At 38.0% G+C, this 71,148-nt stretch overlaps 2 protein-coding genes and 1 pseudogene across 4 annotated transcripts; all 3 read right to left on the bottom strand.

The window, feature by feature from the left end:
* Positions 1-16,501: 16,501 nt before the first annotated feature.
* Positions 16,502-20,158, bottom strand: LOC147508841 (uncharacterized). The gene is given in 10 exon segments (XM_086601207.1): positions 16,502-17,268; positions 17,431-17,532; positions 17,535-17,634; positions 17,844-18,026; positions 18,144-18,248; positions 18,355-18,598; positions 18,711-18,856; positions 18,997-19,087; positions 19,641-19,845; positions 19,922-20,158. Coding segments are annotated over 10 exon segments (1,884 nt in total). The 5' UTR covers positions 20,142-20,158; the 3' UTR covers positions 16,502-16,780.
* Positions 20,159-37,407: 17,249 nt separating this feature from the next.
* On the bottom strand, positions 37,408-41,069 carry LOC147508840 (uncharacterized; annotated as a pseudogene). Its single transcript, XR_015216450.1, has 9 exons — positions 40,848-41,069; positions 40,567-40,771; positions 39,923-40,013; positions 39,638-39,782; positions 39,278-39,522; positions 39,068-39,172; positions 38,769-38,951; positions 38,354-38,558; positions 37,408-38,191 (listed from the first exon to the last, which is right to left on the bottom strand). The product of XR_015216450.1 is annotated as an uncharacterized LOC147508840 (transcript).
* A 7,148-nt stretch (positions 41,070-48,217) lies between these two features.
* LOC147508839 (uncharacterized) lies at positions 48,218-67,592 on the bottom strand. Of its 2 annotated transcripts, XM_086601201.1 has the most exons (10): positions 67,240-67,592; positions 51,617-51,845; positions 51,336-51,540; positions 50,710-50,800; positions 50,426-50,571; positions 50,070-50,313; positions 49,859-49,963; positions 49,559-49,741; positions 49,144-49,348; positions 48,218-48,981 (listed from the first exon to the last, which is right to left on the bottom strand). In XM_086601201.1, exons 2-10 carry the CDS (start codon positions 51,834-51,836, stop codon positions 48,494-48,496), a joined length of 1,887 nt encoding a protein of 628 aa, XP_086457327.1. In that variant the 5' UTR covers positions 51,837-51,845; positions 67,240-67,592; the 3' UTR covers positions 48,218-48,493. The 2 variants fall into 2 exon arrangements, with proteins under 2 accessions (XP_086457327.1, XP_086457326.1); XM_086601200.1 differs by lacking the exon at positions 67,240-67,592 and having other exon boundaries at positions 51,617-52,072.
* Between the last annotated feature and the right edge of the window lie 3,556 nt (positions 67,593-71,148).

The following is a 71,148-nucleotide window of genomic DNA, read 5'->3' as shown; positions in this document are numbered from 1 at the left end:
TGTGTTGGACTTGTTGAATGACAGGGGCTACAACATCTGCTTAAACGATGTGATTGAGCACTTTGTTTTTAGGAGGTCGGGTGTTATGAACTTTAGTTTTCATGTTTTTAAGGGGAAGTATATTGTTATTGTTGGGGTGAGCAAGGAGGACTGGAGTCGTAGGCCGTTGCTGGCTGCGGGTAGATATTGTCCTCCTGGTTTGGAGATTGATAAACATGTTGTACAATCTCGTGGTAGGTTGTAGGTCGTAATGTGTGTGTTTTATATTATAATTTGGACGTTCTGATTTATTGTTTGGTTTGTTTTTGCAGAGGTTTCTATCCCTTTTCGTACGAAGAATGGTGTGATTGAAAGGTTTGCTTGTTTAAGTTTGGAAGATAAGCAGGCTTTGTTGGGTGAGGTTGCACATTACTTTAAGAGGCGCGGAGGGAAGAAAATCAGTCGTAAGAGGCTGGAGCAGAAGGCCAGGGTTCGAAAGGTGGTGGTTGAAGTTTCTGATTCTAGCTCGAAATCTGCCATGGAGAGGAAGCACAAGAAAGCACCTGTTTCTGAAGTGAAACGGAGTGGAGGTGCTGGTGACAGCCGTTCTGGTGGAGCTAGGACGTCTGGTGGGGTCGCTGAACACTGTTCTGGAGTGGTGAGGGTGGCTGGAGGGTTGACGCTTTCTAGATGTCCTGAGTTGGGTGACGCAAATCATTTGCTATCTCAACATTCTGAGTTGGGTGATGCAAATCGTTTGGCACCCCAACGTTCTGAGCTGGGGGGTGGAGGGCGCTCTGCGTCCAACCACTTTTCCTCTGGTGATGCAGATCATTCTGCATCCAACTGCTTCTCCTCTAGAGATGCGGGTCTTTGCCGGAAGTCTTTCGGGTGTGCTGGGTGGCGATCTTTGGTGGGAAGTTGATGCTCCCACTTCGTTCCAGAAGCCTAATTTGAAAAGGCGTTCCGAAGTGGTTGAGTCGGAGGGGGCTAAGAAAGCCCGAATTGAGTCTGGAGACCGACTTGGTGTTGTTGTAGGTTGTTCGTCTTCAGGTCGGGCTCCTTTGCAGAAGATGAGCCTGATTGATGTGGCTACTGATGTTGGGGCGGTTGAGGCTTGAGGTAAGGAGAAAGTTGGTGATCTTTGAGCATTCTCGAAGCGAGGGCAAGGGTCGAGGAAGTACAGCCCAAGGAAGAAGAGTGATAGTGATGTCCTTGATAGACTGGCTACGTATGAGGACCCCTACAGTTTGTTGCCAAAGTTTGTTGCCAAAGTTTGTTGTGAATGGTGACTGTAGCTTCAAGTTCCCTGCGGTTGGTGCGGCGTTGTTGGATAGTATTGCGCTAGCTGGGGATAGGCGCAAGCTAGATGGTAAGGGTCTAGATGTGAACTTTGTCGAGATGGAACGGTCGTTGTGCTTTGTGAGTATTCTTCCGTTATGAGTTTACTCCTTTTTGGTCTTGTTGATTTTGATCCATTTTAATGTCTACATTTGTTGTCTTGTTTGTTAGGTTATGGCTATGTATCGGAAGCTGAAGGATATGGCGTCTATCTCCGATCGTTATAAAAGCCGATGATGACAAGCAAGCTTAGAAGCAGTTGGTGGTGGTGAACATCAAGTGGAGAGGACCGGAGGTTACAAATTTGAGGGAGGAGGGTGCAAATGACTTGGTGGTAAAGTGGCTCTGTTGCAACCCGGCCTGAATTCCGTAAAGTTGGAGGTTCAGAATGGGGTTGATGAGTGTAAGAGGCCGCGCCTCGTTCTTTAACGAAATGAGATATATACAACGACTTGGTGGATAAGGTGGAGAGTGATAATGAGTACGTGCTGTTGGATGATTATCTTGAAGCGTTGGATAAGTATGATCGCCTTAAGATGTCTATTGAAAGTGGGCCGCAGCGATTAATGCGCTGCCGCAGATCTTTGGCGATGCTAATGCTAATAGACCATCTGATCTGCCATCTGACCAAGTCGTTGTGCCAAGTTTGCTCCGTTTGTGACATATTCTTTTGTGATTTGCTTGACGATTTGCTGGGAATTGCTGTAAGCTTTAAGCTTTGATACTTGTAGTGGCTGTGCCATTCGAGCCCCGCGGATCAACGCCGTATTTTGCTTCGTTGTTGGGACGCCATAAATCGATTTTTATTGATTTATGTAGCTGGGCTCCCTCTGTGAAGTTAATACAGCCCCCAGTCCACTGCCACTGTTATTGCATGCGCCATCTACGTGGATGTGCCATGTGTCTGGGGTGGCTTGTTGATGGAGTGATGTGATTGGCTCGCGTTCTCAGTTGATATCTTCGACAAGGAAATCTGCCAAGAACTCAGCAATGACCTGGCCTTTGCGAGACGTTCCGGGAACGAACTCGATGTAATGTTCTCCTAGTTCTTCAACCCATTTAGCCATGCGGGATGTTTTGTTGCTAGAACTCAATACCTATTTAATGGGTACGTCAGTGATGACCTTGATGTTGTGAGATTGGAAGTAAGGTCGGAACTTCCAAGCTGAGTAGAGTAAAGAAAGCATTGTTTTCTCCATCGGGGAATAGTACTTTTCTGCATCTGCCAACGTCTTGCTGGTGAAGTAGACCGACTTCTCGACTCCATTATGCTCTCGAAAGAGAACTGAGCTGATTGCGAAGTCGGTCGTTGCAAAGTACAACCCTAGTATTTCTCTTTCTTCTGGTTTGGACAAGACGGGTGGAGTTGATAAATAGGCTTTCAGGTTGGTGAAGGCTTTGTGGCACTCGTCTGTTCAAGTGATATTTGCTCTTTTTGAGTATTTACAGGAATGGTCTGCATTTGTCAGATGCTCTTGAGATGAACTTGTTGAGGGTTGAAACCATGCCAGATAACTTGTAGATTTGTTAATTTGTGGTTGGTTCTGGCATTTCAAGGAGAGCTCGTATCTGTTCTGGATTTGCTTCAATGCATCTTTGTGAGATAAGGTAACCTAAGAATTTCCCTGTGGTTACTCCAAATATACATTTGGCTGGGTTGAGCTTCATCTTGTTTTCGCAAAGTCGTTCAAAAGCCTCTTGTAGGTAAGAGATGTGATCACCTGCCTTTTCACTTTTGACCACCATGTCATCTATGTAGACTACCATAGTGTCTCCTAACAAGTCTTTGAACATTTTGGTGACAAGTCTTTGGTAGGTCGCTCCTGCGTTCTTCAAGCCGAAAGGTAGGACGTTGTAGCAGAATGTACCTTGCTCCGTTATAAAGGACGTCTTTTCCTGATCTTCCTCTACTAGTGGTATTTGGTTGTATCCACTATATGCGTACATGAATGAAAAAAGCTCATGGCCGCAAGTTTGATATACTAGTATGTCGATTCTTGGTAGGGAGAAGCTGTCCTTTGGGCAGTGCTTGTTGACGTTGGTGAAATCTATGCAGAGTCGTACCTGACCATTCTTCTTTGGAACGGCTACTATGTTAGCAAGCCAGGTCGGGTACTCAACTTCTCTGATAAATCCCACATTTTTGAGCTTTTCTATCTCTTCATTGATGGCTTTTTGAAACATAAGTGCTAGCTTCCTAGGTCGTTGTTTGATAGGCTTGATGGTTGGATCTACATTTAACTTGTGGCAAGCGACCTGAGGGTCGATTCCTGGCATATTGATATATGACCAAGCAAAAATATCTTTATTGAGAGATAAAAATTTGACAAGCTGCTCCTTGAGCTTGGGGTCTAAGTCATCCCCTACATATACAAATTTTGGGTCATCAGTTGTGCTCAAATTGACTTTTTCTCCTGGTTCTGTTTGAGCTTGTTTTTCTTTGAGCTTTTACGACGCCATTTCTTTGGAGGGTCGGATGTTTGAAGATCCCGCCTCTTTTGAACGATCCTTGGTTTTTCGACGACCGAGGCTTGGGTGAGGTCAGTAGGTCTTTGACCTTTGATTGCATCGGTGAGCCTCTAGTTGGTTGCTTCTGAGCTCCATGATGCCTCTGGGACCAGGATATCGTAGGACCTAGTGTATGGTTGATGGAATAGCTTGGATTTTGTGGATCCAACGGCGTCCTAGAATGGCAGTGTAGGACGATCTGACATCGATAACACTGAAGCGTGTTGATGTTTTGACCATGTCCTCTTTTTCGCCAATGGAGACTAGTAGGATTACGTCTACGATGACATCTGTACGATCTCCGTTGAACCCATAGAGCAGTGCATTGGACTTTATCATCACCGAGTCTGCCAGGTGCATGTCTTTGTAAGTTTGATAGAACAGTATGTCGCATGAGCTCCCTGGATTGATGAGGACTCTTTTGACCGTCCAACCGTTGATCTTGACGTGCACTACCAAGGCATCATTGTGAGGTAGGCACACCTTGTCTAGATCTTCTTCTGTAAATGAAATTGTTGTTGTCTTCTTAGGGTTGGTGGGGTTGATCATCTCGGCTTTGTGTGAGAGATGGTAGATTTCTTGGATTGCTCCCACTCTTCTGCGATTCTCCCGACTTGAGGTTTCATCGTTTGAGGTGTCTGTAATCATGTTGATTACTTTGTCCTCATCTTGGTCGGAGGAGTGCTGTCTCCTGTTGTGCCTTGACCGACCTGGAGACTTAGATCGTCTTGTTGATCCGCCGCTGTTTTTTTGTTGTGGCGTGTCGTTCATTCTTCGCGGCTCCCCGCTACGTGGCGTTTGGCATCTATCTTGTGCCTCAGATCGCTTTCTGGCAATAACTCTTTTAATTTGCCTTCCTCCACTAGGTCTTGGAGGTAGTGCTTGATGCTCCAGCAATCATTGGTATCGTGGTGGTGGAGTTTGTGGAAATGACAGTATGGACGCTCTGGTATGACTATTACCTTGTTGATGTTTGGTTTAAAGTACAGCGCTGTATATATCTTCTTCAGGATTTGACTTGGGGTCTTGGAGAAGTTGGAGAATTCCCTCTTTGTGTATGAGGGTTTGCTGGCATTTGATCTCTTGTTGTTGTTGGTGTTGTTGTTTGAATATTGCTTGCTTTCCTTGGGATCTGACTCATTGCTGACTGCAAGGACCTCTTTGCTTTTGCGCTTGGCCATCCACTCTTCGTACTTGATGTATTTGTCGACTCTGTGATACAGGTCGGTTGAGGTGTCTGGCTTGTTGGGCATGAGGGACCCTGCTAGGTTGGAGTCGTCCAGGAGGGCGTTTGTGAACGCAGAAATTGCAAAACCGTCACTGAGTCCTGACTCCAGCGAGAGTAGGTCCTTCTTAAAACCCCCTAGAAAGGCTTGGATCGTTTCACCATGAGCTTGTTTGAGCTGGAATAGGGAGTCCAGTCGGTAGCCGCTTCTTTTGTTTGTGGACAAACTCGCTCATTTAATGTTTGGCAGAAGGCCATCAAAGTTGTTGATTGAATCTCCAGGAGTGTAAAAAACGGCCTATTGCTCCGCCCCTTTAAACCGGTTGGAAAAAGTTTGCACTTCGTAGTCGTGAGTCAAGATTGTTGTATAGTGCTAGGATTTGGTGAAGAGGGCTACGTGCTTTCGCAGTAGAGGTACCGCCGCATAACGGGAACTTTGGTTGAATGAACTCGGCGAGGTTGTTTGTCTCGATATCTTGGATGAATGGTGATGCTTTGTATGTCTCCAAAGATTTTCGAGCGATCCGGCTACCGGGCTCTTTTCGCTTGACTTATCTAGTTTTGCGCCAAGTCTTCTAAACGCCGATTGGTGTTGTTGGCTGCAACGCAGTGTTGTGCTCCCCGGCTTCTGTGGTGCCATTGTTGGCGTTTGAGTTGGCATTCTCTCGCATTGTCTGGTTTTCCTGTTGCAAAGTGATGAAAGCTTCTTGGAGTGTCTTCATCTGGTCTGCCAATGCTTGTAGGTTGGGCTCCATTATGGTTTTGCTGACCAGCTTCGTGGGCTTGAGAAAAGAGTGGTTGCTTTTTTCTTAAGGAAACGAACCGGCAGACGGCGCCTATGTATATGTTGGTTATTTTGGGACTACGACCTGATAATTTGTTGGATAGGAAGTGGCTGCACTCTTTTTGGGATAAGAGTTGCCTACGTATCAAGTTTCTCGGGGTCAACTTGAATCAAGCCTTACGTAGTTCATCTCTCTCTATTTGTAGATGTGTGTCTGAACCGTTATGGATTGCAGATCCACCTTGTATGCTATCTTGATGATTTGTCATTTCTCTGATGTTACAAAGTAAATGACTCCTTGATTGTTGCGTTAACTGAGCTCCAGGATTGTGCTAGTTGATATCTTTCCATGTATGGTTGTAACTGCTGTTGGTGACGACCTGGGTGTTGGGTCGTTGGTACACTTTGATGTTGTGGGACGAGCTGAGGTAAGGCGTCTTGCCTTGTGGACACGTGCTCTGTAGTGTAGAACGGAGGGTACTTACACCAGCCAATTGTCTCTCCAGATATCCACAAGATTGCCACTACCAATAGCCCATTGAGTTCTTGGTCTGACTTCTCACATTGCTTTTTTGATTCCCTGCCATATAGAGGTTGGCCTATAGTAGCCTATCACATCACCATCTCTTGTAAGATATTTGTTTTGCATAAAGATTGCACAATCATCTTTCCCTTCTAAAAACCTCCAAGCTAACTTCATGAGCATTGCTCGATTAACTTCTCCAAGTTTTCTAATACCGGCCTTCTCTGGAAGGTTTGCATACCTTGTCCCACGCAACAGTTACTCCTTTTTTTTATGGATGGGTCACCACTCCATAAGAAATTTCTCATTGCTTTTTCAGCATCTTTAATCACACTCTGAGGCCACTTGTAAATCGACATATTGTATATAGGCATGCTACTAATCACAGATTTGATCAGTGTACATCTGCCTTGAAGTGAAAGCATGCGTCCTTTCCAACTAGACAACTTGAGTTTAATTTTTTCATTGACTAAACTTGCATCTCTTGTGACTCTGCCTTGGATGAGTGGGACGCCTAAATATTTTTCTGGGAGAGTTCCCACCGCTATGTGCAACTTTTGAACCGCTCTTGCCCTCCTATCTTGTGTAAATCTCCCCAGAAAAAGTTTACATTTGTCTTTGTTCATAGTCTGGCTTGAGGCATTCTCATATCTAGAAAGTAACTTTGAAATTGCTTTAAGATACCTGAGATTTCCATTGGTGAAGATAATAATGTCGTCTGTGAAAAGCAAGTGACTTGGAGTTGGTATATCCTTGACAAAGAGCATTGGTTTTATCTTGTTCCTGAGTATCAAATCATTGCATACCTCTACTCAGACAATCCTTTGCAAGAGCAAATAGGAGTGGTGACAGTGGGTCCCTTTGTTTCAATCCCCTTCCAACAGAAAAGTACCCAACATGTCCCCCATTAAGAAGAATAGACATGCGAGTTGATTCCATGATTTTTTTTATTCATGCGATCCAAGCAGTGAGAGAAAACCCCATCCTTGACATGGCTTGACAAACAAATTCCCAACTCATAGTATCGAAAGCCTGTGAAATATCCACTTTGATTGCTGCACTGCCCCCAAAACTTTTTCTATTTAGTTCATTCATGAGCTCACATGCAAGACCGATGCTCGAGTGCACACATTTGTCCTTAATGAAACTGTATTGTTCCTTGGAGACTAGCTTGTGCATGCGTTCATTGAGTCTAAGCTGCAATACCTTTGAAATGATTTTCATAAGGAAATTACTGATGCAGATTGGTCGATAGTGCTTTAATTGCTTGGCATCCTTGCTCTTAGGGATAAGAGTGATAAAGTTTGCATTGAGTCCCCCTAGAATAGTAACATCTTTAAAGAACAATTATATAGCAAAACATACATCGTACTTAATAATGCTCCAGCAATGATGATATACCATGTTAGTGGTGATGCTAGGAGAGTTTAAACATGATTGTAATGGGGGAACTAAGAAAGAGAAGAATGGAAGAGAGACTGAGAGAATAATAGGGTTAGAGAGTTTTTTTTTTCTACACCTTAGTTCATATATTTATACTTGACTTACTTGGATGTCAAGCTACTCAAAACAACAACTACTAATTACATATCCACACTTATAGAAACGTGGGATACTTTACATACTTCAACACTCCCCCTCAAGCTGTAATTATGCAAACTATGCAAATTACAACTTGGATTGCAAAACAAACGATAAGAATACTATAAGAATACTGCTCCCCCTTTCACATAGAACTATCTTTAATTGAGGAACTCGAACAACTGTTGAAACGTTTTGGAAAGTGAAACTGTCAATGTAGGCAATGGCCTAACCTGAATAATAAAGTTGTACCACAGTCACAAACTGAAACCATAACACCGATTTGATGGCACGCTACTTGGCTGCTGTTCACTCCATTCGCTGCTATGGCTGTCATAATAAATTACAAACAATAACAGTGATTTGATGTGCGCTTCTTGGCTGCTACTATCAATATCACTGTTGAAGTCAACAAAATACTGTTCTGGGTACTCCTTAATACCGAAAACCACGAGTGCAGTTTTGGCTTGATTGCTACCTGAATACTTACGAGTGCAGTTTAGGCTTGACTGCTACCTGAAACATTCATGCAGTTTAGGCTTGATTGCTGCCTGAATACTGAAGAGTGCAGTTTAGGCTTGACTGGTACCTAAAACATACTTAATAGTGCAGTTTAGGCATGACTGCTACCTGGATACTGAAGATTGAATAGTGGGGATGTCATACTATTGAGATGCAAATGGGGCGCAAGCCCTTGGATATGCCTGTATGAGGGGTGCATGCCTTCATGAAGTGAGTTCGCCAAGGCATGATGGAATATGGAGACATGAGTACTCTTCCTCATACGCCTCCATATTCTCCTTGCCTCATATACTACTGAATGTCTTCATGTCTTGGATGTCAAGCTACTCAAAACAGCAACTACTAATTACGTATCCACACTTATAGAAACGTGGGATACTTTACATACTTCAACACTCCCCCTCAAGCTGTAATTATGCAAACTATGCAAATTACAACTTGGATTGCAAAATAAACGATAAGAATACTGCTCCCCCTTTCACATAGAACTATCTTTAATTGAGGAACTCGAACAACTGTTGAGACGTTCTGGAAAGTGAAACTGTCGGTGTAGGCAATGGTCTAACCTGAATAATGAAATTGTACCACAGTCACAAACTGAAACCATAACACCGGTTTGATGGCACGCTACTTAGCTGCTACTCACTCCATTCGTTGCTATGACTGTCATAATAAATTACAAACAATAACAGTGATTTGATGTGCGCTTCTTGGCTGCTACTATCAATATCACATTGAAAATCAACAAAATATCGTTCAGGTACTCCTTAATCTCGAAAACCACAAGTGCAGTTTTGGCTTGATTGCTACCGAATACTTTACGAGTGCGGTTTAGGCTTGATCGCTAAAAAACATTCGTCGCGGTTTAGGGTTGGATTTGCACCAAACATTCGCGGTTTAGGCTTGACTTCTACCTGAATACTGAAGAGTGCAGTTTAGGCTTGACTGCTACCTTAAATATACTGAATAGTGCAGTTTAGGCATGACTACTACCTGGATACTGAAGACTGAATAGTGGGGATGTCATACTGTTGAGATGCAAATGGGGCGCAAGCCCTTGGATATGCCTGTATGAGGTGCATGCCTTCATGAAGTGAGTTCGCCAAGGCATGATGGAATATGGAGACATGAGTACTCTTCCTCATACGTCTCCATATTCTCCTTGCCCTCATATACTACTGAATGTCTTCATATCTCCCAATCCCCCAAGTTGGAATATACAAGTCTGAGTTGGAACATACAAAGACTTGTCTATTCCGACTTGAACTTGAAACAAAGAAAACCAAATACCAACCCAATAAATAAACTAATCATCCCCAAAGTTATACAACCAACCAATACCCAACTAACCAATACCCAATGAACTCAAACATCTATAATGGCATACAAACAATACCACCCCTCCAATCATGCTAGGAGACAAAAAAAAAATTCTAGCGCTTGAGGAAGGAGGGCGGGCGCCCCTCACAGAAGCACTGCAAAAGGGCGGACGCCCCTTGCATGATGCCCATACGGCTCCAAAGAAATCCAATAAAAACAAAACAGAGAATCTTTTCGAACTTCTCATCAAACAATCCAACTATTGATTTCAAGCACATAACAACAACTAACAATTTCTTTAAAGATGTGGAACTTACAAGGACGTGATGGTAATCTCCTTGCCGTAGAAATCGATATTGCGAACCAATACTTTCAATCAAGAAACCCAACGATTGCAATAAAGTGTATGAAATGTGCAAGTTGTCGAGAAAACCAAGATGAAACAGAAGTCTCCAATCAAGATACCAAAGTGGAGAACTTCTGAAACAATACGAATTAGCAACTACGAGATACAGAGACAAACAGCCTAGAGCGCATGCGCGCCTAGCAGAAGGCTTAAACCGAGCGCGTGTGCGCATTCCACTAGAAACTGCGAGATACAAAACCCAAAGCATGTGCGCGCCTATCAGAAGGCTAAACCGAGCGTGTGTGCGCCTCGTCTAATACTAACTTCAGAGACTACGAGATACAAAGATTGCAGAAGGAGACTACGAAAGCGAAACAATACTAAGAAACCAATATTGAGAAACTTCGGATCTCTCACCTAGCATTCTTTAAACAAACTTTAAACAACAGCGGAAACTTCTTGTGAGAAATATTAAAACTTGAATTGAATGCTATACTGAAAAACTTAAAAAGAATTGATTTTTTTTCTTGTATACTTATTTTGGGTTACCTCTCCTAGCATACCACTAAACTTAGATTTGAACCTGATGCTCCGATACCATATTAGTGGTGATGCTAGGAGAGTTTAAACATGATTGTAATGGGGTAACCAAGAAGGAGAAGAATGGAAGAGAGACTGAGAGAATAATAGGGTTAGAGAGTTTTTTCTCTACACCTTAGTTCATATATTTATACTTGACTTACTTGGGTGTCAAGCTACTCAAAACAGCAACTTCTAATTACGTATCCACACTTATAGAAACGTGGGATACTTTACATATTTCAACAGAAATGGCCCTGCATTGGGCCCAAGAGCACTATCCGATTTCATGAGGAAGACCGCCATATTGGTAACCCAAGTTGTCAGCATGACTTCCTGCGACAAGAATCTTGTTGGGTTCCTTCTTAGATAGAGGTAACAATGACTTATATGTGGATTTACCATTTTTCACAAGCACAAGTGATTTCGTCACAACTTCCCTTGCCAAACCTCTATGCTCCTGTTCACACAAGGATCTTAGTAACATTGTTTTAAAAGGCGTTTGAGGTGCACACCTCAAGGTGAGGCGTACTTAAAACACCCTAAAAGAATTGAGTAAAGCGTACGCTTCAGTGTGTGAGGCGTTCCTGAAGCGTAAGTCTCCATGGCCAAAAAATTTAGACCATCACTTTTTTTTTTTTTTGAATTTTAGTGTAAATAGACGTCAACTTTAAATAGTATTGACGTACCAAACAAACCCATTCTTTAACATTTTGTAAGTACTTTAAATTTTAAACTTTCTTTAATCAATCTATGTATTTCCTCGTCTTTCAAAATGGAGTATAATTGTTAACTCTCAATGATATACAAAACTCTAAATAAATCTCAATTTTATGAATAATTTAAACTTTCTTTAATCAATCTATGTATTTCCTCGTCTTTCAAAATGGAGTATAATTATTAACTCTTAATGATATACAAAACTCTAAATAAATCTCAATTTTACGAATAAATTGTTGTATATAATGATGTATCACAAAGTTTACTTCATTTTATTGATTTTTGTTTGTTCACTTTTGATTTATATGACTTAGAACTTTGTACTAACATAATAGGAAAATTTTCGAATCAAGAAAATGTCATGCACTTGAGGCTTACATCGTTGTGGGCTGGTCAAACACTCCGCCCCGCGCTTTCGGATACAGAGGGACTCCCTGACCGAGTTATTGCACTCCTAAAATCAACTCCAATGCCTTAGGTTTCATAAACCAGTCTATAAACATAGTAGAATGGAGTCTTCTATATGAATGATACAGGATGTTCATACTTCGTCAATCTCTAAGTGTTCGGTTTTTTGTCAATATAAACATAACTTTGTCAATAACTGGTACACATTTGGTGTTGTCTTTGTTTGATAAATATTTCTGAGATTTTATAGTTTGAAAGCTTGTATGAATAAAATTATATCAAGAACCTCAACTAAAAGAGTCTCATCAAGGATTCATGGATACTTGATTTTGAGTTTATTCTGATGCCATTACACAATCTATTGCTTACATTGCCAACACCTTTTATCGTTGTTCGCCAATTCCACATAAAGTCAATTGTTACTAAGTAGTAATAAAGACGGGCGGGTGCGAGCACCTTATTCGCACTCTTGCAAATTAACAACTGGGGCAGAGACCTTAAGTGAGAGAAAAGGTGTAACTTAAGTGTATTCTAACCCAGCGATCTGGTGCGCCTATATTGCCTAAAATAGAATTTTTTAGATTAGGTTTCGCGATCCTATCTTCTACTCATTTCATTTTTTTTCCTATTCTGGGTAGCTTTTGACCAACTGAGAAGAAATTTTTTGATAGCTTTCTGTCTATCTTTTTGATATGATCTTCCGCTTCCCAACCCTCCACCTTTCCTTTGGAGTTCACTGTTCAAGAACTTAAACTCAACTTCTACAGCTACCACGTCTCTAAATAGCTATTCACCCATCATAAAAGATGGCATTGCAGTTGTCCCGCAAGATCTAATTGATGAAGGTATCAGTGAATGGAAAGATACATTAGTAGGGTATTTCTTAAATAAGAGAATGAGATTTCTTTTTGTTAAGAATACTCAGGAAAGATCCTGAAAGATCAAAAGTTCTATGGAGATAACAACGGACAGAGATTTGTTTTTGGGTTTTTTAGATATTGGTCCTACTATTACTACGGTAATTAGGTTTTGGTCCAGAAATACTGAAATATTAGGTTTTGGTTCTACTTCTGCTACTTGACCGTCAGTCAACTCAGTTGACTGTGGTCATATTACTTACTCTTTTGATATGACCAAAATGCCCCTGAGCCTCTCTCTCACGTGCTTACTGGTTTGTTAATGTTGGAAACCAACTTAATTGACTTACCACGTGTCAAAATCTCAAATACAAGTCAACGGTTCAAAACAATATGAGTGAAATTCACATGCTTCGTGACGAACTTCTCATCTTTTCCCCAGCTAAGATTGTTCCACCATTCCAATTCTCCTTTAATCTCAATCTTTGCATGACTCTCAGCAACACCATCAAAGCTAATGGGAAGCTTGTGGAGATTTGGACATCTTATAACACTGAGTTTCTTCAACTTTGGAAAGTAAAGATGGGCCCAACCACACTCTTGAGAGAAAAGAGCTCACAAAGGCGTAATGTGAGCTCACTATATTTTGCACCTCCGTTGACTGGACTACCCACCGCGGCACATATACCTCCTCCAGTCTAACACAGAATCTGATTTCAAGTGTTTCTAGGCTTTGGAAATGTCGGCCCCATGTATCAATTGTTAATACATTGACAAGCTTCGGACAATACTCCAGAGTTACGTGCTTTAGTCTTGTAAAGAGTGATGTGGATAATACTATACCTTGTATGTTACACATTGTCTTCAATCTTGAAAGATTAGAAATCCAAAGAATTTGAAGGTTTGGCATCCCCTCATCATAATACATCCAACTCTCCCAATTAACGTCAAAGATCATTTCCATTCCATGGCATCTCTAAATCCAACACTCTCCCATACCCTCCATGTTCGGAATACCAAATCCTGATAACACCCGAACAGATTTGTTGTTGAATATTGAGAAAAATTGTGTACCTCCTTTTAAAACACTTGGTACGCTAGGACCAGCTGGGTTTATCTCTCCATTGATTTTTAAATGCCCTCCATTGTGGCTCCAAGTCTTAGTATGAGTAAAATGTGTTTTCGGACTGATGGTGGTAAAGGAGGTAGAAGAAAGAGGGGATGAGAGTTTTTGATAAATACACGATCTAAGTAGACTTTTTGACGATATAAGTAGAACTCGTGATTTCAGTGATTTCAGTCATTATCTGGAATTTATAGAGAGATGGTTTTGAGAGACAGTGAGAGTGAGAGAGGACGGTGTTTTGAAGAGAGAGAGAGAGAGAGAGAGAGAGAGTGGAGTGAAAAGAGTTCCACTCATATTTTTTCGGACAGTTGATTTGAATTTGAGATTTTGACACGTGGCAAGTCAATTAAGTTGGTTTCCAACAGTAACAAACCAATAAGCACGTTAGAGACACTCAGGGGCATTTTGGCCATATCAAAAGAGTAAGCAGCATGACTACAGTCAATTGAGTTGACTGACGGTCAAATAGCAGAAGTAGGACCAAAACCTAATATTTCAGTATTTCTGGACCAAAGCCTAATTACCGTAGTAATAGTAGGACCAATGTCTAAAAAACCCTTTGTTTTTCATCAGATTTTCTATGATTGACGACAAGCAGATGGTGCTGGAAGGTGGTCCTATCTTCATTGCAGGGAAGATATTTGTAGTTAGGTCTTGGTCACCAGAGATAGAAGGGCAAAGGAACAATATAAATACCGTACCAATATAGGCAAAAAATATTCAAAGTCCCAAAAGAACTCTGGAGAAAGAATGGTCTCTCATAATTGGCCAACTTGATCGGTGAGCCACTCTGTATGGACGGAACAACTTCGGAGAAAAAAAAAACTTGACTTTGCGAAGGTCTGCGTAACTATTCCTCTGTCTTTTGAATTTCCCAAATCAGTAAAACTCAAGCTCGGGGGTAAATATGTGTATCTGGATGTGGAGTACCCATGGAAGCCACCCTCTTGTACCATATGTTGTCGGTTTGGGAATGCAACAACGAAATGCCCTGCTGCCCCACCTCAGGTCTGGGTTCCTAGGCCAAGAAATGGAAGAGTTCAAGAAAGGACAGCACCAGCTACAATTATGAACTCTGACAATTCCCCTGAAACTGCTATAGCTCTGAACTCTGACAGATCTCCTGAGGCTGCTGCTGCTATAGTTGCTAGTCCTCCTGATGTAGATGCTGCTATAGTTGCGAGCTTTGCCATTCCTCTTGCTGCTATAGTTGCTAGTCCTCCTGATGCAGCTGCTGCTATAGTTGCGAGCTTTGTTAGAGGCAAGGAACTGAGGACAAGCCTAACAACTACTGTTGGAGCAGGAGATTTGGTAGCGAGAGAACATAGTATACCTACTGTATTGGATCTACCAATACAAAGTCACCAGCATAGAGTTACTCCTCTTAACCAACTCCCAAATAGTAGAGAAATAAACATGTATGAAGGGTTAGTTGTTGGAAATGAGGATATAGATGACGATCTCTCAGAGAGTGAATCTGAGTTGTTTGGGGATATGTATATAGGGGATACACCGCTTGCATTGTCTAAGAGCACATCAAAGTATGCAGCGCCTTCTGAGAATCAATGGACTACTGTGAAACCAAAAAGAAGCAAAAGAATCCAAGAGCGTTTTTCAGGAGAAATAGAGTTTACACTTGCTATGATGAAGAAGGTTAAGTCGTTAACTAAAAACAAAAAGATGAGATATCTTGAGGACTACACAAAAGAGTTTTGGGATGACACATTGGGACTCACTTATGTGTGTTGTGCTTGCGAAGGTCTCTTTTGTAACTATGAGAAAGTGCAGACTCATCTTAGGAAAGATCATCCTAAGATTGTTAAGGATATCATGACTAGGAAGTAGGATTCCTAACTCTACTTTCTTAGTGTACGATTGTAGCATGTCTAGTGATCTTAGGTATGTTAGGCTTATAGTCTGTCGATTTTGCGTCTTTGTGTGCCTCCTTTTAAGGATCTAACTCTTATGGAGGTTTGTAAGGTTTATCCCTTTGCAATAAAAACCGGTGGGGGTCTGCCTTAGGGCATCTCCAATGGGGGGTGTAAACCGTATAGAGTGGAAATTTTACACTCCAAATATAAAAAAGCTCTCTCCAATGGGAGTGCTATACCGTAGGTAATAGTGTATTAGCTAATAGAGAGGGTGGGGAATTCCCCCTCTCGCTATTAGTTAATAAAAAACCCGGGCGACACTCGAACTGACGTCTGAGTGAAATAATTTTCGGACGTCACTTGGAGTAACGTCCCTTTCTAATTCTAAAGTAATTTTTTAACTCGGACGTCCAGTTTAAATTAAAGAGGGACGTCACTTGGAGTGACGTCCGAGTTTAAAATCTATTTTTTTTTACACTCTTCCATGAGTGTGGATATTTATAAGCTATACAATACTATACAATTAGAGGTGTAAAATCCTAATGGCACCTACGTGGAGTCTAGGTGGAGGTGTAATTTTACACCCCCTATTGGAGATGCCCTTAACCCCATAACTTTAAAAAAAAAAAAAACAACTGGGCAGGGTGCTATATTACCATTCTTTAGATTAACGAGGTAGAATAGATGCATGGATGGAAGAGTGTTCTGTTACACTTGGAATAACAGTCTAGTTTATCAAACGAGTCCACCTCTCATCACACACAAACTACGCACTAGTAAAACCTGTTGAACTCATAAATCAGAACCCAAGTTGTACTAAAAAAACATCATTCACACAGCATCTAAAACGTCGAACACTAGTTTAAGCTTCAAATAAAATCAGAGTTCTCTTCTACTACAAACCGATCTATAACCAATCAAAATGCTATAAACAATCACACTGGAAACTAGTATAGAAGCTTCAAAAAGAAGTCATGGATTTCCCCATTGACTACAAACTAATCTATCAATAACTACATCTATCAACCATTTCGTTGAGGCCAATTTAGCCAGAAAAGTAGCTCGGAAGACCCCTCTAAGCCACGGATCTCTACTTTCCTGTATTTGGCTTGGTCTCCAGTCCATGCCCAAATGCGAACCGTGGGTCATAATGTGAATCCCCAACATTCATTGGGAGCTGATCTACAGTCTTGAACCAAGTTCGAGAAAGCTTTCCAGTGAATCCATAATCGCCGAAGAGGACATCAGCGACACCATGACCTTCAGTGCCTGGAAGCCAGGCAGCTACAAGGGCATCTATCTGGGGCAGATATGGTTCAATCACAACAGGTCTGCCAGAGACAACAACAACGACGCACTTAACAGAATCGCATACGTTTGTGATTGTGTCCGTCCCAGGTTCTGCAATCGTTAGGTTCGAGCTGTCACCAGAGTACTCAGCATAAGGATGCTCACCCACAACCACAACTGCATAGGAGAAGTTGTTTGACTTGGCAAAGTCAGCATCTGGGTTCTCAATGTAAACAACTTGTGTGCTTGGATCAACTGCAGCTGTGATGGCGCTGAGGATGGTAGTTCCTGTTCAAAGTATGTTTTCAGTCATTGAAGTGTCTTTTAAGTTCATTAACGAAAAAATAAGTATCTTTTAGGGAAACATTCTATGCCTCCAGATTAAGAAGAAAAACACTAGAAGGCCAAGGTAATTACTTAATGAAAATGATGAAGTATAGAGAAAAGTACCATATGTCAGATTGTTTCCACTAAGTCCTTGCCATTCCATTGTCCAGCCACCACACTGGTAGCCCAAGTTGTTGGCATGACTACCGGCAACTAGTATCTTGGTGCCTTCTTTGGGAGAGGCAACAACGGCTCATCTGCAGATTCACCATTCTTCAAAAGAACAAGTGATTTCCTAACCGCTTCCCTTCCTAGATCTCTATGTGGCTGTCAAATGCACATGTCAGGATTACAGGAACAAAACAAAATCAATGGTAACTATAGAGACAATATGGGAAAATTATGTGGAGCAGTGTGAGTTCAAGAAGCATGATCAAACTTGGGATCAAAACAATGAGCTCAGCAGTTCGCGTGTAGATTTCGGGAATGCCAAGTGTGCCAACAACAACTAAAGAAACTTGGACTATGCAACTAACCTGGCTGCCCAATTTGTCGACTAGGCTGTAGTCAGCCATTGGGTTCTCAAAGAGACCCATCATGAACTTGACTCGCAATATTCTCCTCACAGCATCGTCAATTCTGCTCATAGTTATCTTATTTTTCTTAACAAGGTTGGTAAGTACATCGATAAATTCAGTATGGTTGAAGGGGACCATAACCTGGAAGCAGGGAAAAAAAATGAGTTCAGCAATGCGGAGCTAAAAATAAGCTCCCAATTGAAAGAACATCAAACAGTTTAGTCCAAATAATGATGAAGTAAGGCAGGAGCAACTGACCATGTCAATACCGGCATCTATTGCAGTTAGAACAGAGTCCGAATAGTTTGCATGAGGTGGGTCGATAATCCTATCTACACCCTGCCAGTCCGAGATAACAAAACCCTGCAAAAAGCACATAACAATTAGACTTACTCCCGGGTTTGAATAACATACAGGCAATGCTCATATTTATATTTAGAATTAGTATGCTGTCGGTAAGAGGTTGTACCTTGAAGTGAAGTCTGTCCTTGAGGAAGCCGGTAATAAGCTCACGGTTGGCATGCATCTTCTTTCCATTCCAGCTTGAGTAGGAGACCATTACAGTTGAGACCCCTTTGATGATTGAATCGTAGTAAGCAGGCATATGGATGCGGTACAAACCCTGTGCGTCAATCACTGTGTTGTTCTCATCGATGCCCTTTGTTGTGCCACCGTCGCCCACAAAGTGCTTTGCACAAGCTGCAACCTTCGTCCTACACAGACACAAATAAATTACCACACGACAGATACATTCGTGAATATCATTCAAGTTCATGATAAACAAACTTTCCAAAACTTTAAGAGATCCCTTTCGAAAACACTTACTTCCCACCAACATAAGGAACTCCTTTTTGATGACCTGGTGGAATATCTCCCTGTAACCCAGGTATAATCTCTGTCATTTCCTGGACAATTTTGTGATCCTCACTGTAGCTCTCATAACACCGACCCCATCTTGGATCTCTGCAAACCTATATTACATTCACAAAGATGATAACATATTATAATAATGCTTGGTTCTTTAAGTCGTCATCTGCACTAAGGTACTTGTATTACATCAAAAGTCGGAATGACTTGCGCGACCACATATATGTGTGATTTGGTTACTTACTGCGATACATGGAGCAAAAGCGTATTGAATGCCAGTAGCTCTAACTTCAAGAGCAGTTGCAGCACCTATTCTTTTCACTAGATCAGGATCCCTACATGATGTAAAGAACATAACATTGGTGAGACACCGTACAAATAAAACCATGGACGGATTAAACAATATGTTTTTGTTACCTACAGTTTTGTGAGTGTGTGTGGTGGGGAAGATGCAGCTGACAAAAACATGACCATGAGCCACATTATCTATTGCGAGCATTGTATATATAGTTATCCTAATGATGTTATTCATCCAAATACATGTCGTCAGGAGCCCCACTATTGACTCAATCATATGCATTGTTTTACTACATAATATGCATTATTTAAAACAGGTAATTTGATCCTAGGAAGATGTGCCTCAGATTATAGTTGTCAGCCAGTGTATGGAAATCAAGTGTGCTTCTAGCAATTAAACTGGAATGCAGAAAAAAGAGAACAGACGCTTCCGTAAAAATATTTTTGCTTAAATCCAAACAGTAACCAATTTTTGACAAAATAAGTAGCATGCTTTCGATTTTTCTTCCTTCATAAATTTCAACTCAACTGGCAAAAAAAGAACACAAAAATAAACAGAACTCTTATGTCATGGCACTGATCGATACTTGCCTTGTGCATCCAAGCCCAACATTGTGGGGGAATATCGTTGCCTTGTACACATTGTTATGTCCATGAACGGCATCTATTCCATAGATCATCGGGATACCAAGACGACTAGACAGAGAACCATTCTGTAAATCATTCACCAGGTCAACCCAATCCTCGGCAGTTGCTTGAGGACCCGGCACATGTCCTCCACCACTCAATATACTCCCTGTCATATTAAACTAATTAAATATCTGTTTGCCGTTTCTACTATTCTTATATCAGTGAAAAACAGTGTAACTTACCTAAGGAGTATTGCTTCATTATATCAGACGTGGCATTATATACATCAATCTGCGTCATCTGACCAATCTTCTCTTCAAGAGTCATTCTATTCATGAGATCCCTGATTCGAGTATTGATCGGCTGTTGTGCATCCTTGTATCTCATGTGCTCGGCTGTTGTAATGGACACCAAGCAACACAGGAGGAGTAATCCCATTAAAGGGATCGAAATTCTCGCCATCTTTTGATTCTGAGAGGAGAGACAACAAAATAAGTACACTGCATGCATCAATTGTCAAGGCATCCAATGCGAAAGCCTCAAAAAAGGTTAATGTGGGATGCGAGTTTTCTGCCTTGCTTATATAGAGGTTTGGTCGGTCATAGAAACCAACTCGCACAAGGACATGGTCGGTCTCCTAAATCGATAAGCAAGGGAGAGTCCAACTCGTACATGAACACCAAAACTTGCTGCTGAAGCAAAAAACAAGTTTAGGCTTTTGGTTAATCCACTAACCGCAACAGTAAGCCAAAGCCCAAGCCCGACACAACTCGGCCCGGCGTGTGCGTGTGTGGCTTTGGGTGAGTCCTCCTGGCTTCTTAACACAAAAGCATTTGTACCCTAAGGGCGAGGAATGTCTCTTATTCTTCACTTGCTAGTGGTGGATAACTAATGCGGGACTATCTTCTATGCACAACAGTGGAGAGAACACAGTTTGTTCATCTCCTCCACTTTGCACACACACACACTAGTATTTAGAAATACTCAAGAGATTCCAGTAATCCTCAACTATTTCAAAATACTAATAGTCCCCCACTATTTTGGAATAGGATATTACAAAAGAAATGGGTTAACGAAATGCCAGAGAAAATCGAAAAAACAATGCATAAGATACTGGTGCTTTACGGGTTTGAACCAGTCATAGGGTAACATGTCTTATAATACATGAAAGTGGTAGATTAAAAAATCTTTGAACCAATATTCTCTTGTAGTAAAATAAATCACATGCACCCACACTGCTCTTTCATTATATGCCTGTTCTGCGGTGTTCCGCTTTTTGGCCCCTGCGCTGCCTGTGTTCCATGAATGCTCTAGAGTACTTGTCCAAATACTCATAAGAACCGACCCAATTCTACATTCACGTAGGTGGATTTCCATCAGGTGTACATTGCAGTTTAAATACACCGCCTCATTAAAAAATATGGGCTATGGAATCCAATAAGAGTTAAAGAACTCATTCTTACTCACTGCAATTCTAGTTATACAATGTATACAATAGTACCATTTGGCCATAGGGTGGGACGTCTCATAAATAAATAAGATGATAGTACTGCAGGACGACGAAGTGACTTGTTTTTCCCTTTAAACCTACTTCATGGGATCTGCAATCACATAGGTAGGGTTACCGTCAGTGTCGCCCTATATATGGGCATAAGTCTCATCCCCCTCGACGTATAACCACTTGCCTCCAAAAAGTGGTGTGGTCAAACATGTGGCCAAACTAAGTCCAACCTAACATAATCTCTAGCAGCTGTTTGATTGAGTTATATCTCAAACTTACATGTATTCTTTTCCCATTGCGCATATTTCTTTATGCCTTAGCTATTGCAATGAGACAGTTGCAAAACATATACACATCAGGAGGCTGTTTAGAGCCAATAGGAAGATTTGCCAAGAGATTGCTAACCCACTCAGCATCATCACATGCCTTTTCTAAGGCGATAAACTTGGATGAAATCCAAGACATTCAAATCTTGGATAGTAATTATAATGTATTCAATGCATAATTGCTTACCTTTATTGAGTGTACGTGTTGTTAGGCGATGGTTATGATTATAATGTTGTGAAAATACATGTTAGATGTAGTAACTTGTAGCTTATATCCAATATAACATATGTTAAAGTTGTGTAGCATGCTAGTTTTGGATATTAATCATCGTGGGTTTACTTTGAACTTGATGATAGTTTATTGGTAAATTTTTCTAGTTGAAGACATTAATGGGTTGAGCCATTAGATGTTGTGGTAGTAATTGTAAAAAAAAAGGAGGTGAAGTTCTCAGTTGTTTTGCATCTTCAGTGGTTAGATTTGCTTAATATCGTATACTTTTTGTTGTGAGGGGTACAGTTAAAGTTTTTATTTTTTTTTTATTTTTTTTTATTTATTTATTTTTTTTTTCTGAACCTATGATATGATATTAACCATGTTTGGCATGAATGCATTATTTAACATTGGCATGACGCTTAACCATGTCATATATTTTTTAGTAATGAGCATCGTTGTCTACGAGAGAAAACAATATGGGAAACAATCAATATCCTCTTAAACCTAATTTAGTCAAGGAGATGTAAGGTTATGAATTGTCTTCTTAGACAATATCTTCTAGTGACTATTTTAGACAAAGAGATGTAATACTTGTAGATTGTCTTATTAGGCAATATCCTCCTATGACTATGGATAAATTGCCAAGATGATGTACAAGTGCGTGGATTGTCTCACTATGTAAGTTGGAATGCTGAATAATGAAAAGAGGAGTGATAATGATATTATCTTGGGTAAAACCCTTTTCATCTAATTCTTCTATTCTTTAAGATTCATTAGAATCATGTATTTGTGAATTTCCTTTCATATAGATAGCATGAACATAATATGACTATATTTAATATGATCCATAATCATAGAATTGAGTAAAGTATATTCTTGTCATAAGAGTGCACAATATTGTTGTTGTTTCTTTTAGTGTTTGTAGCGGTATAATGTGTTTTGCATGTAAGTTTGATTAGGTTGAGTAACCATTGAACTGTGGGGGTTGTGACCCATATGCATGACTCTGTTTTACCATAGTTTACCTTACAAGATAATTGGAAAGTCACTGAACTACAAAGTATGGAAAGGTCTTGGGCCTATCCAAAATGCTTCAAAATGTGGGGGGTGTCTTGCCAAGGCTATTGTGAATGAATCTAAAAGAAGTATTTTTTGAGACCTAGGTAGATGTTCATTGGTGCAACTCATAATAGTAATATTTGTTTTTAGTTGTCATGCGTGATAACAATCTTGTAGATACCACACTATTATTGAATGTCTTATATGCTAATTTTATTTGAGGTTGTGCTTTTTGTGAAATTGGCATAGAGGTTGAATGTTCATAATGAACTACATAAGAGAATCCCATAAATTCTAAACAAGAAATTTGGAAGACTATCAATGAGTATTTCCACCATTCACGGTGATGACGTTTCTATGTTTCTTGATGAAGATTCATTAACCAATAAGGAAGTTGTTTGTCTATGAGAAGTGTCCTTTTCGAAGGATACAACTCCTCTAAACTGGACTCTTGATTTACACAAATAATTAAAGTGAGGTAGTTAATCTACCTATTGGGGGAATCTATAGGTTGAATTGGATCTTCAAGAGAAAACTAAAACGTGATAGTTGTATTGCAAAATACAAGGCTAAAAATAATAGCCAAGGGGTTTCACTCAGATAAAAGATTTATACTATTTTGGAACCTTGCTCATGTAACTAGAATTTCTTCTTCAGAATTCTAAAGACTCTAGTTGAGTAGTTGTGAGGAACTACAATACCAAGTAGTACCAGGTGATGAGATTAAGGTATACAATTTAGTTAAATCTTTGTATGAGTTGATTCAAGCGCCTATAAATGGCATGAGCAATTCAACAACATATTGGTGTCGTATGGATGTCAAAGTACCGTTGTTGATAAATATGTGTACTTTCTTTAGAGTAGAGCAAAACATATGTGTTAATCTCTCTTTGTTTAGATGATTTAATATCATGAGTGCTAGTATTGAGAATGTGTATGAGACAGAAAAATTCCTATTTGAAACACATAATAGATAGTCATTGGAAATGATAGTTCATTATGTTATTAAACTCATTTTTGTAACTGCTATATTCAGTTGTCAAGATGTTGACGTTTGAATATGGTTGAAGCCTACAACGTACCTTAAACCATCCCGGCCGAATGGTATAGGGGAATTTTGGGCACTACAACATTGAATGACTGGTGAATATAGGAATTATAACTTATGTTGGTCTCATTATGTTGTTTTAACACTTAGTAGAAATATTTTTCATTGAAAAGTATAGGTATTAGGATAGTAAGCATGTGTTAACACCTCTTGTGACAAATATCTATCTTATGAAAAATAATCTACTTGTGTTTTTCATACTAAATATGTCAATATCATTGGTAGTTTATTGTACTTGATGAATTATATATGCGAGACATGACATATATAATGCCTACATTAATGGCATACTGAGCTGATAACCCATTGTGTCATTATACGGAACTTTGATGTATATAGTCAGATTATCCAAGTACTATAGCGGAGCCATTGATTATAGACTGATATTTAGTAGGTTTCCATCATTGTTGGAAGGGTAATATGTTATAAACTGGATCCAGTAATGTTTATGTGGTTACCTTTGGTGAAAATTGAGTGTCTTGGATTTCATCCAAGCTTATCGCCTTAGAAAAGGCATGTGATGATGCTGAGTGGGTTAGCAACCTCTTGGCAAATCTTCCCATTGGCTCTAAACAGCCTTCAATGTCTTGCTTATCTAAATCGATCGAGGGCTGCACAGTAGATTTTGTGCTACACTTTCAGCTTTGGTTTAACCTCATCATTGAGGTCGCGTAATTGTATAATAGCTCATGAGAGTAACACTATCATAAGCAGTAATAGGGAATTAGAGAAAAAATTTAAAAATTGTCTATACCTACAGTACCACGAGCAATATGTAATAGAGAGTCCATTAGTGAAAAAATTTACTGTGTTCTCTGTCCAAGTTCTGTCTCTAGCTACATAGAATATATTACATTCCGAAATTAAAGATGAGAAGGAAGCAGGTAAGATGAGAAGGCATATATGGACCGTTCGTTAGATCAAGTACTACTTGCACTAATTTTGGTTTAACATGTTATTATTCCACTTAGGCTGACATATATGAATCATTGATCACATTATCAAAATGATATTTGAGGGTAAAAAACCCAAGCAAGGATGGAGCAAAGGATTCTTGATATATCAGCAATTAAATGAACAAAAAGAGGTTATGTACAGCTGAGGTGGACAATTAATCCTAGGTGGCAATTTCTTATAACAGAGCTCTCCCACGTGGATCAATTAAAATTGTCACGTAGACTCATCTCTCCACTAAAACTCTTCACGAGACAATAGCAAACCCAATTCATCGCCACTTCTAAACTCACTTGAATTGGTTTCTACCGCTATAGCTAAATTAAAGCTTTACCTAGACACGAGAAGAGAAAAAGAAACCTTTCAGTCGATCAAGTTCCGATCCCGATTCACATGCCTTAAAAGGTACAACATCCCAAGCATCATATCATATAGCAAAACCCAATACATGGATGAAAGTTTTGCTAGATAACTGGTGGTTAATGCGTCACTGTGGAGTTTAAATACCAACAATACATGTATGTCACCAAGATGCGAGTCAGAAACATCTTTGAGAAGATGAGAAGATTTCCCGTACCCCTTTTAATTATACAGAAAATAGTCCTCAACAGGATACGATGTTCATCAAACTTTAGTGAGCAAGTGTTTTCAAAATTGAGCTTTCCCTCAGGAAATATTATATTATACTACACAATTGTTGACTATAAGTGTGACCAGAGTTTGGACAAATATTACATTTCAGCATCACATAGTTAACTTATTAGAGCAAATTCTATTAGCAATTTAATTGTGCTACTCATCTTCTATATATTAACAATAACTTTTCCTACTCATCGTCCTGCTCACCTTTTGATTACTATATATTTTTTTCATTACCATTGTAAAGGTTATATTTCGTTGACCTTACAAATGTAGGCAGTTAGGGGGGAAGATGGTGTTTGTGATTGGGTTTGACCGAGTTCGTATGGACGAACTGCCTACGTATCAAGTTTTCTCTCTGGGGAAAAACTTGAATCAGATCAGACGTAGTTCCTCATCCTCTTTACATAGGCAAGGTGCCCGCGCCTCTTGCATTCTTGCGTCAGGTCAGATCCAGGTCTTCAGGTCATTCGCCAGCCTTGATGGTGAGTTATGGACATTTATCATGAAGCGTACCCGAATCTCCGGTCTTGATGGCAGTAATAAAGACATACGTTACAAGCCGTTGCAGAACGAGAGGAGTGAGTGCTATATAGGTCGCTTCTAGATGAGATCACCCACTCGACTCGAGTCCCTTTGAAGTGAGCTCACAGGACGAATGTGTGAGATCGGTTGGTGGTGAGGTCGCTCTGAGTGCGAGTTGAGTATGTTGCTTGCCTGATTCGAGTCACTATGAAGCGAGCTCTGAGGACGAGGATACGAGGTCGGTTGGTGGTTCTGTATGTGTTGGACACGTGTCTGGTATCCATTGGTTGTGGATATTACTCTCTCACACAACCCCATCTCAGTAGGTCGCTATATCCAAAATAGCGATCTACTGAGAGAGAACGGTGGCACGTGTATGGCACATGCGAGGGTGTGGGCATTTTTTAAACTGGATAGGAACCGCTTCATTTTAGGGTGGGTGAAAATATCACGTATTTGAAAATACCACGCATAAGAAGATGTGTCAGTCTAGGTCTAGGTGTAATGATGATTTGCGTTAGAAACTGAGACCTCTAAGAGAGGATTTTCTCTCTCCTAGGTGGCACTCTAATATGTGAGATAGTCTTTTTCTAATAGCCTACAATACCACGTGGAACCTATTTAGAGAGTTTGAGTGTATTTCTACTTCCTATATATTTTACCAAAGAAAAAAAACTTGCTAAAAAATAGTTTTCTCTCTCCTAGATGGCTTTCTATCATGCTCTCTACCATGCCACGTGGAACCTCCTTAGAGAGTTTGATTGTATTTCTACTTTCCATGTTTGGGCAAGAGAGTTCTAATAGGCAACAATATAGAAAACGTTGCTAAAAAATAGGTAATTCTAAGTCCAATTTGGAAACTACCAAGTATGGTCGCAAACCAATCCTATTCGCCATGAATTGATAAGAAAAGACCTACTAAAAAGGTCTAATTTGATAGAAAACGTTGGTATGATCTGCACAAGAAGTTCAGATTTAAAAACGCACTGCATTATTAAATTTATTAAGTGTTTTAACTAATTAAGGAAAGGACTTAAGGAAACAAAGGATTTTTTTCCTAAATAGCGTACAACTTACTAATGACCCTAGCGTTCCTTATATTTGTGGGAAACTGATGAGAATACAGTTGGGTACCAAGTTAAGTCCATACCAATTCCTGCCTAATTGTTTTATTTTTATTTTTTATGCAGAGACTTATTGAGTACGTAAGCGTGAAATAGATTTTAGCTTTCGAAATGTGCAAGATTAAAAATGGTGAAATATCAACGAAGCATTTTTGTATTGTTTGGAAATCAATGTCTAACCCGTATTTATATATATTTTTTCGATAATCAATGTCTATTGTATGGCAATTGTGTTAGGTTGCTTATGATTCAATAACTGAAAAGCGCTTCTTTCAGAGTTCAGATGCTCATGGCTGTAAGGATGTTATCCGTCATTACATCAGATCACATTAATTGGGTCTTAGGGACATTATAGACCATGCATCTTGCCTAGACTCCCAGGGGCACAAATATTTTACGATCATGTGAGTGGGGTGGTTTACACTTTACAAAAGGGTGGTTTCTTTGGGAATTCAACATACACACTCCAAGCTGCGTGCAACAATTCTAGAGAGGACATGTTATTTATAGAACAATCCTTAAATAGACGACCTTTGAGAGTTAAGGATATAAGTTTTGGAGTAGACATCTTGATCTTGCAAGACTTCCTGTTGTACTCATTTACTACTACCATGTTCTGAAGGTGAGGAGCACAGATGATAAGACTATTGATAGGGCCAATATTACAGTATTTTAAGCTCAAATTTTCCAAAATAGGATAATTCAATACTACTTCACCGGAGGAAATAGAGCATGACTTAATTTCAAAGTTTTAAGTTGCATTAAACTGGGAAGTCAAGAAACTACGGAACTTGATACTTAGATTGTTGATGTATATATGTCGTTGAACTGCAACTATAATCCAGTTAATGATTGCTCCACATCACAGTGTCGATCATAAGATAATTGGAAGTTTTGTATATCGGAAGCATCACGAAGTAACAAAACTTGGTCCACGAATTCTAAAGTTTGTAAGGTTGACATGTAGTACTTAACACAACCAAATTGAAACTAATTTAGTGATGATCGAGTTAGAGAATAATGATTCATCTATTTGTATGGTTCTCCAAAATGCTAATGAAGGAAAGGAGAGCAATAATGACGACTTGGTTAAGATGTTGTTTGATTAGCTGCTGAAAAAGCACATCCTTCAAAGGAAGAAACCAAATTAAAGGAGAATCTCAGGAGCGATTGTGTATCTAGGGACTTTTCCACAAAATGCATGAACTGAATATAAAACATAATGTTGTCACCTTCTCATCTATTTTGAATGTTTGCAAGTAAACTATATATACTCTATAATCTTGTTATGTCATGATATGCTTCTCTCTTTTTTCTCAAGATAATAGAGTTTGATGTGAGTGTAGCAAGGCCATTGAGTTTGATAGTACAAATAGTCTAGACAATATGCGTTCAATTTGTGTTCAATTCCTATATGTAATGCATATATGCAATATAATTATGTTGGTCATGCAATTACACGTATTACATGATTGAGTGGTAGAGAATTATTGAGGAAGCTAGAAAATCCTTAAAAAGTGCAAAAATGTTGGCAGTGTATGTGATTTGGACAAGACACAGTAAGTCGAAACAAGTTTGCAGTGGAGAATATATAACCAAGTATGGAACACATGGAGAATGGTAGCTAGCAATATTAGGAAGCACTCAAGACTCGGTAACGAATATGTTAGAATAGAAGAATGTGTATTAGCGAGAAATATGATTGTGAGTGTATGACCCGAGGAATTAATTACTACTCACTCTGAAATTCAGTGTGATATGGGTCGGGGATGAGTTTGGTTTGAGGATGACAACTGGGCAATAAAAAGCTTAACTTAACATTGTCTTAATCTGAAGGTGTTGTACATCCAAGCTCGATCAATGCCTAAAGTATAGCTCAAGGCTTTCAATGTCCTATTCAAATTCATAAACAAAATATATCCACTAAAAACCTTATGCATAATAGTGTGGCAGCATATGCAGGGGAGTCACTTAAATGTAGGTGAAGATACTGGCCTGGACAAAGATAATGCTTATGAAATTACTAGCACTTTGAAAACTAAGACCACTGATGCCATTTTAAAGGACAAAGCTGCTAAAACTTAGATACTCAGCAATTAGCTCATTATCTTGCATTAATTCTTCTAAATATTCCCTATTCCTTTTTCTAATTTCGCGGACATCTAAGCGTTAAATTTTATAGGTTAAATTATGGAATTATGTTTTGTTGCTATAGTCCATGGTACGAAGGTTTTTCACATTATAGAGCGTTGGTACTTTAGCTATGAGGGCATGTAAAAGTTTTTTTTAAAGCAATTATGTATGGGATTGCATCTTTGTTGATTGTTTTACTATGAGTTTTTACGAAACAGTTTAAAAATTGTTACTAAAGGTGAACGTGTATATGCTTGACTTGATAGCTTTTTTTTTTTTTTTTTTTTTTTTTTATATATATATGGGAAATAATTCAATTTTTTTGATACCTAAAAGAGTCCAACTATACGGGACTTCTTAAAGACTACAATGTATATATACAAATAATAGATTGCTTAGAGACTAGAAAGTGCAAAATTTTGAAATGAAATTGGATTAAAAAAATTCATCCTATATATTATGCAAAATAACTGAAAGAGGCCGGGCGTATGCCCGGGTCCAAAATCGAGTTAGAAACTAAAACACAGATGGCAGCATCTGCATGATGAGAACCAATGGAACACATAAAAGCCATCCGACACCTACAAATTGTTTCAAGCAGAGTTCACAAGAACAAATAGAGTAAATCTATAAGACTACCCTCTATACCCAAAAAAAAAACACATATATACATGCATACTCTACAAGAAGAAGTACGTACATAGAACAAAGAAACTAACTTGACTGTCCTAGGGAATAAGACAAGCAAATGACTTACTTTGTTTCTTCTTCTTCGAAGTTCAGATAATACAAGCAGGGACGAAGCCAGGATTCTAAACCAAGAGGTGTGAGATTATGTGCACACCCCACCCCACTCCAAAAAAAAAAAAAAAAAAAAAAAAAAAGTATGCAATTTATTATTATTATTATTATTATTATTATTATTATTTTATCAGAAAGTCTAAACAATAAATATCAACAAAATTATGCATTTATTTCAATTTACAAAGCTAGAGTGCGTTGACTACTAAGAATTTAATATTGTCTGACAAAGTTAACTACTTAAGCACTTAAGTCATTAATTGATACTACTATGTCTATATATATCTACATAATCTAGTCCACAAGTCTAAAACAATTTAACAAATTGTTAACTTCGTATAATACTATAAGTCTATATAACCCTACTATCATGTGCATAAAACTATAAAAGATTAACATTGAAAGTAAAAAAATTACCTTGTTTTGTTTTGTTATATATTTGTTTTTGTTTTTTTTAAGTGTAAATTTTATTGATAATGATAACAAGTTTTACAAATAATTAGGACAAACGCTATGTCTATATATATCTACATAATCTAGTCCACAAATCTACAACAATTCAACAAATTGTTAACTTTCTCTAATACTATAAGTCTATATAACCTTACTATTATGTGGAGAAAACTATAAAAGATTAATATTGAAAGTAAAAAATTACCTTGTTTTGTTTTTATTTTGTTTTTTATTTTTTTTAAGTGGAAATTTTATTGATAATGATAACGAGTTTTACAAATAATTAGGATAAGCGTGCAATAAGCTGCGTCGCAAGTCCTTTATGAATTTGTTTTTTATTTTTTGTTTGGGTTGAGGTCTGACGCTTGTTTAAGAATTGAGAGTGAAAGAAATGAAGGAGAGCTTACGGGTTTGTTATGGGTGATTAGAATTATACAAACTTGCCGGTTGGGCTTTGGGCCTTTCGCTATTTGTTTTAGTCTAATTAACCCATCAAACCTTCAAAGACACATTTGTCCATCTTTAATGATTTTGGACTCAAAATAAATGATAAATGATAATTTTGTAAGGGCAAAAAGAGAAGTAAAAAAAAACGTTGGTTTATTGGAATGCTTTTTATTAGTTTTTTTTTTCACACTATTTTTTTTTTGTTGATTATATTCTCACTATAGTTGTGAAAATTTTGGGGGTGCGGTAGTGGAAGTTTGCTAAAAAAATTGGGGGGTGCGAGTCCTTATAGTTTGAAGATTTTTCTAGACAATTAGTTATGTGGTAGTGGAGCATTTTCTAATCTCGGGGGTGCGACTGCCCCCACACTTACCCCCTATATCCATCTATGAATACAAATTTTGCAAAAATGTGGGAGTGTATTATATATAGACTCCAGTAGGAACTAGGACTCTTGTAATTCGAGTATGTTTGAAACATTACCATAGCAACATATAGCCATTAGATTGATTGGTTTTTGTTTTTTCTGACGGTGGGGATTGGAAGCTAGTATACACGTGTTTACTAGAAGTAATAAAATCACATGGATTAGGATAAGTATGAGTTTAATGTTCTTTTTTTTCACCGCTTTTTTTGGGGGGGTGGGGGTGGGGTGAATCTTGGACACACCCATAAAAGCCCTCTCGTATCCCAATTTTAAAATAAATAAATAAGCGCACCCAAATCAAAACAAGTCATTTATCTATATAATAAAACAACTTGGTCTTTAAGTGCTTAGTGTGAAACCTACATCCAACGGCTAAAATTTTATATAATTAGTACATCTGACGATTAATAGTACAATTAAGAGTTAATAGTAAGTTGATTTTAAATAGGAAACTAAGACCCTCACAAAAATCGTACTCTTCAAAAACCCTCACAAAAAACGAAGGTTCGAAACAAACATACATGAGACTCCACCACCAGAAACTCAACAGGGGTGCTTCTTCTCCATTGCTCTAAGTTCTCTCCACCGCTCCAAGCTTCTTCAACAGGTGTAGTGACGTGATTTCACATATTAAATTGTATTCTCTACTCATTTTTATTAATGTGTATGCCTTTAACACTCAATCTTCTCTGCATATTGCCTATTGCCTATATCTGAAACATTTTTCTCTCTATCTCGATGCATTCTCTCATCTCTAAGTTTAACGAGGGCTTCCTTCCTCTCAACAAAATAATTATATTATATTTTGTTCTACTTATTTCATATGCAAAAATTGCTTTTAGTTAAAAATTGATATTTTGTTCTACTTTTCGCATTACTTAACTTCTAACTAGGTATTTAGTTACTTCTTCTTTGAATGGTTGCTTTACCCTATATCAAGTCATTTTTACAAAGTTCTCTTATTAATTCTATTTTTACATCAAGTCATTAACAAAAAAACCTATATGATAATTATATTCCTGGTGGCTCTTCAGAGCATATATTGTGTCTATTGTGTTCATATTTGGACATCAACCCAATCAAATTGAGATGATTGTGCACTATGTTGCATTCTGTAAATGGTTATCCAACTTGTCGCCTAGGCTGTAGTCAGCCATTGGGTTCTCAAAGAGACCCATCATAAACTTGACTCGCAAAATTCTCCTCACAGCATCGTCAAAGAGACCCATCAAGGTGAGGCGTACCTAAAACACCCTAAAAGGCTAAAAAGTGTTGAGTAAAGCGTACACTTGATTAAAACCGAGTTCAGGCGTAAGCCTCCAAAAAAAAAAATTTAGACCATCACTTTAAATTTTAAACTTTCTTTAATCAATCTATGTATTTCCTCGTATCTCAAAATGGAGTATAATTGTTAACTCTTAATGATATACAAAACTCTAAATAAATCTCAATTTTACAAATAAATTGTTGTATATAATGATGTATCACAAAGTTTGCTTCGTTTTATTGATTTTTGTTTGTTCACTTTTGATTTATACGACTTAGAACTTTGTACTAACATAATAGGAAAATTTTCGAATCAAGAAAATGTCATGCACTTGAGGCTTACGGCGTCGCGGGCTGGTCAAACACCCCGCCCCGCACTTTAGCATACACTCCCTGACCGAGTTATTGCACTCCTAAAATCAACTCCAATGCCTTAGGTTTCATAAACCAGTCTATAAACAGAGTAGAATGGCGTCTTCTATATGAATGATACAGTATGTTCATACTTTGTCAATCTCTAAGTGTTCGGTTTTTTGTCAATATAAACATAACTTTGTCAATAAGTGGTACACATTTGGTGTTGTCTTTGTTTGATAAATATTTCTGAGATTTTATAGTTTGAAAGCTTGTATGAATAAAATTATATCAAGAATATACTACCTCAACTAAAAGAGTCTCATCAAGGATTCATGATACTTGATTTTGAGTTTATTCTGATGCCATTACACAATCTATTGCTTACATTGCCAACACCTTTTTGTAGAAAGTAATTTAGGGAAAAGTTAAGTGAATGAGAAAGCTCATCACTTATATTTATAGAATCATAATAGAAACCCTAGAAAGGATAATAAAGTAATTACAAAGGTAATATAGGAAAAATACTATAATAGCCCTGCTAACACTCCCCCTCAAGCTGGACTATGGATATCACACATACCCAGCTTGGACAAAACATCTGAAAATAGTCTACTACTAATTGCCTTCAGAAGAAAGTCCATAATTTCTTTGAGATGTCGGAACATATAAAGCATAAATCTGTCCAGAAGTCACTTTCTCACGTAGAAAGTACCGATCAACCTCTATATGTCTAGTACGATCATGTTGCACAGGATTAGCCAAAATGCTAAGAGCAGACTTGTTGTCACAGTAAAGCGTCATCGGAAGAGACAGACATGTAGATGAAGGTCAAGTAGAAAGGCGTTTTAGCCATATCACTCACATACACCTTGGGCCATGCATGCACGTACTACATGCGTGGTATATCAACCAATGAGAGAGAGCACGAAAAGATGCGTAACTAGGAGACAAACGATGATCTGAAGTATAATTAGTGATAGAATAAGCTACAGTATTAGCATATCTAGCTGGCATTCCTGCAGTACGCTTCTCTTTCCGAACAGCAATAGGTGGAGTATCAGTTATATCAACAACCGGTAAATCAACATCAATAGTAACTGGTACAGGAGGGATAGGAGATGGCTCAATACCTGGTAAAAGTGAATCAGTGGCGAGTGGTGAACCTGGAGAAGCAGAAGATGTCGGGCAGTCTGGTGGAGAAGGTTGGCGCACTGGATATCGACGAGTATAGACCTGTAAAGGAGGTGAAACCAAATGTGGAACTGGAGGGGAGACTATAGGCTCTGGCTGAACACTCATCGGAAGTGGAAAAGAAATAGGAACCGAATGTGAATTCTCATGAGGAAAAGGGAGTACTGGAAACCACTCCCCCTGAGATAGAACATCACCTGAAAAGAATGGAGCATGTTCGAAGAAGGTAACGTCCATGGAGATGAAACAACGACGCGATGAAGGGTGATAACACCGATAACCCTTCCGGTATGAGAGTAACCAGGGAACACACATTTCAAAGGCACGTGGATCTAGTTTAGAGATAGACACGGTGACTTGGGATGAAACAAACACACCCATAAACACGAGGTGGGATTTGAAAACGAGCGATCGGGATGAATAATGGAATACGGGGTCGCGAAAGCCAAAAGCTTCGAGATGGAGAAGCGGTTAATGAGATACACCGCCCGTAGGGGACATCGGACCGAAGCGTGAAGGAACATTCATGCCAATAGACATAGCACGAGCAAGATCAAGAATATGACGGTTTTTCTTTTCGACTTGCCATTTTTTTTGCCGTGGAGTCCGAGTGTTAGAGGTTTGATGCAAAATACCATTGGCCTCACCGTAATTGTCGAAGACCATGAGAATGAAATTCCCCCCCCGATCGAGCGAAAGACTTTAATTGTTGTACCAAAGCGTGTACCGAACCATTGCGATAAAACTCGGAAAATGGAGGAGACTTCATCTTTGGATTTCATTAAATAAACCCAAGTACACCTAGAAAAATCGTCAATGAATAACACAAAATAACGATGAAATCCTAAAAGCGAAGTGGCCAGGGCGGGACCCCAAACATCGAGTGCACAATATCAAACAAAGGCGAAGTTTTATTACTACTTAATGGATAAGGGCTACAATGATGTTTAGCCAGTTCACATGTCTCACAAGATAGACTTGACATGGATACTTTGGAAAAGAAAGATGGAAACAAATAAGCGTAGATACTCAAAAGAAATATGACCTAAGCGGTGATGCCAGCGTAACACCCGCTTTACATTTTCACTACCGCATTTAAGACTCTGGCGGAGGGCATGGGGAGAGATCGAAGAAACAGTCTATCCGGTACATATAAGCCACCCTCTTCACGCCCATCGCCAATCACCTTCTCAAGCGACACCGGATCCCGGAAAACACAAGAAGATGGATAAAAGGTTACACTGCGGTTTACATCTTTGGTAAGTTTACTAAAGAAATAAGATTGGTGGTCAACTTGGGGACATGAAGAACATCGGGTAACAAAAAATGAATCGATGGCGGGATACAACCCCGCCTACAATAGGCGTTTCAGCCCCATTGGCAAGACGTAATCCGTTTCAAGAACTAGATGCATAATTCCGAAAAAGAGAAGACATACCAGTCATATTATCAGTGGCACCCGAATCAACAATCCAGGGTGAAGTCCGGGATGCAGAAGCACTATTGGCAGATGCAAAATTACCTGCATGAGAAGGTCCCGGTTGAGAAGACATAGAGAGAAATTGCCGAAACCTGCTGATCTCTTCCGGAGAAAGAGCACTACAAGCAGAAGACTCTAATGTACTAGAGTCAGCAGATAGGTGTGCTGAGGACTGAGATGTTGATCGTGGTGGTTGAAAACCAGGAGGACGACCGTGTAATTGATAACATGTTGCCTTTACATGCCCAAATTTACCACAATGATCACACTTCTTGTTTGGAGGACGAGAACTACCAGAGGCCGTTGGCAATGGCAAAAGCCCAGGTAATGGTGCCCGGAAAGTTTGTGGAGGAACTGACGGTGGCGGCGGATAAGCATAACGAACTGCCATAGCAGAAGTCTCAGACAGAAGACCAGGAGTATGAGGCACAGGCACTCGACGACTCTGATCAGAGAGACAATAGGCATGTGCTTCCTCGAGAGTTGGGAACGGATGCTTGTCAAGCAGATGAACAACAGCATACTCAAACTTCGATTGAGCCCAAAGAAAACCGAAATACTCGATTCTTCTCCACAATTTTTGCATAAATCTCTGCTGCATTAGCTGGCCAGTCAATAAAACTATCATAATGAGATAGTTCTTCCCAACCAGATCGAAGTCTCGCATAGTACGCCCCAAGAGATCTAGTTCCCTGTTTGAAATTTCCAATTTCATTGGAAAGTTGGAAACTCCTTGCATTATTCTCGTCTTTGAGAATATAAATGCGAAGAGATTCCCAAATAAAATATCGCGATTAATGCAGTAAACAAATAGCCGGCCAGAAATCGTTGGTTGCATAGAATTAATCAACCAAGTCCTCACCATAGAATCATCGAGAATCACTTAGCATACGCCGGATCGGGGTTTAGCGGGTGCCTTTTACGTGCTCGGAAGAAATCCTATCTTTCCACGGCCTCCAACAAACAATTTTACAGACTGTGCCCATCGAACATAGTTCAAACCATCTAGTAGCTGTGAGGTAACTTTCAAATTTGGATTATCATGAACAGGGTAGAAGGACTGGACATCTTCACCCGTTCTAACCGAAGAAACAGTCAAGATAGTAGACTCATCACTATTAGTCATATCGATTAAATAATTACCTCAAAAATAATAAACAGATCTGAGATTCATATCAACACCTATCGCATCTCGCGATTGGTTATATAAAAAAAAATGAAAGACAGAAAAGAAGAAAAAAACGCGGAAGCTTAGGTTGCAATCAGAACAATTTGTTTTAATGGTTCTGATACCATGTAGAAAGTAATTTAGGGAAAAGTTAAGTGAATGAGAAAGCTTATCACTTATATTTATAGAATCATAATAGAAACCCTAGAAAGGATAATAAAGTAATTACAAAGGTAATATAGGAAAAATACTATAATAGCCCTGCTAACACTTTTATCGTTGTTCACCAATTCCACAGAAAGTCAATTGTTACTAGCAGAGTAGCAGCACTGGGTGCAGAGCACCTTATTCCAGACTCTTGCAAATTAACAACTGGGGCAGGGTGCTATATTACCATTCTTTAGGATTATAGCCGAAACAAGTTACGAGGTAGAATAGATGCATGGATTGAAGAGTGTTCTGTTACACTTGGAATAACAGTCTAGTTTATCAAAAGAGTCCACCTCTCATCACACACAAACTACGCACGTGGACCTAGTAAAACATGTTGAACTCATAAATCAGAACCCAAGTTGCACTAAAAAAACATCATTCACACAGCATCTAAAACTTCGAGCACAAGTTTAAGCTTCAAATAAAATCAGAGTTCTCTTCTACTACAAACTGATCTATAACCAATCAAAATGCTATAAACAATCACACTGGAAACTAGTATAGAAGCTTCAAAGAGAAGTCATGGATTTCCCCATTGACTACAAACTAATCTATCAATAACTACATCTATCAACCATTTCGTTGAGGCCAATTTAGCCAGAAAAGTAGCTCGGAAGACCCCTCTAAGCCACGGATCTCTACTTTCCTGTATTTGGCTTGGTCTCCAGTCCATGTCCAAATGCAAACCGTGGGTCATAATGTGAATCCCCAACATTCATTGGGAGCTGATCCACAGTCTTGAACCAAGTCCGAGAAAGCTTTCCAGTGAATCCATAATCGCCGAAGAGGACATCAGCGACACCATGACCTTCAGTGCCTGGAAGCCAGGCAGCTACAAGGGCATCTATCTGGGGCAGATATGGTTCAATCACAACAGGTCTGCCAGAGACAACAACAACGACGCACTTAACAGAATCGCATACGTTTGTGATTGTGTCCGTCCCAGGTTCTGCAATCGTTAGGTTCGAGTTGTCACCAGAGTACTCAGCATAAGGATGCTCACCCACAACCACAACTGCATAGGAGAAGTTGTTTGACTTGGCAAAGTCAGCATCTGGGTTCTCATTGTAAACAACTTGTGTGCTTGGATCAACTGCAGCTGTGATGGCGCTGAGGATGGTAGTTCCTGTTCAAAGTATGTTTTCAGTCATTGAAGTGTCTTTTAAGTTCATTAACGAAAAAATAAGTATCTTTTAGGGAAACATTCTATGCCTCCAGATTAAGAAGAAAAACACTAGAAGGCCAAGGTAATTACTTAATGAAAATGATGAAGTATAGAGAAAAGTACCATATGTCAGATTGTTTCCACTAAGTCCTTGCCATTCCATTGTCCAGCCACCACACTGGTAGCCCAAGTTGTTGGCATGACTACCGGCAACTAGTATCTTCGGTGCCTTCTTTGGGAGAGGCAACAACGGCTCATCTGCAGATTCACCATTCTTCAAAAGAACAAGTGATTTCCTAACCGCTTCCCTTCCTAGATCTCTATGTGGCTGTCAAATGCACATGTCAGGATTACAGGAACAAAACAAAAATCAATGGTAACTATAGAGACAATATGGGAAAATTATGTGGAGCAGTGTGAGTTCAAGAAGCATGATCAAACTTGGGATCAAAACAATGAGCTCAGCAGTTCGCGTGTAGATTTCGGGAATGCCAAGTGTGCCAACAACAACTAAAGAAACTTGGACTATGCAACTAACCTGGCTGCCCAATTTGTCGACTAGGCTGTAGTCAGCCATTGGGTTCTCAAAGAGACCCATCATGAACTTGACTCGCAATATTCTCCTCACAGCATCGTCAATTCTGCTCATAGTTATCTTATTTTTCTTAACAAGGTTGGTAAGTACATCGATAAATTCAGTATGGTTGAAGGGGACCATAACCTGGAAGCAGGGAAAAAAATGAGTTCAGCAATGCGGAGCTAAAAATAAGCTCCCAATTGAAAGAACATCAAACAGTTTAGTCCAAATAATGATGAAGTAAGGCAGGAGCAACTGACCATGTCAATACCGGCATCTATTGCAGTTAGAACAGAGTCCGAATAGTTTGCATGAGGTGGGTCGATAATCCTATCTACACCCTGCCAGTCCGAGATAACAAAACCCTGCAAAAAGCACATAACAATTAGACTTACTCCGGGTTTGAATAACATACAGGCAATGCTCATATTTATATTTAGAATTAGTATGCTGTCGGTAAGAGGTTGTACCTTGAAGTGAAGTCTGTCCTTGAGGAAGCCGGTAATAAGCTCACGGTTGGCATGCATCTTCTTTCCATTCCAGCTTGAGTAGGAGACCATTACAGTTGAGACCCCTTTGATGATTGAATCGTAGTAAGCAGGCATATGGATGCGGTACAAACCCCTGTCGTCAATCACTGTGTTGTTCTCATCGATGCCCTTTGTTGTGCCACCGTAAGCCCACAAAGTGCTTTGCACAAGCTGCAACCTTCGTCCTACACAGACACAAATAAATTACCACACACGACAGATACATTCGTGGAATATCATTCAAGTTCATGATAAACAAACTTTCCAAAACTTTAAGAGATCCCTTTCAAAAACACTTACTTCCCACCAACATAAGGAACTCCTTTTGATGACCTGGTGGAATATCTCCCTGTAACCCAGGTATAATCTCTGTCATTTCCTGGACAATTTTGTGATCCTCACTGTAGCTCTCATAACACCGACCCCATCTTGGATCTCTGCAAACCTATATTACATTCACAAAGATGATAACATATTATAATAATGCTTGGTTCTTTAAGTCGTCATCTGCACTAAGGTACTTGTATTACATCAAAAGTCGGAATGACTTGCGCGACCACATATATGTGTGATTTGGTTACTTACTGCGATACATGGAGCAAAAGCGTATTGAATGCCAGTAGCTCTAACTTCAAGAGCAGTTGCAGCACCTATTCTTTTCACTAGATCAGGATCCCTACATGATGTAAAGAACATAACATTGGTGAGACACCGTACAAATAAAACCATGGACGGATTAAACAATATGTTTTTGTTACCTACAGTTTTGTGAGTGTGTGTGGTGGGGAAGATGCAGCTGACAAAAACATGACCATGAGCCACATTATCTATTGCGAGCATTGTATATATAGTTATCCTAATGATGTTATTCATCCAAATACATGTCGTCAGGAGCCCCACTATTGACTCAATCATATGCATTGTTTTACTACATAATATGCATTATTTAAAACAGGTAATTTGATCCTAGGAAGATGTGCCTCAGATTATAGTTGTCAGCCAGTGTATGGAAATCAAGTGTGCTTCTAGCAATTAAACTGGAATGCAGAAAAAAGAGAACAGACGCTTCCGTAAAAATATTTTTGCTTAAATCCAAACAGTAACCAATTTTTGACAAAATAAGTAGCATGCTTTTGATTTTTCTTCCTTCATAAATTTAAACTCAACTGGCAAAAAAAGAACACAAAAATAAACAGAACTCTTATGTCATGGCACTGATCGATACTTGCCTTGTGCATCCAAGCCCAACATTGTGGGGGAATATCGTTGCCTTGTACACATTGTTATGTCCATGAACGGCATCTATTCCATAGATCATCGGGATACCAAGACGACTAGACAGAGAACCATTCTGTAAATCATTCACCAGGTCAACCCAATCCTCGGCAGTTGCTTGAGGACCCGGCACATGTCCTCCACCACTCAATATACTCCCTGTCATATTAAACTAATTAAATATCTGTTTGCCGTTTCTACTATTCTTATATCAGTGAAAAACAGTGTAACTTACCTAAGGAGTATTGCTTCATTATATCAGACGTGGCATTATATACATCAATCTGCGTCATCTGACCAATCTTCTCTTCAAGAGTCATTCTATTCATGAGATCCCTGATTCGAAAGTATTGATCGGCTGTTGTGCATCCTTGTATCTCATGTGCTCGGCTGTTGTAATGGACACCAAGCAACACAGGAGGAGTAATCCCATTAAAGGGATCGAAATTCTCGCCATCTTTTGATTCTGAGAGGAGAGACAACAAAATAAGTACACTGCATGCATCAATTGTCAAGGCATCCAATGCGAAAGCCTCAAAAAAGGTTAATGTGGGATGCGAGTTTTCTGCCTTGCTTATATAGAGGTTTGGTCGGTCATAGAAACCAACTCGCACAAGGACATGGTCGGTCTCCTAAATCGATAAGCAAGGGAGAGTCCAACTCGTACATGAACACCAAAACTTGCTGCTGAAGCAAAAAACAAGTTTAGGGTTTAGGTTAATCCACTACCCAAAACAGACACGACTCGGCGCGCGCGTGTGGCTTTAAGGGCACGCCCTTATGGTAGAGGAATGTCTCTTATACTTCACTTGCTAGTGGTGGATAATCAATGTGGGACTATCTTCTATGCACAACAGTGGAGAGATCACACTTTGTTCATCTCCTCCACTTTGCACACACACACTAGTATTTAGAAATACTCAAGAGATTCCAACAATCCCCCACTATTTCAAAATACTAATAGTCCCCCACTATTTTGGAATATGATATTGCAAAAGAAATGGGTTAACGAAATGCGAGAAAATCGAAAAACAATGCATAAGATAATCGGTGCTTTTACGGGCTTAAACCGGTCATATAGGGTAATATGTCTTATAATACGTGAAAGTGGTGGATTAAAAATCTTTGAACCAACATTCCCTTGTAGTAAAATAGATCACATGCACCCACTTGCTTTCTTTCATTATATGCCCTGTTACTCAAGGTGTTTGCTTTTGGCTCTCTGTTTGCCTTTGTATTCCATGAATGCTCTAGAGTACTTGCCCAAATACTCATAAGAACCGACCCAATTCTATATTCACGTAGGTGGATTTCCATCAGGTGTACATTGCAGTTTAAATACACCACCTCATTAAAAAATATGGGCTATGAAATCCAATAAGAGTTAAAGAACTTATTCTTACTCACTGCAATTCTAGTTATACAATGTATACAATAGTACAATTTCGCTATAGGGTGGGACATCTCATAAATAAATAAGACGATAGTACTGCAGGACGACGAAGTGACTTGTTTTTCCCTTTGAACCTACTTCATGGGATCTCCAATCACATAGGTAGGGTTGCTGTCAGTGTCTCCCTATATATGGGCATAAGTCCCATCCCCCTCGACGTATAATCACTTGCCTCCAAAAAGTGGTGTGGTCAGACATGTGGCCAAACTAAGTCCAACCTAACATAATCTCTAGCAGCTGCTTGATTGAGTTATATCTCAAACTTACATGTATTCTTTTCCCATTGCACATATTTTTTTTTGTCTTAGCTATTGTAATGAGACAGTTACAAAACATATACACATCAGGAGGCTGTTTATAGCCAATAGGAAGATTTGCCAAGAGGTTGTTAACCCACTCAGCATCATCACATGCCTTTTCTAAGGCGATAAGCTTGGATGAAATCCAAGACACTCAAATCTTGGATAGTAATTATAATGTATTCAATGCATAATTGCTTACCTCTATTGAGTGTACGTGTTGTTAGACGATAGTTATGATTATAATGTTGTGAAAATACATGTTAGATGTAGTAACTTGTAGCTTATATCCAATATAACATATGTTAAAGTTGTGTAGCATGTTAGTTTTGGATATTAATCATCGTAGATTTACTTTGAACTTGATGATAGTTTATTGGTAAATTTTTCTAGTTGAAGACATTAGTGGGTTGAGCCATTAGATGTTGTTGTAGTAATTGAGGTCTTGTTGATAAGGTATTCTATCAATATTGTGATGCAGGGACGAGCTGAGGATTGCTACGATAAATTAAACAAAGTTCCCTAATCCATAATTTTTATTGTAAATAGGAAATGCAAATTTAGAAGAGATGGTTGAAGTGGTACTTATTCTTCAGCAGTGCGATGAAGCCAGATGATCTCCTAGTACTGTATTTACTCTCCTGTAGTTGTTTTTGCTAATGACCTTACGTAATGGCCTAGTAGAAGAACAATTGGAATATGTGACCTACAGATATATGTCGCACGAAAAAACAATAAAAAAATTGATCGTATTACTTGAAGGCAGAAAACATTATAGCTTTGCTGGACTAAAGCCTCATGACTAATGAGTGAGTACAATGCCAACCAAAATTACATGTGCCAACTGCCAACTCTTACGAAAAAATGGAGAATTAGATAGAACCCCTTCATTCTTTGACCTGTTTACTGCGAGCTATATAAAGTTATGAACACTCTTGGTTAGATATAGGTTTCTTCATCGAGAGAGATGTAATCAAATAGTCTGAAGATGAACATCGCCTTTGCATCCCGGAATCAAAACATGGAGTGTGAGTTCAAGGAATGCTACTTGCTATGTGTAGTTTCTAAGTTTCTAACTAACAAGATATTCATAAGCGAGTGGAATTTGGGATTTTGAGTACAAGAATCTTCACGAATGGCACATTAAAGCATACAAGAGGACCGTTTCCATTTAGTTTTTGGAGACCCTTGAGAAATCTGGCGGTAATCAATCCAAATTGTGGGACATCTGCAATCTTATCGGTCGACTCCTTCCTTTTGATATTGTTCTTTAAGTTTCGGACCGATTCTGTGATTATCAATGTTTGAAGCGAAGCGGGTAACCTTTTCTCTCGCTTCTTGTGAAAGCTTGAAACAAAGGTTGATTTCCAAATGCCAGGAGAGACTTGAGGTTTGATAGCTCTGGAAGTTTAACCAAATTAGGGATGATTACAATTGTAAGCCTCACGGAGGCACGACATTCCATTTTCTTCTACTCCCGCCCATTCTTCCAAGATAAGCATGCCATCAAACTCAAGTATTTCTAATTTAGGAAAACCCTTACTTCTGCCACCACCACAAAATTGATGATCTACCTTTTTAAGTGCATGCATTTCCCCTGGACGCAAAGACTTGAGAGATGGAAGTCTTCCAAGAAGCGGGATGAGGTTGTAGTTTTTGCAGTAGTATATGTTTATATCTGCAAGCTTGGAGAATGTTGAATCCCCCAACCAATTTGGAAATGTGCGACCACCATAACATACTACCTCTAGTTCTACTAGATTTTTATGAGGTTCGTGGCCTTCGAGAGCTTCCCTAGCTTCAGTGCAAGCCAGACTCCATTGTAACTCTAGCCTGTGAAGATACTGCTTATCATAGACTGCAGCTTCCTCTGCCTCTTCCACCGTGAGAACATTTTCAAGCTTAACAATGCGAAGTGATCCTCTGAGATCAATCATGTCCTAATTACCTTGTTTTGTTTTGTTTTGTTATATATTTGTTTTTTGTTTTTTTAAGTGTAAATTTTATTGATAATGATAACGAGTTTTAATAATTAGGACAAACGCTATGTCTATATATATCTACATAATCTAGTCCACAAATCTACAACAATTCAACAAATTGTCAACTTCTTATAATATTATAAGTCTATATAACCCTACTATTATGTGGAGAAAACTATAAAAGATTAATATTGAAAGTAAAAGATTACCTTATTTTGTTTTGTTTTTTGTTTTTTGTTTTTTTAAGTGGAAATTTTATTGATAATGATAATGAGTTTTACAAATAATTAGGATAAGCGTGCAACAAGCTGCGTCGCAAGTCCTTTATGAATTTGTTTTTTGTTTTTTGTTTGGGTTGAGGTCTGACGCTTGTTTAAGAATTGAGAGTGAAAGAAATGAGGGAGAGCTTACGAGTTTGTTATGGGTGATTAGAATTATACAAACTTGCTGGTTGGGCTTTGGGTCTTTCGCTATTTGTTTTAGTCTAATTAACCCATCAAACCTTCAAAGACACATTTGTCCATCTTTAATGATTTTGGACTCAAAATAAATGATAAATGATAATTTTGTAAGGGCAAAAAGAGAAGTAAAAAAAAAACGTTGGTTTATTGGAATTTTTTTTATTAGTTTTTTTTTCATACTATTTTTTTTTGTTGATTATATTCTCACTATAGTTGTGAAAATTTTGGGGGTGCGGTAGTGGAAGTTTGCTAAAAAAATTGGGGGGTGCGAGTCCTTATAGTTTGAAGATTTTTCTAGGCAATTAGTTATGTGGTAGTGGAGCATTTTCTAATCTCGGGGGTGCAACTGTCTCCACACGCACCCCCCTATATCCATCTATGAATACACATTTTGCAAAAATGTGGGAGTGTATATATAGACTCCAGTAGGAACTAGGACTCTTGTAATTCGAGTATGTTTGAAACATTACCACAGCAACATATAGCCATTAGATTGATTGGTCTTTGTTTTTTCTGACGATAGGGATTGGAAGCTAGTATACACGTGTTTACTAGAAGTAAAACTCTTGGATAAAATCACATGGATTAGGATAAGTATGAGTTTAATGTTCTTTTTTTTCACCGCTTTTTTGGGGGGTGATCTTGACACACCCATAAAAACTCCCTTACCCCATAAACCCCATAACTAATGTAGTTTTTGCCGTACCCAGCTCAATCCAATAATATCTCCCAAATTAATTTGGGATATTTCTAATAGGGCAATCTTGGACACACCCATAAAAACCCTCTCGTATCCCAATTTTAAAATAAATAAATAAGCGCACCCAAATCAAAACAAGTCATTTATCTATATAATAAAACAGTTTGGTCTTTAAGCGCTTAGTGTGAAACCTACATCCGACGGCTAAAATTTTATATAATTAGTACATCTAACGATTAATAGTACAATTAAGAGTAATAGTAAGTTGATTTTAATTAGGAAACTAAGACCCTCACAAAAATCGTACTCCTCAAAAACCCTCACAAAAAACGAAAGGTTCGAAACAAACATACATGAGACTCCACCACCAGAAACTCAACAAGGGTGCTTCTTCTCCATTGCTCTAAGTTCTCTCCACCGCTCCAAGCTTCTTCAACAGGTGTAGTGACGTGATTTCACATATTAAATTGTATTCTCTACTCATTTTTATTAATGTGTATGCCTTTAACACTCAATCTTATCTGCATATTGCCTATTGCCTATATCTGAAACATTTTTCTCTCTATCTCGATGCATTCTCTCATCTCTAAGTTTAACGAGGGCTTCCTTCCTCTCAACAAAATAATTATATTATATTTTGTTCTACTTATTTCATATGCAAAAATTGCTTTTAGTTAAAAATTGATATTTTGTTCTACTTTCGCATTACTTAACTTCTCGAACTAGGTATTTAGTTACTTCTTCTTTGAATGGTTGTTTTACCCTATATCAAGTCATTTTTACAAAGTTCTCTTATTAATTCTATTTTTACATCAAGTCATTAACAAAAAAACCTATATGATAATTATATTCCTGGTGGCTCTTCAGAGCATATATTGTGTCTATTGTGTTCATATTTGGACATCAACCCAATCAAATTGAGATGATTGTGCACTATGTTGCTTTCTGTAAATGGTTATCATGTAGAAACATCATATTTTGTGACAAAGTTTACTTCTATCCTTCATTAGGCTGAGTAGAAAACTAATTTTTCTTGGTTTAAGATGTTCATTGTTCTTTAACATTTAGTTATCTCTTACTGAAAGTGTCTTCTTTAACTCTTTGCAGTCATATTTATTTTGTTTTTTGCTCAGCAAGTTATTGATTATCAATATTTTGTAGTTTGCCATGTTCTCATAAAATTTTTATTGTTTTCCATTTTCTCCTCAGCATGGATAAGACACAAACTACTGTTGGGAGATTTCACTAGGAAGCCGCTTGGATCTCGCTAGTGTGGACGTAGGCAAATTGCCGAACCACGATATTGTCTTGTGGTTGGTTCTCTTTTGCATTAATTGTTTTACTTTAGATGTTTGTGTATTTGACAATGAGAAGTGTTGGGATAGTATTTGGAGGGTGTTGAAGTCTTGTCTAGTGAGAAAGATTAATTCTTGTGTAAGATTAATCCATTTGTTGTGGATAACGTTGTTTCCGCAATTGTTTTATTCACAACAGATGGTAACTATAGAGATAGTATGGAAAAATTATGTGGAGCAGTACCTGTCTTGTGGTTCAAGAAGCATGATCAAACTTGGGATCAAAACAATGAACTCGATCAGAAGTTCGCGTGTAGATCTCGGGGATTGCTAAGTGTGCGAATAGAAACTAAAGAAACTTCGACTGTGCAACTAACCGGGCTGCCCAACTTGTCGCCTAGGCTGTAGTCAGCTGGGTTCTCAAAGAGACCCATCATGAACTTGACTCGCAAAATTCTCCTCACAGCATCGTCAAAGAGACCCATCAAGGTGAGGCGTACCTAAAACACCCTAAAAGACTAAAAGCCTTGAGTAAAGCGTACACTTCAGTGTCTGAGGCGTTCCTGAAGCGTAAGTCTCCATCGCCAAAAAATTTAGACCATCACTTTAACTTTTAAACTTTCTTTAATCAAAAAACTTTCTTTAATCAATCTATGTATTTCCTCGTATCTCAAAATGGAGTATAATTGTTAACTCTTAATGATATACAAAACTCTATATAAATCTCAATTTTACGAATAAATTGTTGTATATAATGATGTATCACAAAGTTTACTTCATTTTATTGATTTTTGTTTGTTCACTTTTGATTTATACGACTTAGAACTTGAGGCTTACGGCGTCGCGGGCTGGTCAAACACCCCGCCCCGCACTTTCGCATAGGGACTCCCTGACCGAGTTATTGCACTCCTAAAATCGATTCCAATGCCTTAGGTTTCATAAACCAGTCTATAAACAGAGTAGAATGGCGTCTTCTATATGAATGATACAGGATGTTCATACTTCGTCAATCTCTAAGTGTTCGGTTTTTTGTCAATATAAACATAACTTTGTCAATAACTGGTACACATTTGGTGTTGTCTTGATAAATATTTCTGAGATTTTATAGTTTGAAAGCTTGTATGAATAAAATTATATCAAGAATATACTACCTCAACTAAAAGAGTCTCATCAAGGATTCATCGATACTTGATTTTGAGTTTATTCTGATGCCATTACACAATCTATTAGCAGAGTAGCAGGTGCAGAGCACCTTATTTCAGACTCTTGCAAATTAACAACTGGTGCAGGGTGGAAGAGTGTAGAATAGTGTTACACTTGGAATAACAGTCAGTTTATCAAAAGAGTCCACCTCTCCTCACACACAAACTACGCACGTGAACCTAGTAAAACATGTTGAACTCATATATCAGTTGTACTCAAAAAATATCATTCACACAGCATCTAAAACGTCGAACACTAGTTTAAGCTTCAAATAAAATCAGAGTTCTCTTCTACTACAAACTGATCTATAACCAATTAAAATGCTATAAACAATCACACTGGAAACTAGTATAGAAGCTTCAAAAAGAAGTCATGGATTTCCCCATTGACTACAAACTAATCTATCAATAACTACATCTATCAACCATTTCGTTGAGGCCAATTTTGTCAGAAAAGTAGTTCGGAAGACCCCTCTAAGCCACGGATCTCTACTTTCCTGTATTTGGCTTGGTCTCCAGTCCGTGCCCAAATGCGAACTGTGGGTCATAATGTGAATCCCCAACATTCATTGGGAGCTGATCCACAGTCTTGAACCAAGTCCGAGAAAGCTTTCCAGTGAATCCATAATCGCCGAAGAGGACATCAGCGACACCATGACCTTCAGTGCCTGGAAGCCAGGCAGCTACAAGGGCATCTATCTGGGGCAGATATGGTTCAATCACAACAGGTCTTCCAGAGACAACAATAACGACGCACTTAACAGAATCGCATACGTTTGTGATTGTGTCCGTCCCAGGTTCTGCAATCGTTAGGTTCGAGTTGTCACCAGAGTACTCAGCATAAGGATGCTCACCCACAACCACAACTGCATAGGAGAAGTTGTTTGACTTGGCAAAGTCAGCATCTGGGTTCTCATTGTAAACAACTTGTGTGCTTGGATCAACTGCAGCTGTGATGGCGCTGAGGATGGTAGTTCCTGTTCAAAGTATGTTTTCAGTCATTGAAGTGTCTTTTAAGTTCATTAACGAAAAAATAAGTATCTTTTAGGGAAACATTTTATGCCTCCAGATTAAGAAGAAAAACACTAGAAGGCCAAGGTAATTACTTAATGAAAATGATGAAGTAAAGAGAAAAGTACCATATGTCAGATTGTTTCCGCTAAGTCCTTGCCATTCCATTGTCCAGCCACCACACTGGTAGCCCAAGTTGTTGGCATGACTTCCGGCAACTAGTATCTTCGGTGCCTTCTTTGGGAGAGGCAACAACGGCTCATCTGCAGATTCACCATTCTTCAAAAGAACAAGTGATTTCCTAACCGCTTCCCTTCCTAGATCTCTATGTGGCTGTCAAATGCACATGTCAGGCTTTCAGGAACAAAACAAAAATCAATGGTAACTATAGAGATAATATGGGAAAATTATGTGGAGCAGTGTGAGTTCAAGAAGCATGATCAAACTTGGGATCAAAACAATGAGCTCAGCAGTTCGCGTGTAGATTTCGGGAATGCCAAGTGTGCCAACAACAACTAAAGAAACTTGGACTATGCAACTAACCTGGCTGCCCAACTTGTCGACTAGGCTGTAGTCAGCCATTGGGTTCTCAAAGAGACCCATCATGAACTTGACTCGCAATATTCTCCTCACAGCATCGTCAATTCTGCTCATAGTTATATTATTTTTCTTAACAAGGTTGGTAAGTACATCGATAAATTCAGTATGGTTGAAGGGGACCATAACCTGGAAGCAGGGAAAAAAAATGAGTTCAGCAATGCGGAGCTAAAAATAAGCTCCCAATTGAAAGAACATCAAACAGTTTAGTCCAATTAATGATGAAATAAGGCAGGAGCAACTGACCATGTCAATACCGGCATCTATTGCAGTTAGAACAGAGTCCGAATAGTTTGCATGAGGTGGGTCGATAATCCTGTCTACACCCTGCCAGTCCGAGATAACAAAACCCTGCAAAAAGCACATAACAATTAGACTTACTCCCGGGTTTGAATAACATACCGGCAATGCTCATATTTAGATTTAGAATTAGCATGCTGTCTGTAAGAGGCTGTACCTTGAAGTGAAGTCTGTCCTTGAGGAAGCCGGTAATAAGCTCACGGTTGGCATGCATCTTCTTTCCATTCCAGCTTGAGTAGGAGACCATTACAGTTGAGACCCCTTTGATGATTGAATCGTAGTAAGCAGGCATATGGATGCGGTACAAACCCTGTGCGTCAATCACTGTGTTGTTCTCATCGATGCCTTTTGTTGTGCCACCATCGCCCACAAAGTGCTTTGCACAAGCTGCAACCTTTGTTCTACACAGACACAAATAAATTACCACACGACAGATACATTCGTGAATATCATTCAAGTTCATGATAAACAAACTTTCCAAAACTTTAAGAGATCCCTTTCGAAAACACTTACTTCCCACCAACATAAGGAACTCCTTTTTGATGACCTGGTGGAATATCTCCCTGTAACCCAGGTATAATCTCTGTCATTTCCTGGACAATTTTGTGATCCTCACTGTAACTCTCATAACACCGACCCCATCTTGGATCTCTGCAGACCTATATTACATTCACAAAGATGATAACATATTATAATAATGTTTGGTACTTTAAGTCGTCATCTGCACTAAGGTACTTGTATTACATCAAAAGTCGGAATGACTTGCGCGAACATATATGTGTGATTTGTTTACTTACTGCGATACATGGAGCAAAAGCGTATTGAATGCCAGTAGCTCTAACTTCAAGAGCAGTTGCAGCACCTATTCTTTTCACTAGATCAGGATCCCTACATGATGTAAAGAACATAACATTGGTGAGACACCGTACAAATAAAACCATGGACGGATTAAACAATGCGTTTTTGTTACCTACAGTTTTGTGAATGTGTGTGGTGGGGAAGATGCAGCTGACAAAAACATGACCATTAGTCACATTATCTATTGTTATTGTTATCCTAATGATGTTATTTCTTCCAAATACATGTCGTCAGGAGCTCCACTCAATAGTATGCATTGTTTTACTACATGATATGCATTATTTAAAACAGGTAATTTGATCCTAGGAAGATGTGCCTCAGATTATAGTTGTCAGCCAGTGTATGGAAATCAAGTGTGCTTCTAGCAATTAAACTGGAATGCAGAAAAAAGAGAACAGACGTTTCCGTAAAAATATTTTTGCTTAAATCCAAACAGTAACCAATTTTTGACAAAATAAGTAGCATGCTTTTGATTTTTCTTCCTTCATAAATTTCAACTCAACTGGCAAAAAAAGAACACAAAAATAAACAGAACTCTTATGTCATGGCACTGATCGATACTTGCCTTGTGCATCCAAGCCCAACATTGTGGGGGAATATCGTTGCCTTGTACACATTGTTATGTCCATGAACGGCATCTATTCCATAGATCATCGGGATACCAAGACGACTAGACAGAGAACCATTCTGTAAATCATTCACCAGGTCAACCCAATCCTCGGCAGTTGCTTGAGGACCCGGCACATGTCCTCCACCACTCAATATACTCCCTGTCATATTAAACTAATTAAATATCTGTTTGCCGTTTCTACTATTCTTATATCAGTGAAAAACAGTGTAACTTACCTAAGGAGTATTGCTTCATTATATCAGACGTGGCATTATATACATCAATCTGCGTCATCTGACCAATCTTCTCTTCAAGAGTCATTCTATTCATGAGATCCCTGATTCGAGTATTGATCGGCTGTTGTGCATCCTTGTATCTCATGTGCTCGGCTGTTGTAATGGACACCAAGCAACACAGGAGGAGTAATCCCATTAAAGGGATCGAAATTCTCGCCATCTTTTGATTCTGAGAGGAGACACAACAAAATAAGTACACTGCATGCATCAATCGTCAAGGCATCCAATGCGAAAGCCTCAAAAAAGGTTAATGTGGGATGCGAGTTTTCTGTTTCTCTGTTGAAGTGAATAACTCTATGGACGCACAGCCTTGCTTATATAGAGGTTTGGTCGGTCATAGAAACCAACTCGCACAAGGACATGGTCGGTCTCCTAAATAGATAAGCAAGGGAGAGTCCAACTCGTACATGAACACCAAAACTTGCTGCTGAAGCAAAAAACAAGTTTAGGCTTTTGGTTAATCCACTACCCACAACAGTAAGTCCAAGCCCAAGCCCGACACGACTCGGCTCGGCACCCGTGTGGCTTTGGGTGAGTCTTTCCGGCTTCTTAACACAAAAATATTTGTACCCTAAGGGCACGCCCTTATGGTAGAGGAATGCCTCTTATACTTCACTTGCTAGTGGTGGATAATCGATGTGGGACTATCTTCTATGCACAACAGTGGAGAGAACACACTTTGTTCATCTCCTCTACTTTGCACACACACACTAGTATTTAGAAATACTCAAGAGATTCCAACAATCCCCCACTATTTCAAAATATTAATAGTCCCCCACTATTTTGGAATAGGATATTGCAAAAGAAATGGGTTAACGAAATGCCAGAGAAAATCGAAAAAACAATGCATAAGATACTGGTGCTTTACGGGCTTGAACCAGTCATAGGGTAATATGTCTTATAATACGTGAAAGTGGTGGATTAAAAAAATTTTGAACCAACATTCCCTTGTAGTAAAATAGATCACATGCACCCCACTTTGCTCTTTCATTATATTGCGATTGTTTGCTTTTTGGTCGCCTTCCATGAATGCTCTAGAGTACTTGCCCAAATACTCATAAGAACCGACCAATTCTACATTCACGTAGGTGGATTTCCATCAAGTGTACATTGCGGTTTAAATACACCACCTCATTAAAAATATGGGCTATGGAATCGGTAAGAAGTTAAAGAACTCATTCTTACTCACTTTGCAATTCTAGTTATACAATGTATACAATAGTACCATTTCGCCATAGGGTGGGACATCTCATAAATAAATAAGACGATAGTACTGCAGGACGACGAAGTGACTTGTTTTTCCCTTTGAACCTACTTCATGGGATCTCCAATCACATAGGTAGGGTTGCCGCCGTTGTCACGCCTATATATATGGGCATAAGTCCCATCCCCCTCGACGTATAACCACTTGCCTCCAAAAAGTGGTGTGGTAAGACATGTGACCAAACTAAGTCCAATCTAACATAATCTCTAGCAGCTGCTTGATTGAGTTTTATCTCAAACTTACATGTATTCTTTTCCCATTGCACATATTTCTTTATGTCTTAGCTATTGCAATGAGACAGTTGCAAAACATATACACATCAGGAGGCTGTTTAGAGCCAATAGGAAGATTTGCCAAGAGGTTGCTAACCCACTCATCATCATCACATGCCTTTTCTAAGGCGATAAGCTTGGATGAAATCCAAGACACTCAAATCTTGGATAGTAATTATAATGTATTCAATACATAATTGCTTACCTCTATTGAGTGTACGTGTTGTTAGACGATGGTTATGATTATAATGTTGTGAAAATACATGTTAGATGTAGTAACTTGTAGCTTATATCCAATATAACATATGTTAAAGTTGTGTAGCATGTTAGTTTTGGATATTAATCATCGTGGGTTTACTTTGAACTTGATGATAGTTTATTGGTAAAATTTTCTAGTTGAAGACATTAATGGGTTGAGCCATTAGATGTTGTAGTAGTAATTGAGGTCTTGTTGATAGGAGGTGGAGTTCTCAATTGTTTTGCATCTTCAGTGGCTAGATTTGATTAATATCGTATACTTTTTGTTGTGAGGGGTACAATTAAAGTTTTTTTTTTTTTTTTTTCATGAACCTATGATATGATATTAACCATGTTTAGCATGAATGCATTATTTAACATTGGCATGACGCTTAACCATGTCATATATTTTTTTTAGTAATGAGCATCGTTGTCTACGAGAGGAAACAATATGGGAAACAATCAATATCCTCTTAAACCTAATTTAGTCAAGGAGATGTAAGGTTATGAATTGTCTTCTTAGACAATATCCTCTAGTGACTATTTTAGACAAAGAGATGTAATACTTGTAGATTGTCTTATTAGGCAATATCCTCCTATGACTTTGGATAAATAGCCAAGGTGATGTACAAGTGCGTGGATTGTCTCACTATGTAAGTTGGAATGTTGAATGATGAAAAAAGGAATGATAATGACATTATCTTGGGTAAAACTCTTTTCATATAATTCTTCTATTCTTTAAGATTCATTAGAATCATTTGTGAATTTCCTTTCATATAGATAGCATGAACATAATATGACTATGTTTAATATGATCCATAATCATAGACTTAAGTAAAGTATATTTTTGTCATAAGAGTGCACATTATTGTTGTTGTTTCTTTTAGTGTTTGTAGCGGTATAATGTGTTTTGCATGTAAGTTGGATTAGGTTGAGTAACCATTGAACTGTGGGGGTTGTGACCCATATGCATGACTCTGTTTTACCATAGTTTACCTTACAAGATAATTGGAAAGACACTGAACTACAAAATATGGAAAGGTCTTGGGCCTATCTAAAAATGCTTCAAAATGTGGGGGGTGTCTTGCCAAGGCTATTGTGAATGAATCTAAAAGAAGTATTTTTTTAGACCTAGGTAGATGTTCATTGGTGCAACTCATAATAGTGATATTTGTTTTCAGTTGTCATGCGTGATAACAATCTTGTAGATACCACACTATTATTGAATGTCTTATATGCTAATTTTATTTGAGGTTGTGCTTTCTGTGAAATTGGCATAGAGGTTGAATGTTCATAATGAACTACATAAGAGAATCCCATAAATTCTGAACAAGAAATTTGGAAGACTATCAATGAGTATTTCCACCATTCACGGTGATGACGTTTCTATGTTTCTTGAGGAAGATTCATTAACCAATAAGGAAGTTGTTTGTCTATGAGAAGTGTCCTTTTTGAAGGATACAACTCCTCTAAACTGGACTCTTGATTTACACAAATAATTAAAGTGAGATAGTTAATCTACCTATTGGGGGAATTTATAGGTTGAATTGGATCTTCAAGAGAAAACTAAAACGTGATAGTTGTATTGCAAAATACAAGGCTAAAAATAATAGCCAAGGGGTTCCACTCAGAGAAAAGATTTATACAATTTTGGAACCTTGCTCATGTAACTAGAATTTCTTCTTCAGAATTCTAAAGACTCTAGTTGAGTAGTTGTGAGGAACTACAATACCAAGTAGTACCAGGTGATAACCCGAAAAAACTCAATTAGATTACTCTAACCTTATTCTTACGGTATCAATAATTTATTTCCTACTCTCACATATATATTCATGCAATATATAGAGTACGGAATCGTTCCACTCTTAACTCTCAAGACTTAAACAAATTCAATTGAACAAACACAAAGAACAATGGTGAGAGTAATGTGTTATATGAGATATCTATTCTATGATTATACTACGGATTCAATTTATACTAACAAGATACGATAATTCAACTACAGAAATACTAACTGGACTCTATGATAAGGAATTAGGGGGATTGATTCCGCCTTAACTCTACTTAATCTACTAACCAAGAACTGTCGCACTCCAAATTGAAATGCTATCGCATAACAATTGGTAAATCTAATCCCTAACTATTCATGGCAATCTTTACCAAGTAATAACTAGCATGTGAAGCATTAAACCCATTCTCATGGTGAACTAATTACTTCTAGAATTGAATAGATTATCAGGACAAATTCTAAGCTAACAAAATCAAGTTTTCTTCAAGGCTTCCTCAACCCCTCTAATGGAGGGTTAGCCTAGAGTCATTAAACTATCATTTCTCATGGAATCTAAACAAGACATAATATAAAGATTTGAACTTTACTTGTTTAAACTCAATTCGAAACTACTCATGCAATAATGAATTAAACTAATAATGACAAAATAAGTAAATCTAAGGATTTAAGCTAATAAATAAATGAAAATGAAACTAGATTATGGAGAACTAATTAACTTTATTTATCTAATGAATAGCAATAACAATAATTTAATACTAAATTTAAGGCAAGAATAAAAACTAATTAATTAATGTAAAACTAGATCTAGAACTAAGGTTTAATGGCTACTTTTCTTATCCTAACCTAATTTATTTTCTAACCTAACTATCTACCATTAACAAAGAGCTAAGCTTTGGTTTTAAATGTTCAGATCCAAAAATCGTGCATGGGCTTGGATCCATGTTTTGGGCCAGAGAATCAGGCCCAAAACCCAATTCTTTCAGTCCAAAAAGGCCTCTTCAGCTGCAGTTGACTTCGACAGACTTTTTATCTACTTTTACTCCTCTGATTGGGTCAAGGCTTGGACCATTGGAAAGCTCTTTCCGAGCCAGTCGTTTTGACATAAGGTAGGTACAATTCCGAGGTCTGAGTCCAAAGATATGGTCCGGAAGTTCTGGTGACTTTTTGTATTTGTTTACGCCAAGCGTGGACTTTGACTTTTCATCTTTTGACCGGGCTTTACAGAGGCTTTGTCTTCTTGGAAATTGGCCTTTAATCACAGAACTCCTTAGCAACCGACCTTTGCTCACTTATCTCGTTAAAGTGGCACATTTCTGCACATAATGGACTTTGAAGCCTGAAATGCATAAAAACACGTAATCAGTATTAACTCTTACTTATTATTCACATAATTGGTCTAAAAGTACGATTGTTAAGGGGTTAAAACTACAGTTTGGGCTCTTATCAAACCACCCCCAAACAGCATTTTGCTTGTCCTCATGCAAATATGAGAAATTAGAATAAGTGACCAAAAATGGAGTTCTAACTACTCTTATTTCGCTGAGTGCGATTGCATTGACCATATGCAACAAGGCCTTAAACCACTAGGAATTCCCTAGTGGACGAGTTATAGCCTCGTGAGAGTTTTCCAGTGAAGGTACTCACAAACTTCATCTATACTACAACGACTAAGAAATAAAACTATTGTTTCCTCATTCATGTCTCAACTATCTATACATCTCACTAGCAATTGAATAAGAATAACCAAGTCAAAAACCTAAACTAATATATGCATAATAATCAATCATCTATGATACAAATATATATACTATGAGTAATACTATGAAATGCCTAGCGGGTTCGTTTATGAAAACTTCGAATAAGCGTCCTTAAGTAGGTCCTCACATAAAAGTCAAGACAAAAATCACTCGATTTTTCCACTCAAGTTTAAGCTACTCCAGATTAATGCGGGCACACACTTTTACCTTACAATCTCAATGACACACAAGGAAGGCGAGTCGATCAAACACAACCGCCACTTACTATCACACTAACCTATTCCTAATCGAGCTAGAGGTCTTTATTAGGTGTCATGGGATTAGGAGATGGTTTAAGAAGGAAGGAAATGGATATACAAAAGAACAAGTCTAAGATAACAGAGTCTTCATATTATATAACTTAGAGAAAACCTTGTTATTTTCTTTTGCTTCTATACTTTGTTTCCATCATTAGCCATATTTTCTTTTTCTTTTCTTTTAGCTTTTGACTCCCTTTTATTCTATTTTGGAGTTTTTATTTATTTCTATTTTTTTTTCTTTTCCTTGGATGGAAACTTTTCTTTTCTTCCAAGCAACTAACTAATTTTTGTTTACACAGTTTTTCTCTTCTTCTTTCTTCACTCATTCTATTCTCGGACTTATTCTAGATTGGGTAAGTTGATTTTTTTTTTTTTATTTTGTTTTGTTTTGTAAGCGGGGGGTAAAGAAATTGTGGTTTATGGAAGGCTAAAGAAAGGCTCGAGGGCTTAATTAGCGGAAAATAATTCATAGGTTTGAATTTTTGGCTATATCGATCCAAAAGAGGGCCTAAATTCTCGCTTAGGATATGACATAGTGATCAAGCAAGTGGACGTGTGATTTCTCTATCCGGATTTTACTTCTCCCTTGTGTCATTTCTCAAATATTTATTCTCATATAAAGGCTTTTAGGCTATATTCTCACAGGATTTGTAGAATAAGTACTCTAGCCTAGATTTGAGAAACTTACTACTAACAATCATAGATACTCATGTAATATATTTATAGATAGATGCAAAGATTATTACCTACATATTAACCTAAGTTTCTAACAATTATTCGATGCAAAAGCTCACGGAGACTTCTAGATTGTTAAGAGCATAGAAAGAAAACAATACCAATATTCCTAAAGTGTATAGCATAAACTTATTTATTTATATTTTTGAAAATTTTAACTTGAAAACAAATGCATATTATACATATCTATATCCTAACAGATGCCTTAATTACACGTATTTCTATGCCCCAAACAAGAAGAATGCTTTGTCCTCAAAGCATTTAAATAAAAGAGGGTAGAAAAATACCATGGAAATGCGTGAAATTCGGAACATCCGCAGAAAACAAGGTTAGAATATATTAATATAGGAAATAAAACCGACGCGAACTCTATAAGAGTTCCACCCATTATGGGGTTAATGTAATTAAATTGCTTGGGACATAAGGGCATGATGAATCAAAACTAAAACTTACCTCCACTCCCGTTTAAGTTTTCGTCATCCTCCTCTTCTATAAAGAAGTGAGGTTCCTTCGTGATCCTGCCATGCCATTATAATTTGCCAAGCTTGCCGCCATTTATCATCTACGGATCCTAACTTTGTTAAGTGCCACTTGGTCGGATGGGGTGTAAGGTGCAACCTGATGAGGTTGTATCCTCCACCCTTGCCAAGTCATTGCAACGGAAAGATCGAATAATAGAATTGGTGGGTCTCACAATGTCGACCCAACCCGGTCCGGTGAAACGGGCACAAAAATAGGGAAGAAACATAGTATAATACGGCAAACTAATATAGGCATAAGAAGATACTTATGCCTCATGCTATGGGCTCGTGCTAAACTAGACATTAAGGTCTTAGGAAGGTCATATAGCAGCGTTCCTCGCCTAAAGCAAGGAAAACATCGCATGAAGTGGCATCATTCACGTAAGAAAAATGCCACTCCCTAATATGTTTAGCATGATAAAGAACATTACCGTATCACATTAAGGGACAAGCTACCAAGCGGCTACGTTATATGTCCCTTGGTCCTCTACACGGAAAATGCCGGACCCATAAGCCTCATGCAAAAGTCATAAGTGTAGACATGCATATTATCTACCCAATAGCATCATGGGTCTTGTATTTCGGGCATGGCAAGTCCAAGAACAAATGCTAGCAAGAACCATAAGCGGTTCCCCCTTCTACGTGTGTGATCACCAGCACAAAACCAAGCACCATAAGTAGTGGTTTGAAACAAATCTTTGAAAGACTGTTCGTATTATTATAGGAGATGTCATCTCGAACTACGCCCGAACCTCTTGCGAATGAACCGAACAACCCGCTGAAAACCGGAATTTTTTCGGTCGACGAAAGTCGGGCGAAGTCGCTCGTGTATTTGGAATTCCAGTGTTTGGCCGAAGTCGCCTTGACCTCGACGCCGGGCGCCGCTTTGAACAAAATTTCGACAAAGTGGCGCGAGCGCCAGGCCCGAGGTGTTGATTCGTGAAAAATGCGATTTAAACGGGAAACGTGGGAGTGAAAGGTGAGAAATGGAAGTTAGGTGTAGTGTGGGTTGTGAGTGTAGAATGAATGAAGTTTTATAGGTTTTGAATTGTTAAAAAGAATCGGTAAGTTGCCAAAAGCTTTAAGGCAATTTCGGAAACAATAAAATTTCGAAACCCAAAACGGAAACAACTCATATTCTTGATTCTATAACAACCCTAATATCTTTTTACACCGGATTTAGACTTGTAACTTCTAAACTCTCTTAGATTTCATCATACCACCACATCTAATCATAGGTATGCCAATTATGACAATATTCTCAACCTTCACTCCAAAACAAACTCTAAAATGGAGGATCTTCTACAAATCATGATAGAATAAATAATACCACCCCAAACAATTCGGGAAGGTGGGATTAACAATAAAATCCATGCACAATTTGAAAAAGAACAACATTATATTAAAATTGAAATTCAAACAACATTTAACTACCAAATTCAAAGTTAACTACGGAATTTAACAACGTAACATCCTATCTACTAAAAAATAATAAAAGACAACATCAAAACAACAAACAAAAAGAAATCTAGCTACTCTTAAAGGGAGCGAGGTGGGGATAAGAATAGGAAGTTTAGTGATCAAGCATGGAAAAACCAAACACTTATTCCCCAAACAAATTTTTGAAAACAGGTTTGTAAAAATTTGTTTTAAAACGGGTCTTTTAAAGTCGATTCCCTAGACTTAAAGTGATATATATGTATTTACATGCAGTTTCCCATATATCAATAATCTAAACAATTGTGGATCTTTCCATAAATAGTTAACATGGAATGCACCACCAAAAACAGAATCAAGCTCCAAAACTTTCTACGACGCAACGACCGTTGAATAAGAAGGAGTCCAAGTGAATGATCGTGAGTAAATGAATGGTTTTGGAAAATACTTGGAATGTGGATAAGTGTTAGAAGAAAGGGTGGGAAGAATGATTGGATTTTATTAGGGATTAACTCAGGTGGATGGTGGTAGGGTGGTGCTCTAGGTAGTGCTTGAGAAGGTGGATCATCACAGGGCTCTTAGAAACTCGTCGAATTCCTCATCTAGGTTGTTCACATCCATATAATTATGGTATTCATCTCCATCTTTGAGGAATTCATCTATCTCGCCTATTGTGAGGTTTAGTCCATCTCTTTGTATGGTCGAAAGGCAGGGGTTGAAAATTCTTTCTCTAGTTCAGTTATGTTCAAAGAGTCAAAATTGTGATCTTTGTCTTCTTCCATAAGAGTCTACTAGTGTGGGGACTAAAGCGTCCACCGCGACTAATGTGAGGTACAAAACTCTCAATGGACTTCACTTCTCCTTCTATAGGCAAACCTAGTTGTCCCCTGTTTTTGTCTAAACATGTTAACTTCTACGAAAGATTTCCAAAAGAAAGAGTCATTGAGCCATCCCGACAATTGATTTGAAAGTATTGGCGGTTGCCAAGAAAGGACCCCTAAGATGATGGGAATGGAATCATGAGCAACTTCGCGGTCGAGAATAACAAAGTCGGCTGGATAGTAAAAATCCCGAACTTTAACGAGAATATTTTCAACTACACCCTTGGGATACTTAATAGAACGATCGGCTAACTGCAAAGTCATTTTTGGTTCGTTGAAGTTTTGTTGACCAGTTGTTTATATAAATAAAAAGGGAGTAAGTTAACACTCGCTCCTAGGTCTAATAAAGCAGTTGTTATAAAGGTATCACCTAAGGTACATTAGTAATACCGTAGGATCGACCTGTGGTCCTTGTACTTAACAATTCCATTATGTTGGATAAAGAGGGATATTGTTCGGCCAAGGCTTAGGTGGGGTATGTTGGTTTTCCTCTTCTTGGTGCACAACTCTTTAGAAACTTAGGGTGTCTGGTAGACTTTTTATAGCATCTAGAAAAGGTAGGTTGATAGTTAGATTTTTAAACACTTCCCTAATCTCATCAAAATTCTCGCCCTTTTAGACACAATTAGTCTCTGGATATCTGGTGGTTTATCTTTATGCCTAATATGAGGGGAACATATTTGTTAACCGTTGCTTTATCTTTTATCACTTTTCGAACTAGGTTTCCATATTGGAACCTCTACAGTGTAGTGGTCTTCACTTTCTATTATTGGGTCTTGTAATGTTTTCCTTTTGGTTGTGGTTTAACCGGTACTTCTACGGTTGTAAGGTCTTCAGTTTCTATTATAGTATTTGGTATGGTATCATTTTAGTTTGGCGGGTAATCTTTAGGTATAGTCACTTGGTTATCAACTAACATACTGAGCGAAAGGGTATTGGATTTCTGTAGGTCCCCTTGTTTTATATTACCATTATTGTTTGAATACTTTTTATTTCAAAAGCGGTGTTTGTTGACTTAGGATTAGGCATTGCTTGACTTGGAAAACGCCGGTTTGGTTATTATTTTGGTTAGAAGACATGTCAATAACCTTTTGGCACAAAGACTGCATCATTTGCATCGTTTGTTTCATCATATTAGAGTTTTGATCATCCGATCTTTCATCAAGTTGGAGTTTTGTTGCATAATTTGATTTTGTTTCTCCAACAAGGTCACTACTACTTTGTCGTAGATGGTTGTATTGGAATTAAAGCTTGTTGGCGTTCATGTCTTGATGTTGATAGTTACGGGTTATGGGTACTAAACCTCTATTCTGGTCACCTAAGTTCCCTTGTCCTTGATGTTGAGTTAACTGGTTGAAGTGTGGTGGTTGTGGTGGTGTTTGTGCATAGACAAGAGGACAATAGAAGTCGGAATGCTCAAGACTACCTGGACACATTACAACGAGTAGAGTTAATGTTCATGATCGAGTGGGTTGTTGTTGAACGAGATGACATCTACCTTTTAGTGAGGGCATCGATAAGAGTTTTAAGCTCGGGATCATGTTTAACCTCAAGAGAAGAAGAGAGGAGCCGGGAGGAATCGTTACCTCCCCAATTGTTGTTCCTCTTAGATTGATCTTCTAAGAATGTATAAGCCTCCAAGGCTCCTTTACTAAGAAAACTACCCCGGTCATGATATCTAGAACCTCCTTATGATAATGTGAAAGCCCTTGAAGAAAGAACGAACAAAGCGTGTCTTTCGCAAGATTATGATCACGGGCATTCAATGAGGAGATCAATTGAAACGATTCGCCTCCTCGAAAAGGATTCATAAGGATTATGGTGGAAGAAATGAATCTTGTGAAGCATTTCATCTGCTCTTGAATGGTGGGTAAAACTGTTCCATGAACAATTGAACAAGTTGAGCCCATGAGTCCTGAGTTTGGCGTTTGGGCGTTAACCAAGACGCCGCCTTTGTCGGCTAGGGTGAAAGGAAACACCCTAAGTTTAACTCGTTTCGGACTTACGCTTAGGATGATGGAATGTAGTGAGAACTTGGTCTATCCTACGATGTGCTGGTAAAAGGCTTCTCATGGTCTAAACCATGAAAACCGGTAACAAGTTAAATATATTAGGGGATTCAAAATCCCCACTAGGTCCTAAAGAACGATGCGACTTAGGGCCATCGTTTAGGGCTTTATAAAAATCGAGAGAGGAGTCTCTTGTTCTTTAGCCATTGATGCAAGTGTAGTGTGTGAAATTCTAGATAGGCGTGTTGTATTTATTTCTATGAAAAACAAGCCCGATTATACTAGAATTAAAACTCCTCCACGTAAGAAGAGGCGAGGAGTGGAAGAAGGAGCACCGAATGCTTCCTTGCTTTTCACGAATAATAGCGTCTTGTATACGCGATTTCAGTGTATTTAACAAGTTAGAAACACTTTATAACTTTAAGGAATAGAAATTTGAACTTTCCTGTGAAAATCGGGCTGTTCACGATGAATTTTCCTTGTAGGGCGCGGGTTGGGCGCGAGTGCCCTCTGTTTTGTCGAATGTCCAGTGTTTTGGGCGCGGGTCGCGCTCCAGGGTTTTCAAGTTTTAGGCCTTTTATCGTACTCCAAAAAATTTGAAATTTTTACAGTAATTTTCTAAGACGTCTATCAAGTAGCCTGTAAAATTTCAGATCAATCGGAGCTGTGAAAGTCCCTCTACATCCCTTCAAAGTTTGCGAAACGGTTTTCGGACACAATACAAACAACCGAATGGTTAACCCACCAAAAAAAATCCAAAAATTGCCAAATTTTTACTGGAGACTCCTGACAGATCCTACTTGTTTCTGTAAAAAATTTAGAGTAATTGGAGTTCTACAACGTCTCCTTATTGGCTGGTGTTTCAGATATTAAGTGTTTGCAACACTGCAGAAACACACTGGAAACACTCTACTATTTAGGAGGTCAAAACAAATAAAAAATTCATCAAATTTTTACTACAAACTCTTTAGTTAGGATAGATACTCCTGTAAAAATTATAGAATTTTTAGAACTCCCTAAGTAACCTTACTCGTCTGTTTTTCAAGAACATATGTGTGAAAACTGAAATGCAGCACTGTAAAGATCGTATTTTTTCACAAGGTAAAACAACTTTGAAAAATCTAAAAATATTCCAGTAAATCAACAACACATTAAATAATATGTATGAAAATTTTTTCAGAATTTTCGAAAATTTAGAAATACCTTCACCGCAGTGTTTTTCTCTGTGAATCCCGAGCCCCTATGCCCTGAAACAAAGGAACAGGTTCGAAAATTCAAGAAACAAGAATGAAAAATTAAAAGGGTGGGTGGGTAGAGAATGGGGGATTGCCCCTTGGATTCAAGCAATTGAAATCTTGTCTTGAACGAGATTAAGATGCAGCGGCCATTTGATAACCCGAAAAACTCAATTAGATTACTCTAACCTTATTCTTACGGTATCAATAATTTATTTCCTACTCTCACATATATATTCATGCAATATATAGAGTACGGAATCGTTCCACTCTTAACTCTCAAGACTTAAACAAATTCAATTGAACAAACACAAAGAACAATGGTGAGAGTAATGTGTTATATGAAATATCTATTCTATGATTATACTACGGATTCAATTTATACTAACAAGATACGATAATTCAACTACAGAAATACTAACTGGACTCTATGATAAGGAATTAGGGGGATTGATTAAAGCTTTAACTCTACTTAATCTACTAACCAAGAACTGTCGTGACTCCAAATTGAAATGCTATCGCGATAACAATTGGTAAATCTAATCCCTAACTATTCATGGCAATCTTTACCAAGTAATAACTAGCATGTGAAGCATTAAACCCATTCTCATGGTGAACTAATTACTTCTAGAATTGAATAGATTATCGGGACAAATTCTAAGCTAACAAAATCAAGTTTTCTTCAAGGCTTCCTCACCCCCTCTAATGGAGGGTTAGCCTAGAGTCATTAAACTATCATTTCTCATGGAATCTAAACAAGACATAATATAAAGATTTGAACTTTTACTTGTTTAAACTCAATTCAAAACTACTCATGCAATAATTGAATTAAACTAATAATGACAAATAAGTAAATCTAAGGATTTAAGCTAATAAATAAATGAAAATGAAACTAGATTATGGAGAACTAATTAACTTTATTTATCTAATGAATAGCAATAACAATAATTTAATACTAAATTTAAGGCAAGAATAAAAACTAATTAATTAATGTAAAACTAGATCTAGAACTAAGGTTTAATGGCTACTTTTCTTATCCTAACCTAATTTATTTTCTAACCTAACTATCTACCATTAACAAAGAGCTAAGCTTTGGTTTTTAAATGTTCAGATCCAAAAATCGTGCATGGGCTTGGATCCATGTTTTGGGCCAGAGAATCAGGCCCAAAACCCAATTCTTTCAGTCCAAAAAGGCCTCTTCAGCTGCAGTTGACTTCGACAGACTTTTTATCCACTTTTACTCCTCTGATTGGGTCAAGGCTTGGACCATTGGAAAGCTCTTTCCGAGCCAGTCGTTTTGACATAAGGTAGGCACAATTCCGAGGTCTGAGTCCAAAGATATGGTCTTCGGAAGTTCTGGTGACTTTGTGCACTGTTTCTGCCCGCGTGGACTTTGACTTTTCATCTTTTGACCGGGCTTTACAGAGGCTTTGTCTTCTTGGAAATTGGCCTTTAATCACAGAACTCCTTAGCAACCGACCTTTGCTCACTTATCTCGTTAAAGTGGCACATTTCTGCACATAATGGACTTTGAAGCCTGAAATGCATAAAAACACGTAATTAGTATTAACTCTTACTTATTATTCACATAATTGGTCTAAAAGTACGATTGTTAAGGGGTTAAAACTACAGTTTTGGGCTCTTATCACCAGGTGATGAGATTAAGATATACAATTTAGTTAAATCTTTGTATGAGTTGATTTAAGCGCCTATAAATGGCATGAGCAATTCAACAACATATTGGTGTCGTATGGATGTCAAAGTACCGTTATTGATAAAGATGTGTACTTTCTTTAGAGTAAAGCAAGACATATGTGTTAATCTCTCTTTGTTTAGATGATTTAATATCATGAGTGCTAGTATTGAGAATGCGTATGAGACAGAAAAATTCATATTTGAAACACATAATAGACAGTCATTGGAAATGATAGTTCATTATGTTGTTAAATTCATTTTTGTAACTGCTATATTCAGTTGTCAAGATGTTGACGTTTGAATATGGTTGAAGCCCACAACGTACCTTAAACTATCCCGGCTGAATGGTATAGGGGAATTTTGGGCACTACAACATTGAATGACTGGTGAATATAGGAATTATAACTCATGTTGGTCTCATTATGTTGTTTTAACACTTAATAGAAATATTTTTCATTGAAAAGTATAGGTATTATGATAGTAAGCATGTGTTAACACTTCTTGTGACAAATATCCATCTTATGAAAAATAATCTACTTGTGTTTCTCATACTAAATATGTCAATATCATTGGTAGTTTATTGTACTTGATGGATTATATATGCGAGACATGGCATATATAATGCCTACATTAATGTCATACTGAGCTAATAACCCATTGTGTCCTTATACGGAACTTTGATGTATATAGTCAGATTATCCAAGTACTATAGCGGAGCCATTGATTATAGACTAATATTTAGTAGGTTTCCATCATTATTGGAAGGGTAATATGTTATAAACTGGATCCAGTAATGTTTATGTAGTTACCTTTGGTGAAAATTGAGTGTCTTGGATTTCATCCAAGCTTATCGCCTTAGAAAAAGGCATGTGATGATACTGAGTGGGTTAGCAACCTCTTGGCAAATATTCCCATTGGCTCTAAACAACTTTCAATGTCTTGCTTAGCTAAACCGATCGAGGGCTGCATAGTAGATTTTGAGCTACACTTTCAGCTTTGGTTTAGCCTCATCACTGAGGTCGCGTAATTGTATAACATCTAATGAGAGTAACACTATCACAAGCAGTAATAGGGAATTAGAGAAAAAATTTAAAAATTGTCTATACCTACACTACCACGAGCAATATGTAATAGAGAGTCCATTAGTGAAAAAATTTACTGTGTTTTTTGTCCAAGTTCCGTCTCTAGCTACATAGAATACATTACATTCCGAAATTAAAGATGAGAAGGAAGCAGGTAAGATGAGAAGGCATATATGGACCGTTCGTTAGATCAAGTACTACTTGCACTAATTTTGGTTTAACATGTTATTATACCCAAAAAAAACACATATATACATGCATACAGCATACCCTACAAGAAGAAGTACGTACATAGAAGAAAGAAACTAACTTGACTGTGTTCTAGCGAATAAGACAAGCAAATGACTTACAGAGAGCTGTTTTGTTTCTTCTTCTTCTTCGAAGTTCAGATAATATATACAAGTTTTGCAAAAATGCGGGAGTGTATATATAGACTCCAGTAGGAACTAGGACTCTTGTAATTTGAATATGTTTGAAACATTACTTCAACAACATATAGCCATTAGATTGATTGGTCTTTGTTTTTTCTGACGGTGGGGATTGGAAGCTAGTATACACATGTTTAGTAGAAGTAAAACTCTTGGATAAAATCACGTGGATTAGGATAAGTATGAGTTTAATGTTCTTTTTTTTCACCATTTTTTTGGGGGGTGATCTTGACACACCCATAAAAAATAAAAGAACTCCTTTGCCCCATAAACCCCATAACTAAGGTAGTTTTTGCCGTACCAAGTTAAATCCAATAATATCTCCCAAATTAATTTGGGATATTTTCAATAGGACAATCTTGGACACACCCATAAAAACCTTCTAGTATTCCAATTTTAAAATAAATAAATAAGCGCACTCAAATTTGGGATATTTTCAATAGGACAATTTTGGAGACACCCATAAAAACCTTCTAGTATTCTAATTTTAAAATAAATAAATAAACGCACCCAAATCAAAACAAATTTATTTATTTGAATGTACAACGACATTGTGGGTGAATATATACCAACCTAATGAGGACCAGCTTCCTTGGTATCGCAGATAGTTATCCAGTTTTGTTTAGCCACATGACATATTGTTTTTAAAGTTCCCCATGTTTGAAGAGAAATCAGTAGGATTAAGACATTGGTATTTCTTCTTTAACTATTGCCAAGCTATTTTTAGTCACTCAACACATTTAAAGTACTGCAACAGGGGCATTTTTCATTTGTTAACACATAATGCCTGCGGAGACTCGGGATTCGTTTCAGAATATAATTAGGTTGTTATTCATTTGGGGCAGGAATGGAGCTACTTAAGGGGAGGGCTAACTACGCTTGATCGTGACTATGGAATAATTAACAACATTCACCATGACATTAGGATTCACATGATCCATCATCTCTTCCCTCAAATTCCACATGGTGATGGTGTTGACATTTAGCTAATAAGTTCTGGTGGTTGGAGATGGTGGTTGAGTGGCAGTAGTGGTGGTCATGGAGGAATCAAGGTGGTGCGGCAAGCTTTTCAAACTAGAACAATCTCCGATCGGAATGCCAACAAACAGTCCCTCCTCTCTTTCTCTCTCTCCTTTGACCTGTTTTATCTCTCCTACTCTCTCTCCATATCTCTTTCGAACGATGGTGTAATGATGAGGAAGATGGTGCTGCAAAACGGTGGGTGGCTGGTGATGGTGTATGGTGGCTGGTGATGATGTTGGTGGCTCCTGATGATGCATCACGAGTAGTGGTGGCAACAAGATTTTTTTTTTAAAAAAATTTATTTTTTTTTTTGCCCCCCATCCCTATTGGAAATATTCCAAATTAATTTGGAAGATATTATTGAATTGAGGCGGTTACTGGTACGACAAACACTACATTAGTTATGGGGTAGGGAGTTTTTTTTGGGTGTGTCCAAGATCACCCCAAATTAATTTGAGATATTTAGATATTTCCAATAGAAATAGGGGAAAAAAAACAGAAAAATAAATAATAAAAAATCATGTTGTCACCACTACTCGTGTTACATCATCAGTAGCCACCAACATCATCAGCCACCACACACCATCACCAGCCACCCACCATTTTGCAGCACCATCTTCCTCATCATTACACCATCGTTCGGAGGAGGGAGATCGAGATTGTTCGCAGGCGTTCCGTTCGGAGATTGTTCTGGTTTGAGAAGTTTGCTGCACCACCCTGATTCCCCATGACCACCACTACTGCCACTCAACCACCATCTCCAACCACCACAACTTATTCCAGGGAAGAGATGATATATCATGTGAGTCCTGATGTCATGGTGAATGTTGTTAATTATTCCAGGGTCACAATCAGATGTAGTTAGCCATCCCCTTAAATAACTCCATTCCTGCTCCGAATGAATAACTAACAACCTAATTATATTCTGAAATGAATCCCAAGTGTCCGTAGGCATTATGTGTTAACAAATGAAAAATACCCCTTTTACAGTAGTACTTTAAATGTGTCGAGTGACTAAAAATCATCCTTTCAGCTTGGCAGTAGTTAAAGAAGAAATACCAATGTCTTAATCCTACTTTAATCCTACTGATTTCTCTTCAAATATGGGGACTTTAAAAACAATATGTCATGTGACTAAACAAAACTAGATAACTATCTGCAATACCAAGGAAGCTGGTCCTCATTAGGTTGGTATTCTCCCACGATATTAAAATAAATGATTTGTTTTGATTTGGGTGCGCTAATAAAAAAAAAATGTAATTTAGGAACTTAAATGTGTCTAAAATAATTTTATTTATTTATTTTAAATTGGGATTCCATAGTATTTTTATAAATGTGTCCAAAATCGCCCTTGGGGAATAGGATTATTAGAAGTGTTGTAACTTGTAACTTTGTAAGACTATGTTGTAAGAAGTAACTGCGAGTAAATGCGGAAACATTGGAAATCTAAATAGAGCAAAAGCAAAAACGTGGAATTGTGGATGCATTCTTATCCAATATAATTAAAAACGTGGGTGAATATAATCTACTATCTATATACTAAAGCAGAGACCTCTAATGGAGGATTTTCTCTCTCCTATGTGGCACTCTAATATGAGAGTTAGTTTTTTGCTCTCTCCTATATGGCACTATAATATGAAAGATAATCTTTTTTAATAGTGTACAATCCCACATACATAGAACCTCTTTGGAGTTTTGAGAGTTTGAGTATATTTCTAATTCTTATATTTGGAGAGTTTGAGTGTATTTTTAATTTTTATATAATTGATAAAATAAAAAAAAAATTGCTAAAAAATAGGTGATTTGTAAAGTTAATTTCCTATTACTTAATCAAACATTTTTAGTGCTCCAATTCTTATATATTTAATCAAATAAAAAATTGCTAAAAAAATATGTGATTTGTAGAAACTAATTCCCTATTACAAATCATACAATTTTAGTGTCTATGATAAAACAACAACTTATTTCAAATATATCCTTAACATAGCCTCAAAACATAGTTAAAAACAATTATACAAAAAATAACATCACAAAATATATAATAGAAAAAAAAAAAAAAAAAAAAAAAAAAACGACAAAGCAATAATGACAAATATAAATATTTAAAAAAAAATATATAATACTGAATGAAACTAACGTCAAAAAACAATTAATAGGGAACCGAAAAATGGATGTAAATGCATCGAACTAACCTCAAATAATATTTAACGGGAAATTGGAAATTGGATACAAATGCAAGCATTAAACTAATCTTAAAAACTAATTAATAGAAAATTGGAATATGGATACAACTGCATTAAACTAACCTCAAATAATAATTAAAGGAAAATCAAAACTTGGATGCAAATATATCAAACTAACATAAAAAAAATAATTGTCGAAAAATCAGAAACTGGATGCAAATACATTGAGCTAACCCTCAAAGATTAAATTAATGGAAAAATCATAAACTGGATACAACTGCATTGAACTAACATCAAAGAAAAATTAATTATAAATTGGAAATATGATACAAATGCGTGGGACTAATCTTAAAAAATAATTAATAGGAAATCGGAAACTGGATGCAAATGCATTGAACTAACCTCAAAACATAGTTGGGTTATATGTTGTGGGAATGTTTCAATAAGTATAGTTTTGCATTTAAAATAGTGTTTATCTTATCTCTTTCCGTATGATTGAGAACTCCTTACTATTCAAGTAGCTTCAATATATATAAATTTCACCTTATTAGGCAATCTCATAAAACTTCAATCAAACTTATTTTATTAATTATAAATAATAAAATGAAGTTGAAAGGTTTATCAA

Source organism: Coptis chinensis, chromosome 3, assembly GCF_015680905.1.
Source record: "Coptis chinensis isolate HL-2020 chromosome 3, ASM1568090v1, whole genome shotgun sequence".
Classification (NCBI taxonomy): Eukaryota; Viridiplantae; Streptophyta; class Magnoliopsida; order Ranunculales; family Ranunculaceae; genus Coptis; species Coptis chinensis.
The sequence above is the reverse complement of the archived record's forward strand: the minus strand, read 5'-3'. Positions and strand labels throughout refer to the sequence as shown.

Excerpts from the sequence above, each read along its gene's own strand:
- LOC147508839 (XM_086601200.1), bottom strand. The coding sequence starts at position 51,884 with ATGCATGCAGTGTACTTATTTTGTTGTGTCTCCTCTCAGAATCAAAAG. Across the intron at positions 50,314-50,425 it reads GTTCCTTATGTTGGTGGGAA|AACAAAGGTTGCAGCTTGTG; the intron begins GTAAGTGTTTTC and ends GTGTCTGTGTAG. Across the intron at positions 49,742-49,858 it reads TAGATGCCGGTATTGACATG|GTTATGGTCCCCTTCAACCA; the intron begins GTCAGTTGCTCC and ends CCCTGCTTCCAG.